The 72,089-nt window shown below is 36.3% G+C and overlaps 3 protein-coding genes across 3 annotated transcripts; 2 read left to right on the forward strand and 1 right to left on the reverse strand.

Moving 5' to 3' along the window:
• Nucleotides 1-29,756: 29,756 nt before the first annotated feature.
• On the forward strand, nt 29,757-33,903 carry LOC110878816 (ribosomal protein S7, mitochondrial). The gene is made up of 3 exons (XM_022127184.2): nt 29,757-29,936; nt 30,235-30,890; nt 33,652-33,903. The coding sequence occupies exon 2, from the start codon at nt 30,250-30,252 to the stop codon at nt 30,844-30,846; it is 597 nt and encodes a 198-aa protein (XP_021982876.1). The 5' UTR covers nt 29,757-29,936; nt 30,235-30,249; the 3' UTR covers nt 30,847-30,890; nt 33,652-33,903.
• Nucleotides 33,904-36,928: 3,025 nt separating this feature from the next.
• LOC110878815 (protein translocase subunit SECA2, chloroplastic) lies at nt 36,929-44,652 on the forward strand. Its single transcript, XM_022127183.2, has 31 exons — nt 36,929-37,213; nt 37,316-37,450; nt 37,532-37,601; nt 37,702-37,766; nt 37,902-38,022; nt 38,169-38,260; nt 38,358-38,423; nt 38,500-38,564; nt 38,639-38,726; nt 38,835-38,900; nt 38,997-39,112; nt 39,199-39,289; nt 39,383-39,466; nt 39,552-39,644; nt 39,731-39,826; nt 39,929-40,014; nt 40,530-40,608; nt 40,699-40,812; nt 40,889-41,045; nt 41,148-41,437; nt 41,528-41,583; nt 41,739-41,856; nt 42,044-42,124; nt 42,241-42,320; nt 42,475-42,529; nt 42,617-42,686; nt 42,792-42,981; nt 43,072-43,195; nt 43,277-43,351; nt 43,461-43,647; nt 44,471-44,652. The coding sequence occupies exons 1-30, from the start codon at nt 37,037-37,039 to the stop codon at nt 43,620-43,622; spliced, it is 3,162 nt and encodes a 1,053-aa protein (XP_021982875.1). The 5' UTR covers nt 36,929-37,036; the 3' UTR covers nt 43,623-43,647; nt 44,471-44,652.
• A 2,813-nt stretch (nt 44,653-47,465) lies between these two features.
• On the reverse strand, nt 47,466-52,013 carry LOC110878814 (neurogenic locus notch homolog protein 2). Its single transcript, XM_022127182.2, has 6 exons — nt 51,837-52,013; nt 51,579-51,737; nt 51,396-51,470; nt 51,172-51,288; nt 50,986-51,078; nt 47,466-47,761 (listed from the first exon to the last, which is right to left on the reverse strand). Exons 1-6 carry the CDS (start codon nt 51,943-51,945, stop codon nt 47,685-47,687), a joined length of 630 nt encoding a protein of 209 aa, XP_021982874.1. The 5' UTR covers nt 51,946-52,013; the 3' UTR covers nt 47,466-47,684.
• Nucleotides 52,014-72,089: the final 20,076 nt, after the last annotated feature.

A 72,089-nucleotide genomic window follows, 5' to 3' on the forward strand; every position in this document is an offset into this window, starting at 1 on the left:
TATATCTTGGTGGGCAAGTTCACGTGGGCCTACTTCACCCCAACATACCGGGGTTCGGCATTTCCTACCATAGAGCATTTCGTACGGTGCCATCCCAATACTAACATGGTAGTTGTTGTTATACGAAAACTCGACCAATGGTAGATAGATATCCAAACTGCCTCCAAAGTCGATTATACATGCCCGTAGCATGTCTTCCAACGTTTGTATTGTTCTTTCACTCTGTCCATCTGTCTGAGGATGGTATGCAGTGCTGATGAACAATTTGGTTCCCATTTGCTCTTGGAAATCTCACCAGAAATTTTAAGTGAACCGGGTATCCCTATCGGACACGATGGATACCGGTACTCCATGGCGTGCTATTATCTCATTAGTATAAAATTCTGACATCTTTTCTGACGTATAAGTCTCACGAATCGGAATGAAATGAGCACTTTTCGTCAGTCTATCCACCACTACCCATATAGCATCGAAACCGCGGTTCATTTTTGGTAGTTTGGTTAATAGGTCCATCGTAATATGTTCCCATTTCCAAACCGGGATTTCTAACAGTTGGAGTTTACCGTATGGTTTTTGGTGCTCCGCCTTGACTTGTAGACATGTCAAACACTTTTCCACGTATTTCACAACATCTCTTTTCATTCCGGGCCACCAATAGTTTTGTTTTAAGTCGTTATACATCTTGGTCGCTCCCGGATGAATGGAATAACGAGACTTGTGAGCTTCATCGAGTAGAAGCTTTTTAACTCCACATGTGTTAGGGACCCAAATTCTATTGAAACGTGTTTTCAAACCGTGGTTACCTTCTTCGAGATCCTTAACTTAGCCAACAATTCTTTCCTTTCTCCAATTTTCAGTCTTTACTGCTTCGTCTTGTGCTCCTCGGATTCGTTCAAGTAAACCCGAGGTCACAATAAGCTGCAATGATTGCACTCGTATTGGGGCGTAATCCGCCTTTCGGCTCAACGCATCAGCCACTACATTAGCTTTTCCGGGGTGGTAGTGTATCTCACAGTCGAAATCCTTGACCGTTTCCAACCACCGCCTTTGTCTCATGTTTAATTCCTTCTGATCGAAGAAATATTTCAAACTTTTATGGTCGGTAAAGATTGTACATTTTACCCCATATAAGTAATGCCTCCATATTTTTAAAGCAAACACCACTGCCGCCAGTTCCAAGTCATGAGTCGGGTATTTCTTTTCATGGATCTTCAATTGCCTTGAGGCGTAGGCGATGACCTTGCCTCGTTGCATTAAAACACATCCGAGCCCTGAATGCGACGCATCCGAGTAAACCACCATGTCGTCAACTCCTTCTGGTAATGTTAACACCGGAGCGTGAGTTAACTTTTCCTTGAGCATTTGGAAGGCTTCCTCCTGCTCGATGCCCCATACAAACTTTTCCTCCTTGCGAGTCAATTTGGTTAATGGTAAAGCAATTTTGGAGAAATCTTGTATGAATCTCCTATAATATCCCGCGCGCCCTAAAAAGCTTCAGATTTCCGAGGGATTCCTTGGAGTGTTCCATTTTGCCACAGCTTCTACTTTTGACGGATCCACTAGTACCCCATCGGCACTAATGATATGCCCAAGAAACTGCACCTCTCGTAGCCAGAATGTCACACCCCAACCGATGGCGGAATCATCGGGGCGCGGCACTAGGCGAATCAGATTGCTCAAGAGAATCCATAACAACTATGTTGCGATAATATTTATTACATTCGTTATCCCATACTAACAAATAATACAATCACATAAGTCATCACAGATTTCTTGTCCTCTCGAACAATTCAAATCCGACAACCTAGATTTTAGGTGAGTTTCTAGACTTCCTAGCTTGATTTGATGAAGACTTCAACTAAACCTGCAACATACGTTAAAATATTGTCAATACAAAAGTATTGGCGAGACTACAGGTTTGATATGTAATAGTATAATAGATTAAAAGTGCTGCGAATTTCCACATGCGTAGACGTAATACACGACATATATACTCACAAAACTGATACTACCAGCTAAGTCCTCGATGCTCGATTCTTCGATGGCATGACTAGACCCCGTCGGGCGCAATAGTACTATACTAGTCGTGGTGGGACGTCACGAGTATAAGTCCTAGCACATATGTAACTAGCATCACGTATATCTATGCAAACAGTTATTCGCAAATGATAAATTGATAAATTGACTGATTAAATGATTCGTTGATGAGTTCGATTTATAAGGAACGTATGTTACACCCAAAGTTTGATAAAAAAAAGGGGTCAAGTATACTCACAGTGCGTATTTGGTTGGATTGACGGGATAATGCCTGAGAATGCCCTGATTTCAGACTAATTATATGAGTATTGGATAGCGCGTTAAATGATATCGGAATACACGGAATTGAACGAAAATCAGATCAAAGGTTGGCTCGTTCGGATGGGCTGTCCGATCGAATAGGCTGTTCGATCGGATGGGCAGCCCGATCGGTTGGGCTGTCCGATCGGCCAGCCTGTCCGATCGGCTAGCCTGTCCGATCGGTTGGGTCGTCCGATCGGCCAGCCTGTCCGATCGGCTAGCCTGTCCGATCGGTTGGGCTGTTCGATCGGCTGGCCCGTTCAGCTGTTTTCGACATTTTTTGCATGTTTTCCGTGGTTTTGGTCGAGACGTTTGCTGTGACGTGTTAAACAACTGAAATTCCATCAAAACCGACTCGTTCTATCGGCCGGGAATCACCCCGTTCCATCAGAACTTGCCGTTCTTGGCGGTTTTCCCTTGTCCAACCCAAAATTGGTTGTTTCATCGTTAGGAATCAGATCTTTCACCAACACGACACTAAGAATGAGTAGAAGGTCAGTATAAGCTCTGATTCCACCGTTTTTTAATACTTTTAGAGTAAAAGGGTTGAAAGAAAGTTGGAAAACCATCCCTCAATCCTCTTATTCACGATGATGTGTAGATCTGATGTGAAAAGCTTGTTTATTTTTGTGGAAATCCCTTAGATCTTGAGTTGTTCTTGGTGGAATAAGGCCAACACTTGAAGTTCATAAGAACTTCATGATGACATCACTCTAGAACACCCCAAATCCGTTGATTTCACGGTTAGAAGTTGAAATTTGAAAGATAGAAAGGTGAAGGAATGCATATAGATCAAGGAAGTACAAGATTTGAGTTGAAAACTTACAAGGATCGCGAGAAATCGAGAGATAAAGGGGTTGGAACGTCTGGTCGAGCAGCAACAGTGACAACAAGTGTGTTGGAGGTGAATGAGGGGTATTTATTAGCAAGGAAGAAGGAAAAGGAGGGCAAGTTGGCCTGGATCGGACGGCCCGTTCGATCGGCTGGCCCAACCGTTCGGCTGGCCTGTCCGATCGGCTGTCCCAGCCGTTCGGCTGGCCCATCCATACGGAGGCCTTTCGATCCTCGTTTTTGGTGCGTTGTGATAGTTTGGGCCACATTTCCATATATTTATATTATTATTTATTCATTTATTTTAATTAATCACACGTATATACGTATCTATATATTCAATATTCGGTGCGATGATCGAGTTACGCGTGCCTTCGAGTGCGTTCTTCGATGTGATGAGCCACAATGATTATCGGGGTACTACTTGCTCGTATTGTCGTCATCGTCACGATGGCTGGAGACATGGTACTCACCCGGTAGTCTTTGTTAGCGTTGTTTGTTTATGTTTTGACACCTCACGGTTATCGAGGATGGTATATTAAGCCTTCACTCAACATCATCGTGAGTGTTATTATTTATGAAAATAGCTTTGTAATAGCGATGGAATATGCGTAATTATTCGATTATACTTCGATTTAGCGATGTATCTGATATAGTTTCATTATGATCCGAATCTCTGGTGCTAGGCGTAACGAGTATAATGAGTAGTAACAACGCACGAAAGTGCGGGGTGTTACAGTCTCCCCTGCTTTAGGAAATTTCATCCCGAAATTAATCCATTAGTAGGGTCGCGAGAGTTGATGCGATAGAGTATAGCGATTAAAACGTTTAGATTAGCGAGCGATCGATTAAGATTCAACGAGCGAGAGCGGTGAGAAGATATGATTCGAACAACCAAAAACGATAACACGTACAAAAGCGGTTCCATAGCGTTTTAAACTTACAGATGGTCGATTAATCTCCGAAGATACTTAAGAAAATCTCCTCATGGCGCGGCGTTAACTGCATTGATGTCCACACCAGCGCTATGGGAAGGGTTTCTGTTATTTTAATAAAAGGTTTTGAGTTATACACATTAAAAGAGTTTGGTGGTAAAAGTAGTCTTAAGAAAAACTCTCCTACAACGGGGGTTCGAGCTGAAACTCGATTGTCGAACCATCGTTTTCGGGAAGATTTCTTTTCGTCATTGCAAAAGTTTTAAGGAAAACTGGACTTATGGAACTTCCATTGGGCATGGAGCTAAATTGATTCGATGTTTTCTTCATGTCATAAGGAAATTTCACTTGTCCAACGGTTTTAATAAAATTTTATAAAAATTGGTTTTCTTTATTAGTACAGAAAAATAACTTACATCGAGCCCCACGTGGCACTTTCCCACGAAAGTTTGTTAATATGATTAAAACACTTATATATAGGAAGTACCAGCGGCGTATCCACCATGTTTTGCCCATATTACATTTGTTTCATGAGGCGGTGTCACGCGTGCCGATAAGACACAGATAGAATTTCGTTCCCTCGGTCCAGGCGATAGGATGCTAGACCGAGTCGTAAGTAGAAGCGAGTCGGATGCAAACAAAGCGTAGATAGCGAGTGCGAGTAGTTCGATGACACGAGACATTGATATGGCGCGTTGGAATAGATGACGATTGATAAGCGATGGCGAATGACGCGATTTCGATTGCGAATAATGCGATTTCGATTCATTCCCACATAAAAACCCACATGGCATGTTTCTACGAGTGTTGGCTAATATAGCAAACACCACGTTTCCCATATTAGTTTTGTCTGGTGAAGCGATGTCATGTATCTTAATATTACACCAACTGTGGCGATTTCCAAGCGATAATCGATGATCTGAATGGCGATAAGCAATAGACTCTAATAAATGATAAGCGACAACTGATGCGTTGCGAGCGATATGCGATAAGATTGGGCTGAATACACCACCACCATTAATTAATATTAGGCCGCATGGCCTTTTCCATGAAAGTCTGCTAATATGGTTAAAACATCACCATGTTTCAGCCCTATTAGTTTTGTCTCGTGAAGCGAGGTCGTGCGTGCTAACATAACACAGAAAACACGTACGTCGATAAATGATAGCGACATGCGATAAGAGTATCGAATTAATGAGGTAGGCACGTAATGCGTTAAAGCGAAAAGTGGCGAGTGATTTTCGATACTCGTCTAGCGATCCACGATATGCGATCCACACCAAGCGATAGAGGTTCACACGACGGTTGATAACCAGCGGTAGAGATTGCGAGACAACATAAATGCGTTTGCGATTTTGAGCCCCATAATGAGTGATTTAGATTGCGAGATAGATCTAGCAAAACTGCGTTTGAGTTACGATATCGACTTTACGACCAGTCTTGCGTTGCTCCAATTGCTCTCCGGGGTGAACTTTCCTAAGTTCATCGATGTGGCAATTGCGTTGCGTTTGCAAACTTACGAAAAGTCTCGCAACGATGCGATTTAGTTTGTTACGCCTTGTGATCGATTTGTAGTGTGTCAAAAATAACCATATTAATATAATAGGTCTATAACGTCCAACTCCACATGGCACTTTCTTCACGAAACTTCGGTAGTATGGTAAAGCACACCTTGCGTTACCCCTACTACTTATGTCCCGTGATTTGGTGTCACGCTTGGTTGACATGGTCAAGACGCTTATATATAGGAAGTACCAGCGGCGTATCCACCACGCTTGACCATGCTTTCAAACGTTATGGCACCATTAGAATTTCACTACGATCTCCGTGCACTGACCAAAGTAATCCCGTGTGCACCCGCGATTAGTTGTTCCTTACACGTCTATCGTACCTTGTTCTAAGAGTGTTTTAAGGGTAAAATACATTATATAGTACATAGTGCTAGCGTTTAAATGGTGCGCGAGTAATAGAATTCACATGCGATGATAGATGAAACAAGTTCCACACTTAAAAGAAATTGACGGCGATAAGTCGTATTATTACAACAACATTAGAAACAACCTAACGTTGCTAGGGAGTACTTCTGCGGAGACCGCGGTTGTTGCTGAAATTCCTCAAAGCTGCGGTCCTGCGCGACAGTGCTGGGTATGATGGCCATACCAGTTGCAATTTGTGCAATAGCGACAATTTGCTTCAGGCGGGTGATGATACGTGCATGTGAAACACAGGGGATGAGGCCCACGGTAAGCACGTTTCAGTTGAACCAGTTGTTGCAGAGTCTGGGCTCACGGTCTTTCGTTTGCGGTCGGGTTGATCTTCTCGGGATGATGCGGTGTTGTCGGTGGATTCGTCTGGGGATTCGCTGGGGACATCCTCGGAATAATCCTTAGAAGGACCTTCAGAGGAGTCGCTAGATGAACCATCAGCCGGTTCGCCAGAGGAATCGTCAGATGAGTTGATGATGATTGCTTGATGAGCTCGTTTGACAGGCTTCTTGGAGAAAGATCCGTCCAAGACTCGTTTGCTGTTGATCTCTGCGGCTAAACGGTAGGCTTCTTCGATGGTAGCAGGTCTTGTAGCTTCGACAAAATCACCCACGCACTCAGGTAAGCCGCGGATGTACTTTGGAATGGCTTTCTATGAAGTGTTAACTTGACTTGGGCAGATTGTACTAAGCTGCTTGAACCTTGCGGTATAGCCAGCATTGTCACCTTCGGTTTGCTTGATTTCCCAAAATTCGTTTTCTAGCTTCTGGACTTCGTGAGGGGGACAATATTCTTCCTTCATGAGTTCCTTTAGCTCGTCCCAAGAGAGGGTGTAAGTTGTGGAGATCCCACGTTTGTTACGTTCGGCAGTCCACCAGTCGAGTGCTCGTGATTGAAATACTCCCGTGGCGCAAGTAGTACGGAAACTATCGGGACACCCACTTTGACGAAGGGTAACTTCGATAGAATTGAACCACTGGAGTAGTTGGGGAACGCCTCCTTCACCCGTGAATTCCATTGGATCACAGTCTTTGAAGTGTTTGTAGAGAAAAGTAGATTGCGGCGCTTCCGTCTTAGAGTCCTTCGAGGCTCGAGAGTTGCCGAGAGTGCACTTGAGCGACAATTTGAGGAATGAGCTTGACCACTTCCTTGGTCACAAGCGAGGCAATCCTCTTATTGGTGCTTCGTTTGTCTCTTCTCCTAGTTGTTCGTCTCGAGATAGAGTTGTTGGAAGGCATCTAGACAGAGAGAGATTTTGGAATGAGATTCGATCATAATGATTTTGAGTTTACGATGCGATTGAGCGCGATCGAAACTTGTAACGTGCGATATAAATAGATTTCATATAGGAGCCACATAGGAGACACGAGACATCCTAGATTCTCACACAATGATTTGGTTGTACTTAGATATAAATAGTTATAGTTTACGCTTATACATACACACATATCGTTTGCAGAACACGCGAGGACGCGTTGAGAAAAGCGGGCCATTAGACATTAGTTTTGTTGCGAACATTCAGTCTTTGTTTTGGATTGTGATGGCTGTGCGAGTTGTGCGTTTTGTAAACAGGGAGCGAAAATTGATAAATCGGGAAATAAGCACATATAACGTAAAACCGGCGAGTCGTAGGTTTAGTAAAGTATTCGGAATGCCTCGGGTGTTTAGGCGTCGACTACCCAAGGTAACCCAACTACACCCAACATGCTTGTGCACGCGCGTTGACCTAGGAGACTTATGCTTCCACTGGGATGCAACTCATGGCATTCGTCCTCTTAATCCTCGCGTGGCTCGAGTCATTGTGGTGGTCGAGTCCTTGGTGAGAGCTTTTTTTTTCAAAACCATTTTAGAGAGTGGAACGGTTCATTAAGGTACGGGTTTCACCCCAGACTTAACAGTTTTGTTCCCAATTGTGGTGGTGCTCATCGAATGAATCCGAGAGCTCCACTAGAATGTCGAAATGGAGGCTTTCGTCGAGGTATGGATGTCACTCCTAACTCGACGAAAGATCCCCGTGCTGGAAAATGCACTGATTGGGCAATCCTATAGAGAGTTATTGGTTTTCACACCTGATCTCGACTGGATCACTCGGTTGTGAGATGCGAGTATTTTTGAAAACATGTGTATTGTGTCAGCCTTAGGAAAGGCTAAGTAGTATTTCAGCCTTAGGAAAGGCTTCTTCGTGTGAAGCTGTAGTGCGCGGGGTTCACACAAAGTTGTAGATTTAGCAATTTCGATCGAAAGTATCAAGTAGGCGCAATACAAACCCTACCGGGTTCGTACGAGTCAGCCTGTGGGTGCTTAGACTATAGACTAGGTCAATTTCTAAGACATCGACCCGGACTAGGTCGAGTCTTGCCTAATTCCCTATAGTTATGGCTCTGATACCAATCTGTCACACCCCAACCGATGGCGGAATCATCGGGGCACGGCACTAGGCGAATCAGATTGCTCAAGAGAATCCATAACAACTATGTTGCGATAATATTTATTACATTTGTTATCCCATACTAACAAATAATACAATCACATAAGTCATCACAGATTTCTTGTTCCCTCGAACAATTCAAATCCGACAACCTAGATTTTAGGTGAGTTTCTAGACTTCCTAGCTTGATTTGATGAAGACTTCAACTAAACCTACAACATACGTTAAAATATTGTCAATACAAAAATATTGGCGAGTATACAGGTTTGATATGTAGTAGTATAATAGATTAAAAGTGCTGCGAATTTCCACATGCATAGACGTAATACACGACATATATACTCACAAAACTGATACTACCAGCTAAGTCCTCGATGCTCGATTCTTCGATGGCATAACGAGACCCCGTCGGGCGCAATAGTACTATACTAGTCGTGGTGGGACGTCACGAGTATAAGTCCTAGCACATATGTAACTAGCATCACGTATATCTATGCAAACAGTTATTCGCAAATGATAAATTGACTGATTAAATGATTCGTTGATGAGTTCGATTTATAAGGAACGTATGTTACACCCAAGGTTCAATAAAAAAAGGGGTCAAGTATACTCACAGTGCGTATTTGGTTGGATTGACGGGATAATGCCTGAGAATGCCCTGATTTCAGACTGATTATATGAGTATTGGATAGCGCGTTAAATGATATCGGAATACACGGAATTGAACGAAAATCAGATCCAAGGTTGGCCCGTTCGGATGGGCTGTCCGATCGGCTAGCCTGTCCGATCGGTTGGGCCGTCCGATCGGCCAGCCTGTCCGATCGGCTAGCCTGTCCGATCGGTTGGGCTGTTCGATCGGCTGGCCCGTCCAGCTGTTTTCGAAAATTTTTGCATGTTTTCCGTGGTTTTGGTCGAGACGTTTGCTGTGACGTGTTAAACAACTGAAATTCCATCAAAACCGACTCGTTCTATCGGCCGGGAATCACCCTGTTCCATCAGAACTTGCCGTTCTTGGCGGTTTTCCCTTGTCCAACCCATAATTGGTTGTTTCATCGTTAGGAATCAGATCTTTGACCAACACGACACTAAGAATGAGAAGAAGGTCAGTATAAGCTCCGATTCCACCGTTTTTGAATACTTTGAGAGTAAAAGGGTTGAAAGAAAGTTGTAAAACCATCCCTCAATCCTCTTATTCACGATGATGTGTAGATCTGATGTGAAAACCTTGTTTATTTTTGTGGAAATCCCTTAGATCTTGAGTTGTTCTTGGTGGAATGAGGCCAACACTTGAAGTTCATAAGAACTTCATGATGACATCACTCTAGAACACCCCAAATTTGTTGATTTCACAGTTAAAAGTTGAAATTTGAAATATAGAAAGGTGAAGGAAAGCATATAGATCAAGGAAGTACAAGATTTGAGTTGAAAACTTACAAGAATCGCGAGAAATCGAGAGATAAAGGGGTTGGAACGTCTGGTCGAGCAGCAACAGTGACAACAAGTGTGTTGGAGGTGAATGAGGGGTATTTATAGGCAAGGAAGAAGGAAAAGGAGGGCAAGTTGGCCTGGATCGGACGGCCCGTTCGATCGGCCGACCCAGCCGTTCGGCTGGCCTGTCCGATCGGCTGGCCTGTCCGATCGGCTGGCCCGTCCGATCGGCTGGCCCAGCCGTTCGGCTGGCCCGTCCGATCGGCTGGCCCAGCCGTTCGGCTGGCCCGTCCGATCGGCTGGCCCAGCCGTTCAGCTGGCCTGTCCGTACAGAGGCCTTTCGATCCTCGTTTTTGGTGCGTTGCGATAGTTTGGGCCACATTTCCATATATTTATATTATTATTTATTCATTTATTTTAATTAATCACAAAAGGGCGTATATACGTATCTATATATTCAATATTCGGTGCGATGATCGAGTTACGCGTGCCTTCGAGTGCGTTCTTCGATGTGATGAGCCACAATGATTATCGGGGTACTACTTGCTCGTATTGCCGTCACCGTCACGATGGCTGGAGACATGGTACTCACCCGGTAGTCTTTGTTAGCGTTGTTTGTTTACGTTTTGACACCTCACGGTTATCGAGGAGGGTAGATTAAGCCTTCACTCAACATCATCGTGAGTGTTATTATTTATGAAAATAGCTTTGTAATAGCGATGGAATATGCGTAATTATTCGATTATACTTCGATTTAGCGATGTATCTGATATAGTTTCATTATGATCCGAATCTCTGGTGCTAGGCGTAACGAGTATAATGAGTAGTAACAACGCACGAAAGTGCGGGGTGTTACACAGAAGGCGCACTTTGAGAATTTTGCATACAGCCTTTCTCGTCTGAGTGTCTCTAATACTTCTTGCAAATGATGCGCATGCTCAGCTTCATTCTTCGAGTATACTAAAATGTCATCGATAAATACAATTACCGACTTATCCAGCATAGGTTTGCAAACCCGGTTCATGAGGTCCATGAAAGCCGCGGGTGCATTAGTCAACCCAAAGGGCATTACAAGGAACTCATAATGCCCGTACCGCGTATGGAAGGCCGTTTTCGGTACATCCTCCTCCTTGACTTTTAATTGGTGATAACCAGATCTGAGATCGATCCTTGAGAACCAACTTGCTCCTTGCAGCTGGTCAAACAAGTCATCAATTCTTGGAAGTGGGTATCGATTCTTCACCGTGAGTTTGTTTAGCTCTCGGTAATCGATACACATGCGCATACTACCGTCCTTCTTTTTCACGAATAGAACTGGTGCGCCCCACGGGGACACACTCGGTCGGATAAACCCTTTGTCGAGCAATTCTTGGATTTGAGACATCAATTCTTGTAGCTCCGACGGTGCGAGTCGATACGGCGCCTTGGCCACGGGTTTTGCGCCCGGAATCAATTCGATCCCGAACTCTACCTCCCGTTCTGGTGGTATTCCCGGTAGTTCTTCCGGGAACACATCTTCATAATCACGTACCACCGGCACGTCTCCAATTTTGAGGGACTCTTTCTCTGCCTCGCTTGCGTATACCATGAAGGTCGTGCATCTATGCTTCATAAGTTTGTGGGCTTCTAATATTGAGCACACCACCGGGTTACCCCCTTTTTTCACTGTATATCGTAACGTGCTTTCCGCTAGGAGACGTCAGTCTTATTTCCTTTCGGAAACAAACCAGCTTCGCATGGAATCGGGACAACCAATCCTTCCCTACAATCACTTGGAATTCTCCCATCGACATCGGGATCAAATCTATCATGTATTCTTCGTCATCTATGCTCAGTTTACAATTTTCACATATATCGCAAACAATAAAGCTCTTGTTATTACCTATCTCTACTTCTAAGGGCATAGGTAATTTCGTTAGAACAAATGAAGGATGTCGAATAAATCCATATGAAACAAAGGATTTATTCGCACTCGTATCAAATAACACACGTGCAGAAATCGAGTTTACAGCAAATATACCTGAGACCACTTCAGGTTCAACTTTCGCTTCTGCGGCGGTCAATTGGAAAGATCTTGCCTTTGCTTTTGGGGCTTCACCTTTCGGGTCTTGCCCATCTTTCTTTCCAACCAGCTCCGGGCATTCCGGTCTTTTGTGACCCGGTCGGTAACAATTGTAGCAAACCGTCACTTTCTCCGAGCATGATATAGCCATATGTCCCGTCTTTCGACATATGGGGCACGGCTTATCCTTGAAGCGGCATTCGCCCTTATGACCCTTTCCGCAGATTTTGCAACTTGGCGACCCGCCTTTTGCATCCGATTTCTTCACTGTTTTGCTTATTCGTGCTTTCTTGGTAGGGCTTGGATTAACATCATGTGCCCTCCGTTCACCCCGTTCAACTTGCTTTTTCAGTTCGATCTCCCGTTCCCGAGCAACATTTATGATCTCGGTAAGGGTCTCGTATTTTGAAGGAGTCATAAACTCCCTATACTCAGTGCTCAACATGTTATGGTAGTAGTATATCTTTTGTTCTTCATTCGTCACCAATTCATTGCAAAACTTCATGTCTATGGTCTCGCCCTTGTGCCTAAGTTGCATGAACTCTTCCTTGATTTTATTAACGACTGCCTTGGGGCTATGATGTTTAAGAAATGGCGTCTTAAACTCTTCCCATGTCATGACCTTAGTCGCTTCACTACCAATCTCTCTCCTTTTGTTATCCCACCAATCTTTCGCTTGACCCCTTAGTTGACCCGTACCATAGGCTACGTAGTCATCTTCGTCACAATGGGTCCTCTCAAATACCCCTTCGATATCACTTAGCCATCGTTGGCACACTATTGGGTCAACCTCCCCATTATATATTGGTGGTTTACATGCCATGAATTCCTTGTATGAACAAGGCTTTCGTCCTCTGGGCTTTTCCTTTGCTAAATTAGAATCATCTTCCAATTTCTTGATTCTCTCGTCTACTATTGATAGAACTGTGTTTTGAATTTTATCAATAAAGCCGGACAAACTGTTTTCGATCGCCTTTCCAACCTCTTCGGCAATCACTTCTCTCATTTGTTCGGTGACTCTTGGCACCGCATCATCATTACCTCCATCCGCCATCTTTATTACTGAAATGTTTACATAGATTGTTAAAAATTTCATTTATAACACATGATTTACTTGTTTTGTTTAAATCAAGTTCATAACTTGATTCAACCGTTCTTGTTTCATGCATTTCTTGTGTTTGAGTGAGCTTACACACTCTTTTCATGCATATTCGTTCATGATTTATTTCTATATTCTCTAAATCTACTTAGACGATTAACTCTTACCGGATGCTTGATCAAGCTTGAACCAAACACTTTATTGACAACCTTGAGCTCTGATTACCAACTTGTAAGACCCTTAATAAAAGGACGGGATTTAATAATAATTTACATGAATTTCATACTAAAATATGAGTTTACAAAATTTTCATGTTTAAAGACCATACACTTTGATAATAAGTACAAAACAAGTTTTTGTAATAACACCTACTAGTTAACTACTAACTAGTTTAAAACATTGATCACATGAATAGCAAACCATTTACATCAAAAACATTGTCTAAACAAGATCGAGTTAACGCGGAAGCATCCAAAAGTTTTGTGTTCGGTTCTTGAAACATGCTCGATCATCATCCGGAAGGACCCCTTTTATACCCAGAGTCAAAACCACTTAAAAAGTTAGTTAAGACATACATATAATGCATATAAACGAGTTCTAGGATTGAAAACATAAAAAAAAAAATCAACTTCACCCTGTCGCGTGTATCGAAGGGTTCTCGCGTGGCGCGGGAGGCCCCGCGTGTCGCGCCAAATCTGCTTACCCCCGTTGCGTGGCGTGGGGGAACACCTTTTCTAGCAGGTCCAGTTTCTGGACCTGCATTTTCTGCTAGCTCCGAATTTTCACTAAGTATAACTTCAAATGGTCATAACTTTTGATCCGTAAGCCCGTTTTAACCGATTCTTTTTCCTATGCGGTCGTAATTTAATTACGGACGCGCCTACTAACTCGTTTTTTTTATAGAAGCATTATTTCAAGAACAGTTTTTCTATGATTTATCTCTTATTTATTTGCCCCGTTTGTTCACAAGTGCATAACATGCATTATTTTCTCATAAACCCAAGGCCAATGCACCCATTTCCATGCTTACCAAGTATGAGTTATTGCTCCCCTCCCGAGGGTTGCTTGCGCCATAACCATCAGGCTTGTTTCAAGAACTTTTCCGTGCATTTTCGGAATCATTCGACGAGCGAATGTTCCGAACTATAATCCCTCTATGAGGGCTCATGTTTTACAACGGATTTGCGTGTCCTTTATGCGACATTCGCTTGATACATAACCAATCAAAAGTGATGGCTATTAATTTTCTAGGTTCGTTTCACAACATGTTTTGACCCGTTTGGATGCCGAATGAGTATCCCCATTACTAGACACAACCAAACTCTATCTCTAACTCATGCTTAGACTTGTTTTACTTGTTTAAGGCTCTTTGCCTCTTTCGTGACTTATTGGTTTATCTTGTTTACCAATTTCAATATAACAATGAAAGACTAACCATTAAACATAATGTAGCGAAAATGGTAAATTTCGTACCTTTAGAGCACACCTTTCCCACGCGTATTCCCTCCGGTTTGTCCGCTTGACGATTCGGACTCCTTGCCTAGAGAGTTCAATTTACGATTGATTTAGAACTCTTTTTATGATCATTAACGCATCATTATCAACAATAATCAAATCTGCGTTTTCATCAAATTTTTAACATTTTAATCTCTACTTAGGCATTTTATCAAACACCTAGCGGGTCAGATTTTTATATAAACCAAACCAAGTTCATGACTTGAAATTAGCATCTAATTTAACTTCAATTAGACAATTCTACACATGTCTTAACATCAATATTTCTGAAATTACTTCACAAATTCAGATTGCGCTAGAACAAGAGACATAATTCTAGTATTTATCAAGTTTCTTCAAGCTCAATGATCCCCTATCATGTAGATCACAAACCCTACAAATATGATGCAAGGTTTTCACAAGAAATCATCTAAGGTTTAACTCTAGACATCATATTACTTCAAGATTCATTAATGCATGACATATTTAGGCTCAATTTCAGTTTTTCACAATTAACCTAGAATTCATAATGAATCAAAACATCCCAATTTTACATACCTTATGATCCTTTCAACTAGGTGATCATGAATCTGTGCTCGAAAATTGATTTAGACTTGATTTAGGCTTCCAATTTTGAGCTTTTGTGAGGAATTGGGTTTAAAAAGAAAACCCTGGTCGCCCCCTCTTGTTCTGTTCGACCAGACACTCACGTATGTGGGTGTTTGGTATGTTAATTTCTTATTTTAACATTAACTTTCAATCTTTGCAAGTTTGGTCCCTAAGCTTTGTTTAATTTATAATCTAAGTGATTTAACCTTATTATATGCCACCTCAAGTCTTGTATTTAACTAGGTTATAAATTCCTTGTTAATTGATTATATAATTTATAATTCTAATACAAGGTTTTATATTTCCGAGTTGTTACAGTACGGTAAATGCAAAGAAACACAGCGATGCAACGAATGCAGAAAAGGGAAAATTAATGCAGTGAATGTAGGAAATAAGAAAAGAAATTGTTGCTGCAATGAATGCAAAATTGGAAACATTAAATGCAGAAAAAGTTGAAGTTATTGAAACAATGAATGCCATTGGTGAGACATCAAAAAAAACGTTTGTGTGATTCGGACCCGTGTGGAAGAGGGTAGTCAATTTGTGAGAAGTCGAAGAATCGAAGAACCGTGTGATGCAGAGACACCTTATGAAAGGTACAATAAAAAAATCCAGTGAGTGGATCAGGTAAAAGTGTAGAATCTGTAGGGAATCAATCTTTATGAAGAACCCATTGTGAGAGACAACCATGAAGAGGATGTTTAATTTGTGATAGATCAGGAAGAAGACACGAGTATCCAGTGACCGGGTCGGAAGAAAGAACTGTTGTGTGATACAACCGCAAGAGACATCTGAGTGCATAAGGTTGTCTAAAAAAATCTATGCGAGATGGATTTAATTCATGTGATATGATGGTGGGCAAGTTAATCAAGATCAGGTGTAGTTCGTGTTGAGACAACTACACAAGAAGAGGTTCGTGTGATACAAATCAAGTACGGTCAAGACTAGTGTGAAACAAAATGTTCGTGTGAGGCAAGGTTCGTGAGAAACATTATTAGTGAGGAACAAGGTTTTTGAGGAGCAAGGTTCACGAATAAGAAGATCCATGTGAAGTGTTGGATACTAAGGAGATTCGAGAAGATAAAGCTGCTTGGAGTTCAAGTCTACAACAACTCAAGGATGTTCGTGATTAGGGGGTGAATGAAGTTCTAATCCCTACACATCCTAAGTACAGGGTTTGTTTTGTTAATAATTATTAGTTGGTTTAAGTTATGAATTAGATTAGTTATACAAGTGCGAGGACTGAAAGCAATGAAGCCAAAGATTATAACCTACATCTAAAGGGAAGCGAGGTCTTCCTGGAGACACGTCGATTCAATATGGCGGCAATCATCGGACATCTCCAAAGGTCACGATGTTTCATCAGAAGACACAACCTTTCACTCGCACCTTTTTGTTTCTTATAAATAGGGTTGTTTATTCATTCATAATCGTCACATGTACAAAACATTTAGTTTATATTCAAGTTCAGTTCATGTTCTAGAGATCAAAGATCATTCTGGGCAACAACAAACACAAGTTGGAACACTTAATGATTAGTGACTAACTTTAATTATTCACCAAATAGTTACTGCTCATGTATGGGAAAGAATTTTAGAGATAAAATGAGAGATATGTGTATCATTAAAAGCATCATGAAACGCATGCTACTTTAAATGGTGGTGTGGCCAACCTGCACGAGATATGTCACTTGTCTTGCAATAATGATCGGTTGCAAGTCATGTGTTGCCACAGTTTTATATGTATACATACATGCATATATACTATTTGAAATAACTCACTTGTCTAACTTTACGCAATATATGCTTGTGTCACTTTTTATACACTTTGTTTCTTTTCCGTGGTTTGTGCTTATTTTATGAATATTTACATTTCAACCCCCTTTATAGTCCATCCCTAATTGTTTATTGTTTATATGTATTAGTTTGTAACATGGTAATGAATAGTATCATTTTTTTTTATTTTGTGGCCTTTTTTATTCTGTAACAAAATTTTCATTTTGTCACAAAAGTTAAACAAGTTTTCATTTTTATTACTTTTTATTTTATGTTTTATTCTGGATTTTGTCGTCGTTCGATTGCTGCTTAATACGGTGTTTAGTGGTCACACTTGATACCTCGGGTTTTTTTACCCCCTCAACTCTCTAAACGTGTCAGTATAAATTCAACTTCATCTACTTTTTACATAACTGAGTCACTTGGTGTTAAAAAATGTGGTTTTACATTACGTTTTTTCTCGGTTTTGGTTGTCGTTCGGTTGCTACTTGGCACGGTTTTTACGCCTCTAACCCCACAATGCTAATAGCAAGGTTTTACGTCTCCGCCCGCAACGCGGGGACTTAAGACTAGTTAGTACAAAAATATAGACATGTAGGAAGATTGATTTTGTTGCATTAACCTAACTAGTTTTTTACTATCGCCGCACGCGGCGAGCGTCTTTTGTTGTTTAATTTATGTTTACATGTGTTTTAAAATCACTACGAGCGTATTACGCACGGAACAGCTCACAAGAATGAAAAGAAAATATAGAAAAAACACTAAAAGATAACCAAAAGAAAATCAACCAAAAAAGTTGTATGGTAATGATGTTGTTTGTATGAAACCTGTGGTCAGAGATGAGCAAATGGTACTGCCTACCGGTACCGAATTTCCCGAACCGAAAGATCTTAAGTACCAATTCGGTACGACTTTTGGCGTTCCTGGTACCGGTTCGCTACCGGTTTTTACCTTCATATACTGGTACCGTAATTGGTATTTTCAGTACCAGTACTGATTCGGTATTGGTTGCCACCGAGCTCATCCCTACCCTTGAAACTAAAAAAAGAAATCATTAAAAATTGAAGAAAATCAACAAAAAAATTTGCATGATACTGTTGTTGTACGTACGGTAAGGTACCCATGATCAGGGATGAGCAAATGGTACCGAGTAGTAGTACCGAATTTTTTCGAACTAAAAGATTTTCAAAATCAATTTGATACCGACTTTTGGCGTTTTCTGTACCAGGTTGGTGCCGGTTTTTACCTTCATGTATCGATAACCATACCGGTATTTTCGATACATGTATCGATTGACACAAGCTTATCTAACTTAAAAAGTAAAGAAAATAATAAAAGTATTAAAATATATATATATTATTATAATATTTAAAACACTATTAATTGGCTTCTATTTTTAATATATATATATATATATACACATGTACTAAATAGCATCAATGTCAAACCACCGCGATCGACCACCAACACTGAATTTGCGGCGTGTTAATGCTAAGAAATTAGATCGTAACGTAAAACACAGAAGATAATAACTAAGTCGATCTAGGACCTGCATATTTTGACGAACCCGTCAAACGGAAAAAATAGACAACGTAAAAACCCTGAACAACACACGCACGTTGCATCGTGTTAACTCACAAAACTTAGAACGAAACGTAAAATAAAACGTAAAAACGTTACACACACACGCACGTTGTGCCGTGCTAACTCGCAAAATTTAGAACGAAGAGTAAAGCGAAAATATTAGCGAAAGATGAAATGTATATGGGACCAAGTTGAAAGTAAAAAAATTGTGAGGTTAAATTTGAAAAGATAAAAAGTTTTGGCTTAAAAGTAGAAATTAAAATAGTTTTGGGTATAAGTAATTTTTCAAATACTTTTGGACTAAAACTAAAAAACCTATTTTTTTAAAGACTCCCCAAGCATTAGTTACAGCACCTAAATGCATATATGAGTTGCTAATTTATGGTATTCAAATTTAAATGGCACAATTAGCTTTCGAATAAAATTTCAATATTATCAAATGCACAAATTAGCTACCCAATAAACATGTCAATATTATCAATATTTGTTTACCTTTAAAAGTAATAACTATATTAGTATCCTGTGTATTATACGAGTTGAATAAATGTAATTTTATATATTAAATAATAAAAATTATATGTTATGAACCCCGTATATTGTACGGGTTAAATAAATGTACCAAATAATAAAAAAAAAAATATATCCTTAAAAAACTTTGTGTATTGCACGTGTTGAATAAATCTAATTTTACATAGCAAATGAGAAAAAAAGTGATATCTTTAAAAACTTCGTGTATTACACGGGTTATATAAATGTAACTTTGTATAGTAAATAATAAAAAAAATTATATTTTAAAAACCCCGCGTTTTACACGAGTTGAATAAATATAATTTTGTATATCAAATATTAAAAAAGAAGTAATATTTTTAACAAATTAGGATAACATTTAAAATTAATTTATTATGACAAGAGTTAATATTAATTTATTCTTTTTATTATAGTAGATAGATTATTTATTAAGTTAATATAAGATAAGTATAGATTTGAGGATACCTTTAATGAATGACACGACGTCGTATCTTTAAAAAACCCGTGTATATTCGGGTTGAAAAATCTACCAAATAATAAAAAAAAAATTATATCCTTAAAAAACCCCGTGTATTACACGTGTTGAATAAATCTAATTTTGTATACCAGATAATAAAAAAGAAGTTATATTTTTACAAATTAGGATACCATTTAATATTAATTTATTATGATAAGATTTAAAATTAACTTATTATTTATTAAGTTAATATAAGATAGGTATAGATTTGAGTATACCTTCAGTATGAATGACACGACGTCGTATCTTTAAGAAACTCGTGTATAGTCGAGTTGAAAAATCTACCAAATAATAAAAAAAATATCCTTAAAAAACCCCGTGTATTACACTTGTTGAATAAATCTAATTTTACATAGCAAATGATAAAAAAAATTATATCTTTAAAAACTTCGTGTATTACACGGGTTATGTAAATGTAACTTTGTATAGTAAATAATAAAAAAAATTATATTTTAAAAACCTCGCATTTTACACGAGTTGAATAAATATAATTTTGTATACCAAATAATAAAAAAGAAGTTATATTTTTAATAAATTAGGAAAACAATTAATACTAATTTATTATAATAAGATTTAATATTAATTTATTATTTATTAATTAAGTTAATATAAGATAAGTATAGATTTGAGAATAATTGAATGACATGAGTTTAAAAGTTAGTTTCTTTTATTATAGTAGATAGATATAATATAATTCTTAGTGATTAAGTTTAATTTTCTTATCCTTAGACCATACGGTGTGGTTTGGGTAGTCCCTTTGGAGACTATCCGCCACGTAGGCGCCATGTCACATTGCTGGAGGATCATTCTTTTGGGGACTACCCAAGGGTGTGGAAGACTACCCAATTTAATTAAAAAAACCAATATATAATAAAGGAGAGAGGGGGGCCCACTAAATTACGAATCAGCCAACCAACATGCTCGTCGCTTCCGTCTTCCAGATGCCGCCTGCGACGCGACGACCCGGAAGGGGCGATGTGTGACGAGTGAGATGACCCGGCGACGGTGGGGGACGATCCCCACACCGTTCGGTCTTACGGTCCTATGCATTAGTGTCATTAAGTTGAGATTTTTGTAATTAATGATGAATTTCTTGGACATGAAGTTGGGTCTAGAGAAGAGAAAAAAAATGCCAATTTGATGCTAATCTCAAAAGCCAAATTTAGAATATTAATAAAAGAAAGCATTTGTGTTTGCTTTATTGAATAAAAGCTTTATAGTAACTGAAATTGTTCAAGTGAATTTGTTATTCACTATAAAAGTTTCTACGTACTTATGCATAATGAATTTTAGGTGTGAAAAGAGTAATTATTTACTATACAAAATTACATTTATTCAACCCGTGTAATAATACATGAGGTTTTTTAAGATAGAACTTTTTATTATTTGATATATAAAATTAGATTTATTTAATTCGTACAATACACGAGGTTTTTTAAAGATATATATTTTTTGTTATTTAGTATAGAAAACTACATATATTCAACCCGTGTAATTAATGGGTTTTTTTTAAAGATGTATTATTTTATTATTTGATAAACAATATTACATTTATTCAACCAGTTTAATACACGTGATTTTAAAGATATAACTTTTTTATTTGGTATATAAAATTATATTTATTTAACACGTACAATGTACAATATGGTTCTTATAGTTATAACTTTTTATTATTTAATTTTTAAAGATGTAACTTTTTATTATTTGGTATATAAAATTACATATATTCAACCCATGTAATAAATGAGGTTTTTTAAAGATGTATTATTTTATTATTTGGTAAACAATATTACATTTATTCAACCCGTGTAATACACGTGATTTTAAAGATATAACTTTTTTATTTGGTATATAAAATTATATTTATTCAACCTGTACAATATGGTTTTTATAGATATAACTTTTATTATTTAATATATAAAATTATATTTATTCAACCCGTTCTATAAAGGAGGTTTTTAAAGATATATTGTTTTATTATTTAGTATATAAAATTCATTTATTCGATCCGTGTAATACACGGGGTTATAACCTAGTTTAGAATATTAATAAAAGAAAGTATTTGTGTTTGCTTTATTGAATAAAAGCTTTATAGTAACTGAAATTGTTCAAGTGAATTTGTTATTCACTATAAAAGTTTCTACGTACTTATGCATAATGAATTTTAGGTGTGAAAAGAGTAATATGTTATGACTATTTCTTTTCAGATGATGTTTGTGAAAAACTAGAAAAAAAAAATAATAGTTAACTTTACTATAATTTCTTCTTTTAATCCTAAGGCATAATGGGTGTGAAACTCTTTAGAGCTGGGTGTGACAAAGGTAATGATTAGGGATCGAGTCTATTCAGCGTCAGGCTTAAACATATAGGTTTGTGGTCACTCCTCTCGAGTTTTTTTCTTTGGTGTGGGGGTATGGTTATTCACATGGTTTTTAGGTGATTTTTGAAACCCATTTGAGTGATCCGCTATATGAGAAAGCAGAGGTAGTGATGATTGGATAGGTGATAGTTAGGTGGTTGTGATGATTCACTATCTAAGATAGCAGATGTGGTGTGGAATCAAAATATGTGTGCTAGAAGCGTACCAAAGAGCTTGTAGCCTAGTTATTACGAAGGTATAATGAAAAATGTGCTTTCATGTGAGGTTAAGGATTCAAGTCCCACTATGAATAAAAGATGCAAATCAATGAGGACTAGTGGCTGTGTGAAGTAACCATTCTAAAAAAGAATTTGTTTTCACTTCTTAGCACCATGTTGTATGTTCTTCAACTATATATCTGATTCTGTCTACTTTCATATTTTTATTATTTATGTCATATAATGAGTCATTAAAAAACTTTTATCTCATGAACTTTTTCATCCTTTATTTGGTAATTCACAATTACCCGTCTCGTCTATCCAAATGAAGCATAAATTCACATTACATTACTATTTACATTACATTACTGTTTGAAGGTTTTCTGATGTGATGTTATGGTTGTAAAATGACAGGGAGTTTTTATTTCTAACTACACGTCAAAAAAAATCCTACACGCCATAAATGACAACGGTGTGTGAGAGATGCATTGGAAAAGAGGATAAAAGGACAAAAAAACCCCCTCCGCCTTGATTATATCGTGCGCCACGTGTTTGGCCAAGATCCGTTCTCACCGTTTTCACACTTCTAGCCGTTTTCACACTTCCAACCGTTTTCTCCTAATTCCGTTTCTATACGTATATATATATATATATATATGAAAAATATTAATAGTAATTAGGATTGATAATGTTTATGTATTCATATATTTATACATACCAGTGATGATCCACCAGCCTGAGCCTCTAGCCGCCCACCAGTGTCCGTTCAGAGCGTGCAACGTCCAACGATTTAGGAATTTGGATTTAAGTTTTGGCCTCAGTACCGTACTTACACAATAGATTTAGGATTGGACTAGGTCTGATTTGTGTTTGGGTCTTTGCTTTTGGGTTATTGCAAACAAAAAAATGATTTATGTGGGTTTTACCCAACTTTTGGCCTCAAATTAAAAATAAAACCTAGAAAAGCCGTGCTACGACCGCTATAAGGGGTTCAAAATAGCGGTCGAATCGCGACATTTAGCACCACTAATAGGAGAACCGTTATAAGTTACCGCTATTTGGACCCCTATGTGATCGGATATCCGCTAACTGCTATAGCGATGTTGTAGCTCCGATGTAGCACGCTATTGATTGCATAAGTTATACAGATCATAGATCATATGACTTTGCTAACGGCTATATCAACTATTTACTTGTCAATCAAACACGTTATATAACCCATAAACCCATATAATTTGGCGTACACCAAATTATTGGCCCTCACTCAACCCATACAACCATTTTCATGTGTAATACGACATCATACGATCATATTGGTGTGTTAAACATTTTCTTTAGCCATATTTGTTGTTAAACATTTTCTTTAGCCAAAACCGAAATGAAAAATATGAATAGAAAATTAGAGCATTCATATTAGAACTTTTATCTTCATCTATAAAATGTGATCTAAAAACATATTTTTCTATAAATTTTGTATACTTTTCAAAGACATATCACATCCAATTTTTTTATCTCTATCTTTATCTCACTCACAAACACTTATTTTATTATTATTTTCTTTTTCCTACAAACTCACAAAAAAATATGACGAGTTGGATGTAAGCCTCTAAGACCATGTGTAGTGGTAGAGAAAAATAATGCCCCCACCATGGGGCATTATTCGACACGTGTCATCCTAGTCAGCATGGGGCGTTATTGCGAAAGTGGTGTAGTGGGAATAATACCTAATAATGCCCCTTCCAATCATTTAAGAAAAAAAAAAACAAAGACATGTTGATTGGTGGGTCAAAGCAAAAAGTGGAATGCATTGGTTAAAGAAATTCCGCCACAGTGTTATGATTAAAACGCCGGGGAACATTTTTTCAGTTTTTTTTTTTAAATAACGCCCCCTGTAATGGGGGGATGGGCGTTTTAAGACGTTATTTTTCAATTTTTTAAAAAAAAAACGCCCCACTACGGGTGGTCTAAGACCATGTGTAGTGGTAAAGGAAGACCATTGGGCATTATCCGCAATGTGGCGGTCCAGTCAGCAATGAGGCATTATGGGACGTTTTTAAAATGGGTGTAGTAGGGATGTGGGTATTATGGGACATTATGTTAAAAGAGGTGTAAATAATTAAATAAATCAAAAAAATCAAAAAAAGGGATTGGCCAAAGAGAAAGAATGTTACCTGGGATTGGCCAACAATATCTTCATCAGGCGTTTAATTTTGCATACCCCAACCAATTTTTTGAAGAAAAACACCCCCGGGGTGGTGTGTGGGCGTTTTGGGGCGTTTTTGAGGCAATTCATGCCCAAATACTGCCCCACTACGGGTGGTCTAAATATAAAGGTGTACTTTACTGTTCTATACAATAGAGAATCCAATGTAGTGTTGTTTTAGTTGTTTTCTTTATATTTTTCTCTATATTATATAAAAAGTATATATTACATAACCCTACAAAAAATAACTTAGGGTACCTTAGGCTAACTTAATAGTTGTGTCTTTTCACATCACACCCTTAAATAATACCTTTGCATTAATAAACACATACCATATATAAAACACATGATGTGTCTCTTCACATCAAAAGTAACTTAAGACACCATAGTTTGGATCACACTCTTTCAAAGAGTCATAACCCTTCAAACTACTTTTAAATATATCATATCCTTACAAAAAAAAAAAAAAAAAAAAGTCACAACTTTTAAATATATCACACCTTTAAAAAAATCACAACCACTCAAACTACTTTTAGAGTTTTAGATACATCACACCCCTTATAAAAAAAAGTCACAACTTTCAAATACATCACACCCCTTTATAAAGTTACAACTCTTCACACTACTTTTAAATATATCACACATTCACACCCTTACAAAAGTCACAACCCGTCATATATAAACATTCGAATACGTTGAACCGTTTAAAAGAAATCTTTAAACTAAGTAACTACAACTTTTTATAGGAAATCTTTATACTAACTAATTTTAACAACTTTTTATAACACGGAATTTTATAAATAATCGCGTTCATGACGCTATAACGGTGGAATTCTAATACGCATCACATGAAATAACATGAATTAAATTGGATATCTAACTTATAATAAAAGACTTCAAATAATGTCACATGTCATTCTCTCCTATCCTTATAAATTTAACTTATATTTGTTTAATTAATTTCTTTTAATACTAATATTAATTAATAACCAATATATAAATATCACTTATTTTTATCTTATCTTTATCTAAAATTAATAAATAACTTTAATTTTGTAATTTAGACCCTTTGTTTTTTTTTTTTTTTACTTTTAACCCAAAGTTTTAAATCTTTTCCAATTTAATCCCAACTCTTTTTTATTTTCAATTTTGGTCAACCATACTTTTCATCTTTCTCAAATTTTTCGTTTCGTTCTAAATTTTGTGAGTTAATGTACCGCAATGTGCGTGTGGGGTTCAATATTTTTTCGTATATTTTTTTCCCGTCTGACTGGCCTGTCGCGTCACATCTATTTTTCTGCGTTTGACAAGTTCGTCCAACACGCGGGTGTCCTGGATGGACTTCGTTAGTTTTTTTCTATGTATTACGTTTTGGTTTAATTTCTTAGCAACGAGCGTCCGTGATTCAAAGATTTTACGTCTGCTTTTCGCTCGGCGTTATTTTTTCCCGTTTTTATTTATTTTGTTTTTACAAATTTTTCCGGTGTTGGTGGTCGTTGACAATGGTATAGTATTGCTACTACTTAACACAATAACACAGTTTTATGGAACCACTGCAACGCAGGGGCTTAATACTAGTACTATAATATAAAAACACACAATTTTTAGATAGTGAATTTGTACTATACATTCATTATTATTTAGATAGTGAATTTCTAATATACATTGTACATATGATTTCTAAGGGGCCATGAACAGTAATTGAAAATTTTTAGAATTTGTTTTTTAGTAGTTTTATATTTATTAGTTAATTTATTAGTATTTGTTTTATAAAATACTAATTTGTTTTTTAGTTAATTTATTAGTATTTGTACCAAAAATTATAAACAAACATTGTACCGGCACCAATGTTGTTTGAACGATGGTTCAGACTGTTACGCTAATAGTACCGATATTCATTTATCGTCACAGATATAGTTGTATAAATGAAAGTTTTTGAAACCTAAAACCATAAAAATGAATCTAGGTACCGGTACCGATGTTCCGTGCGGTAGCGATACAACGTCAGCTTATCGAAAGAGAAAACAATAAAATAAATATCGGTACCAAAACCATTGTTGTACATCCGGTTCAGTGCGATAGCGGTACGGTATCCGTTATCAAACATGACACCATAACAATGAATACATACCAGTATTGATGTTGTTCAGTTCAGTTTCGTACGGTATGGCAGTGATACGGTGTCAGGTTCTCCAAAGCAAAAACAAAAAATAAATACATGTATCGATGTAAATGTTGTTCAATCGGTTTGGTATTATAGCAGCATTGTGTTCGTTTTCAATAAGAATCTATATTGCATTGTTGAAAAAAAATAAGCAAGAGCGCAAACGAATCAAACCAATATAACATGAACAACATCAATATTGGTATCGATATTTGTTTTTATTGTTTTCGATCGATTAAAGATTTTCTCTTTGGATTACAATAACAAGTGTCGATACTATAACGAACCAGACTAATACCAACTGATTTCCGCCGCGAAGCGCGGGAGAATATAACTAGTTCATTATTATATCATAAACATTTGTCTCAAACTTAGATAGCAGAAGGAAGACAGTGGGATTATTTGGTGTTCACATGAATCGATGTGACAACCCAATTTTTTTTTAACGGCTAACAAACTCAATCCCGAATACTCTCGGGGCACCCACTGGACAAACGGAGTACTCCGAGAGTAACCCGAGTCCACCACCAATTCCGGGGAAAACCCGGTAACCCACCCGCCCGTAGGCACGACGGTGAAATTACCGGTAAAACCCGTTTGGCTCAAGGATCCAACCCAGGTTTCCCTGGGTCTCCTATCATTGCCCACCAATGCCTCACTCTGCACCAAGTGGGAGTCGAACCTGCATCTCTCAAGAGAAATGCAAGCTCTCCACCACTTGATCTAGAGATCATTGGCTAACAAGCCCTCCACCACTTGATGTGACAACGCAATTAATTTTTCTTTTTGAATCGTCGTGGCTTTTCGAACGCAACTTTCTTTTTTCTTTTTGAACCCGCCTAATTTATTTTGCTTTTTGAATCCTCGCCACTTTTCGAAGAGGGAGGGATCTTCGAAACGAATGAAAAACCTATAAAAGTATTAACACTTACCACTGCCATTAATTCCAAACACATCTGATTGACCAGAAAATCATCAATCTCGGCTGTCTGAAATGAAAGGATATTACACCGTGTTGAGTTAATCAAATTAAGATACAATCGACAAACCAATGGGGTAGTGATCCATTGGTAAAGACAAAGTCTTTAAAAACACCTTGGTTGGGAAGGGGAAAGTCTTGGGTTCTACTCTCACAGACGACAGGGGATTAAAAAAATTAGCCGTTCAAAAAAAGGTACCATCGACAATTTTTCTATTGATTAAGAATCAAAAGTAATTAAAGGATGCAATGCAGAAGGGGGTTCGACTCCCGCTTGTGGCGAAAGGGGGTACGACACCTGTGCGCAATGATGGTGAAAAACCTACCGATGAGGGTTTGATCCTGAGCGTCACTTCGGTTTTCATCCGGCTGTTACTCTAGCGAGGCAACTCGTGTATAGGCAGTACGGTTTCCGGAGGAAACCCTTCGACCCAAGACTGGTTAACCCAGCGCTGGCCTTGCTATCTGGGCCCACATTCTTGGCGAGGGTCCACGATTTGCGGATGTGACAATGGTCACCATTAAGAAGTTCACCTTTCCTGTTAAAAAAAAAAAGTTCACCTTTCGAAAAAAAAAAGATAGAAAGGCTATAGAAATGGAAAGAATCTTTCTCCGATCCATTTTAATGTTGGGCTTTTGTTAGTCTTTGATCCATTTTAATTGTTGGGTTGCATGATTGGTGAGTTTCGAATAGTCTGAGAAAGACGGGAAATAGAAATTGGTTTTCTTCAATCTCATTTCAACTTTTCATATAGCTCCCTTATACTATTACCAAACTAACGACTGGATTTGAATTCTAATGGCACTAAATTCAAATTTATTATTTTGCTACTATATTATATTAAGGATATAAAATTATAACTTATTTAATTTTATATTGTCTTCCTAAATTTATATAAGTGAATTTTTCTTTTTTTACTATAGATGACGCAAGAGTTAGTCATGCGTAAAAACCGATTCTTTTAGGAACAAACCAACTTTACATAGAAACTGTCTTCTACTTTTATTTATCGTCATGGCAAAACATAGGGCGAGAGGAAACAATCTTCTTTTCAATTTAAGCGTAATGCTTCTGTTTGGCAGTATTAAACAAAATCTAGGGATAAACATTCGAGTGCCAGTATTACTTCCGGATAATATGAGTGTCTCAATAACCTGATCACCCAGTGATAGAACCTGTAGTAGAGTTCCATTATATAAACTATTCTTTCTATCAATATAACTCCATTTAAGACATCCGGTGAGTATAGACTTGTATCAAAATTATTATGAAGATATTATATCCTTAAACTCGTGTGTTACACGAGGGTCTAATAACATTAAAAGTGTTTTTAAAACATGGATGTAAACCGGTTTTCAAGTATCAGATTAACCTATTCTTTACCATTTTTATTATTATAATATAAAATAATAATTTATTTAATAGATGTTTTAAACATATAGTAGAAAAACCCTTTTAAAGAATAAGAAGATGTTGTCACATTAACATTATTTGAAATTGTTTATTATAAGTAAAATTGTTACTAATAACTAATTATATATTTTAGATAATTTAAAAGTAAATGATCAATATCTAAGTAGACAATAAAACATTTATTAGTATTAAGCTGTTAAGAAATTTTTCATTCTTTTGTATTAATTAATTAATAATAATAATATTAGTGAATTGAGGGAGAAAATAATGACACGTGACATTATGTAGACTATTTTATTAGTATGAGAATGCCATGTGACATTAAGTAGATCTTTTTATTAGTATTAGATATTAGTTTAATTTTTATATTGCGAATTTTTAATTTCCGTTTTTATGAATTTATAAAATAAATGTTTTAGTATGATGCTGTAACCAGGATAAAGTAAAATGAAAAAATTGTTTCGAATAAATATATTAATACTAAAGACATTTATAATCAAAATTTCGCCGCAACACGCGGGTTTGCGTAAACTCGTTATATAGGAAGTATGTATATGGAGGTTCCAATGTGAATGCTCTTAGGCTGGAGGGTGTGGTATAAAGCCCCTATAGGCTTTATCACGCCACATAAGCGTCAACTCAACGCCACGTCACATAGAGGGCTTTAAAGCCCCTTCCTTTAACTTGCATGCAATAGTTTAAAGTCGCTCATTGCCATAGCGCCCCCTTATCTTGACCAAATGCCTCGATCAAGCCAAAAAACGCCCGTTAGCATGTTGGCGGAGAGCCTTTAGCGCCCCTCTTAGTGGCGGAGTTAAGCCACACTGTGGCCTTAGAATACAATAGAAGGGCATACTTGTATTTTCCTTTGTCTAAACCCTTTCCCACCTCGCCGATTTGCGGTCACTCCTTCTAGGGTTACTATTGCCCCCAATTTCTGAATCAAAATCTTTGAATTCTACCGATCTCCATTCGAGCACCTAGCAGGTACGTGATTTCATCGATTTTAACTTTCACACGTAGGAAAATGAGCCCGTATTTCTACTTAATCAAAATTTGTGCGAATCTGCGTACGTATATTCGTTCATTAACTACAAAACAATGTTAAAGTTTGTTCATCATATATGCCCTATGTTTGATTTACACATCAATGTTTCAAGTATGATGCTAGTTAGGTACTAATTTCGGCGTTTATTACATTTTCAATATCAATCAAGTTTATTTCGAGTTATTTATATGATTATAGGTTTTCAAATCTTGTAATTAACTATAATAAATCACTCAGATTAGGTTAAGAAAGATGATTAGAGCTGTTGCTGGTAAGGGATGGAATGGTGCTGTAAGAGAGCTTCAAGGTTCATGTGCACCTATCACACCACTTCTGTTGCAACATTATTCAACCGCTTCGAAAACCGTATACACTGGCTCAGAAATTCTCAACTATATGGGAGGGTTAGATGGTGAGAAAAAGCAATTGATCCACAAGCTGGTCAATTTTCGCATGAAACAGGGTAAAAAGACGAGAGTTCGCGCGATATTTCATGAGACGCTTCATCGCTTGGCGCGCACTGATCGCGATGGAATCGAACTTATATCTGATGCTTTGGAGAATGTGAAACCGGTATGTGAAGTAGCGAAAGTGAGAATTGCGGGTAATATTTATGATGTTCCTGGGGTTGTGGATAGGGATCGGCAACAAACCCTAGCTGTTCGTTGGATTCTTGATGAAGCTATTAAGTCCAAAAAGAAATCTAAAAACAGCTCGAGATTGGAGGAATGTTTGTTTGCTCAGATTATGGATGCTTACAGGAAACGGGGAGATGTGCGTAAGAAAAGGGAGGACCTTCATAGACTTGCTTCCACCAACAGGAGTTATGCTCATTTCAGATGGTGGTAAAATCAGCCACAAAAGAGCTACTTTCCATTCAATCTAATTATCCAGTAAGTTGCTGCTCTTTTAACTTTTTGCTGCGAGCTCCATAAGGATTTTATGTTTTCGTAATGTTTTGTTAGACTGGAATATTTCATAAGACTCACACCCACTCATTACGACCAGAAGCCCTTGTATGACCTGAGTTTTAATTCTGGATATTAATATTGTTATCCATTCAAGTCACTATCTAATCATTGGTTTTTTGTTATAGTAGTGTTACACAGTATGTTACTATGTTATGATCTTCATCTAGCATTTCTAAATTATCGAGGAAAGAAATATCAAAGTTTCTCAAGTGCTCATTAGTCTTCATGTCATATAACATGGAAACAGCAAACTAGTTATAACCCTTTCTTTTGAATACTTATGATTAGAATGGAATATTAGTCGAAGTGTCAAACAAGCTAAATGTCACTCGCCTTGTTCATCGCTAATGTGTGACAATTGCTAGGAGATTTGTTCTCAAATCAATGAAAACTTGGTCTTTAGGCTGGTATTTATACGTGTAATCATTCATATGATTTTCTTACACTTTTCCTTCTTTTCTTTTCCATCGCTGGGTCCACAGGCTAAAAAATGCGTTATTTTAATAGCATGCAGAATCATGGTTCTTTGTTTCACTTCAAAATATGTTGTCAAAGGCACAAGTCATATTGTTTGAGCACCAATCGTGTGCACATTAACTCGTTCATAAAACCACCAATTTGATTTAGGGAAGATTGGAAGAAAGCAATTAGACCTGTACTTTTGGCATGTGACACACATTAATCTGCAATTTGTTGATTGTTAGAATACCATCACATGCATAATGCATTAGTTGTATATGATAGTTCAATTTGTAACTCAAAGTACTGTCCTTTTCTATGTTTCCTAGTGTCTAGAGGAGTTTAATTTCCAATCAAAATGAGGGCTTGTACCTCATGCTTGTTTTGTTGTAAAATTGGCAGGGTCAAACTTTTTTGGTGTTGAAAAAATCACCAGTATTGACTGTTTAAAGTCTTCACCAGTTTTATCACTTAAGCCTGCTTATTTGCCCATCATGAGTTAAGCATGTCTGTCACTTTTTGTTTCACTAATCGTGAAGTGTTCCAACTTGTGTTGTTTTGGACTTCAAATACAAACTTATGGGCTATTTTGGGTCAGCTATAATTCTCAAGGGGGTTATGATGGGCTGATTCAAAAAAAAAAAAAAAAAAAAAAAAGAGCAAACGGGTTAGGATGGGTAGGAAAGAAAAGTCTAACGGGTTAGGATGGGTCACTGAGAAAAAGAACGGTTCTTTTACGTTCGTAACAAATGCGTCTCTCATGCGAGTTAGAAACCAATTACTCTGATCAGCTGAGCGTATCAAATACGAATATTTCTTGTACACAAATTTTTGTTCATCCTTTTAGTTTCTCTTCTCTGTTTTTGGAGGCAAAATTTTGAAGGTTTTTGATTGAATAGTTCCAGCTCGATTGTACAAATTTTGAATTTATCGCATCTTTTTCTGTTCTTTTGGTTCAATTTTGTCACACAGTTACTGTGTGAAGTGTTTATTGAGCTGCGATTCTGATTGAATTTGAATTAGGAATGGTGGTTTTGGAACGTGAACAGGTTAAATTAGTTGTTTTTATGTGTTGCTGAAGCTGAATATTGTTTGTGTTGGGAAGTAGGGTTTTGAAATGGAGATTTTGTTGTTCGTTGTGAAATTAGGGCTGGTTTTGGTGATTGGATTGTTTGTGGGGTTGAAATGTTGAAGATTTGGGCTTTAGTGCTTTAGTATTCACCTAGGTTTATGTTGTAGAAGATATTTTATAGTGTAGAGTGATTTTTCAGTTATAGGGTTTTTTATATGTTTTGTTATTGATGTATGATGAATTGAATTTATATGTTTTCTTTTCATGCTTCTTTGTGACATATGACCTTCATTAAGTTTCGCTTTATCCATGATATTTCTAGCGGTTCAGAACGACTTGCAAGGTGTATCAGTTACTTGTAATCTAGAATGTTTTATATTACATAATTTACAGAAGGTAATTGCAATAACCCCTTGTTATCACAATGTTAACTTTAGTTGTTTAAATGATTTAAAGTTGTTTTCACTATTACTTACTGCTGCTGTAGGAGCGGTTGAATTTTACTATGAAGGTTGTTTGAAAATTATTCAGGATGAAGATAAAAAATGCAATGTGCACAAGTTGTTCCGGTTTTCGATTTCCAAATATATGTTAAAAAACGGCGGAGTCTTCAACATTAGGTCATTGTCATGTATAGGAATGCCTGATTACCAAAACCAAAGGAGGTATAGGTCCAAAAATATGTGACGAAAATACCTTTTGATAAACAAAAAAAGTAGACACTCTTGTACGTTATAAGTTCTTTTGTGGGTAATTAACTGTATGTGTTTTATTGATTCGTGTTGGGTTATGATAAAAGGACATAACACAATTTTAGAAGCTCCGTGTGTTGTGTCTACCTGTTGTTCGCCTTACATGGTTTTGACAACTGTGCGTTTATTTTAGCCAAACGTTGTTGTTCAGCCCACGAACCTTTAGTATTTTTCTTTCTTTTTTTCCTTTAAATCATGTACCATCCAGGAAAGAAGCTAGAAACCTGTAAAACAAGTCGGTCATACTTTCTGGTAAGTGGTAATATAAGTATATGACCCATCGGTTCCTCAACAGCACAAAGTTGCAAGTTGGATGCTTAAATAGAACTAGAAGAACGATTATGTCGACTTCTTGTGTAACACAATCTTTCTTTTTGATTTTTTTTTTTTAATTTGACAGGTTCTACTACATTAGGATTGGTGAAGAAGATTGACGATGCTGGAAAATCCATAGGCGAAAATAAGTGAAGCATTCACCACATCTGGTTACTATTTCTTTAGTCTCGAATGTGGACTTGAATGAAGCATTTGACTCCTTTTACATGTTTCATGCATACTTGAACTTCATCCTGCTATGGTGTATTGTTCTGTTTTTGTCTGCAACTTTAATATCTATTTCAACGACACATTTTAATCATGACTTTTTTTTATATAGCTCACTAGTGATCCTAGAATCTGACCACTTCACATTGTTATAAATATAATAGGTTGATAATGTCCCAATACTCAAAAAGCTTAATCAATTTATTTGTTTCAACCGTTTTAAGTATTATATTTACATAAGACTGTTGGTTAACTTGATATCCGACTTCCTTCTTTACCTCCCTGCAACAACAGTTAACGCCATCGCCACCCGCTTACTGTCTATGCTATACGTTGCTTCGCCTCTCCTTTCCCCTTTCCTCTATCTTGGCTTAGTTTCTAAATATCGAGATACTTATGCTATCATTTTCACATTTCTTGTACTCCCACCATTATTCCATATATAAGTTTGCAAGTTTTTTATGCATAGCAACTTGTACATTGTGTTTTATGAGTTTTTCATAGAAAAAAGTTGAATTTTCACTTTTAGCCAAAAGGTTTTTACCCTTTTCAATTTTAACCCTACATAATTTGTTTTTTAACTTTAACCCAAAACTTTTCATTATTTGCAATTTAACTTCGCAACTTTTGTCACTTATACTTTCCATCTTTCGCAAATTTTTGTTTTACGTATAGTTCTAAATTTTTTGAGTTAATATGACGTAACGTGCATGTATGGTTCAACGTTTTTACCTCTATTTTTCCCTGTTTGACAAGTTCGTCGCAACACGCATATCTTAGGTCGAGTCAGTGTTGGTGGTCGATGACGGTTGTGCGACATTATACTATTTGACACACCGTTTTACTCCCCGCCGCAACGCGGAGTGTGCTTTGGGGGTTTTCAAAGAAAGAATGGTTATGCACATGGTTGTCGTAACGTTGGCTTTAGGGGTTTTCCAATAAAAATGATTTTTTTTTTACTTTTCACCCAAAAGTGTTTCATAAATTACTTTTAACCCAAAACTATTTGTTTTTTTTACTTTTAACCCAAAACTTTTTATCTATTGTAATTTATTCTCATAACTTTTTTTTTTTACTTTTAACTTTGATCCTTTATAGTTTTCATTTTTCGCAAATTTTTCGCTTTATGCTCGGTTCTAAATTTTGTGACTTAACACATCGCAACGTGCGTCTTTGGTTTAACGTTTTTACGTTTCGTTTTAAATTTTGCGAGTTAACACAACGCGACGTGCGTGTGTGGGTGAACGTTTTTACATCGTCTATTTTTTCCCCGTTTGACAGGTTTAACATAACGTACGAGTCCTAGATTAACTTAGTTATAACTAAAGAATCCCCGCCGCATTGCGGCGGGTCGAAATCCTAGTTATATATTATATTATATATTATATATTATATATATATATTGTTGATAAAGCTCGATGAATAGTAACTTTATTTTTATAATAATATATAGCTTTTTATTATTATTTTTATTTAGTATATTATAATAGTTTATTATTATATTTGCTTTTAATAACATATTCTTTTATTTTTTTCTCTTTCTAAATACATACATATCATTTTCCATTTTTTAAATAATTTATGTATCTAAAAACTTAAGTACGTAGTTGTGCTTGATTTTTCCCCTGACATTCCGTTAGAAGTTTTGTTAAAAACGAAGTTGTACTCAAATTAAAGTATTTATTTGGTATCACAAAACAGTACGATGATAAACTAAATTGTTCTAATGGTTTAACTTTCTAGACAACATGCTTTATTTTCGAATCACGTTTGTTTTACATTATCATTTGCTCGGTTTCGTCGCAACGCGCAACATAAAAAAAACTAGTTACAATTATTTGTAAGGCTAACTTCAATATATTCCGTTTTGCTTCATAAGCTATGGTGCAATTCTTGTAAGCAATTGTAATTACATTCCTCCGCCTATGGTACCTCACGTGTGTGTATATGTGAGTTCAAACACTATATTAAGTGTTATGGGTATTCATTAAAACACACAAAAAAAAATAATAATAATATCGAAAAATTTAAAAAGTTGAAATAAAAGTGATTAATTTTTTTTAATGCTAAATTGCTAAAACATAATTAGCATCTTAATACAGGATGGTGTAAAATGCTAAAACATAATTAGTATCTTAATATAGGATGGTGCAAAAGAAAACTCTTCCTCCATTAGTGTACACCAGCCTATCTGTCATATCATACAAATCATATGAGTCACACAAGTCTTTAACAAGGATTAAAAAGGGCTACATCTATTTCCCTGTCAAAATATCATACGGTCCCTATCTATTTGTGTATATAATCTTGTAAGAGCTACAAATTACTATATACCTTAATTGTAATTTTATACCTAACCTAAAGAGCTACAAATTACTATATAAGAATGGTCGGTGGCATGACAAAAAGACAAAATTGTCCATAAAGTTTAGATATTGACACAAACAGGCCTAAACTTTCAAAATTGATATTTACACCTCCTACACTTTCTAAAAACTTTATAAAATGTCCTTTTCACTCCTTTGGTTCTAACTTTTCAAATCCCCCCCACCCCCTCGGTATTTTCATACTTTAGCTTCAAAGGAAAAAAAAAACAATTTTCTTACGTTATTAGTTTTATGTATCTATCGGTATAAATTTACCTTTCAACGTCAAATTTTTCGGGAACGAGCCTGGTCAAATATAATGCGTTTTCATGCTTATTTTTATGTACGTTTTCAGTTGACCTACGTTTTAATATTTTCGTGTACGTGTAGGTATAAATTCATATTTCAACGTAAATGATATAAATTCACGTTTGGACAAGTCTGATCAAATATAATACGTTTTTATACCTATTTTTGTGTACGTTTTTTGTTGGTCTATATTTTGACGTAAAGTGTGTTCGGAAACGAGTCAGTTCAAATTCAAGTTATTTTATGTTTTAACGCCGCCAGGTAAATTCAAGTGAGGTGAAACCCTCACTAAACGAACCAACGCGGGTTCGATTCCGTTTCTTTTGTCGGATACGTCGAAACACGCGTTTGCATATGGTTAACGCATCACAAAACGTATCACCAACTATAAATAACTAAGACGTTGTCACCGCGCGACCTATGTCAACAATCTAGTGTTCAAGAGAAAATATATGTTGCAACTTTTCAAACATATTCACCGACCGTCACCCTCATTAGTGTTGCCGATACAGAATGAGGTTATTATAGTTTCTCCTGAACCAAACTCCATCAACGACTGCAAGCAAGATGGCGGCTTTCTCCTCTGCATTCTCGAACCCATTATTCTTCACCCCACACACAAACTCTCAACGCTCCAATTCGCCCGTTATCTTCTTCAATACCCCACCCACCCCTTCTTTCCCCCTTCTTTCCTTCAATACACGACGCCATCGCTTCAATTCTACAATCACAGCATCTCTTAAAGTACAGTCCCCTTTTTTCCCTCTCTTTTTTGCATTAGAATTAGTTAAATACCCATATGCCCACCAACTGTTTGTTGAAATGTCTCAACTGTTTAATTTTCAGGAAAATATTGGACGCGTTACCAAAACATGGGGGGATTTTACTAGCTTGAATTACTGGGTTGTTCGGGATTATTATCGGCTTGTGGGGTTTGTTAATTCCTTTGAGCCTCATATTCAGAAGCTCTCTGATGAGCAGGTTTAAGTGTTTTTATTGTTTTTCATTGCATGATGTTTTTTAATGTATTAAGTGTCTTAATGTTTTTTGATGGTGAATTAGCTGACTGCGAAAACTGCTGAGTTCCGTCGTCGATTGGGGAAAGGAGAGACACTTGCGGATATTCAAGCTGGTTGTTAAATAGCTCCTCTCATGTTTATTGCTTTAAAGTTTGTTTCTTTTTGTATGTAATGATTGAATATAAGTATTTACGTTACATAGTTATATTACAGAGGCGTTTGCTGTTGTTCGCGAAGCTGCCAAGAGGAAGCTTGGCATGCGTCATTTTGATGTGCAGGTCTCTCACTTACTCTCTGCATATGCTTGTTAAAATTGGAGTTTGTTAACTTAATTATAATTAGATAAAGTTCAATGAGTATATATATTCGATGAAACGCTTAACTTGATTAGAGCTTGGTCTTGCAATTGCTAGATTATTGGTGGTGCAGTGCTTAACGACGGGTCTATTGCTGAGATGAAAACCGGAGAGGGAAAAACTCTGGTCTCAACATTGGCTGCGTATCTTAACGCCTTGACTGGCGAGGGAGTTCATGGTACGTGTACACTCTTTCGTTGTTCTTCTTCTACTTTGAAAATACTGTATTGTTTATCTGGAAGCTAGAAGCAAAATTACAGTGCAAGCAAGTTGAATATACCAATATATTATATAATATGATCAACATAATGTATTGATTTACAGTGGTTACCGTTAATGATTATCTTGCTCAACGTGATGCCGAGTGGATGGGTCGTGTTCATCGCTTTTTAGGTCTTTCTGTTGGTCTTATTCAAGTAAGTTATTAAACTATGTGCCCATACTTAATAACATCCATAAACTACTCCTTAAAACTTCCTCTTCACTTCATTGCTTATGTATTGCGACATATAGAGAGGGATGAAATCTGAGGAAAGGAGGTTGAACTATAGATGCGATATTACATACACCAACAATTCAGTAAGTCCCTCTATGCTGTTTTTACTGCAACGTGCGTCACATGTATTTTCTCATAGATGTAATTCAATTATTATAGGAACTTGGTTTTGACTATCTGAGAGACAATCTTGCTGGAAGCAGTGGTCAACTGGTTATGAGATGGTATTACCATGTTTCTTTTAACAGTGCATATTTGGTTCAGATTTCTCTGGGACTAATAGCACGTTGTCTATCAGGCCAAAACCGTTTCATTTTGCAATAGTTGATGAAGTTGATTCTGTGCTAATTGATGAAGGGAGAAACCCGTTGCTGATAAGTGGCGAGGTATATTTTCCCATTTTAAGCGGTGCCCCTAATGTGTCTTTCGGTTCCAGTTTTGAGTTTTGAAGTAGTAACTTAATTTTTTCTTTAAAACTTTGATCCGCATCTCAGGCTAGCAAGGATGCCGCACGCTATCCGGTTGCTGCCAAAGTAGCTGAGCTTCTCATACGTGGCCTTGTAATCTAACTTCTTGTTTCTATTTCTTTTTTGTTATATATTTCTATTTTTGGCTATTGATATCCATCGGGCCGGATTGTTTATTCCACTGCACAGCATTACAATATAGAGCTTAAAGATAATTCTGTGGAGTTGACCGAAGAAGGAATTAACCTAGCGGAGATGGCTCTCGAAACAAATGATCTATGGGATGAGAATGATCCTTGGGCTAGGTAATATGCATTTTATAATTTTCTTATTTTCATAGAGTAACCGTTAAGTTTGTCACTCGATTATATCCTCTCATTAAATATTGTAGATTTGTCATGAATGCGTTGAAAGCCAAGGAGTTTTACCGCCAAGATGTCCAATACATTGTTAAAAACGAGAAGGCTCTTATAATAAATGAGGTAAAAAAACACATTTATATGTGATTACTCTTTTTATTGGTTTTCTTTGGTTCCCACAATGAAACAATGATATGCTCGTTTAATTATCTGAAGTTGACGGGGAGAGTGGAAGAAAAACGACGATGGTCAGAAGGGATTCATCAGGCTGTGGAGGCCAAAGAAGGTTTACCGATTCAGGTATGTAGTGATGTTTATCAGTCGTCACACGTGTCTTGCCACCTTATAATTCGTCTTGGTAGCTTTATTCTCTTGTACTTTTTAGGCGGATTCGGTTGTAGTCGCGCAAATCACATACCAATCGCTGTTTAAGCTGTATCCAAAGCTCTCCGGGATGACCGGGACTGCAAAAACTGAAGTATCGACATTTTATGAATTTACATACGATCATCAATATCCATATTAATCTACTGCTAGATGCCTTATTTATTTACGCTGTTACAGGAAAAGGAGTTCTTGAAAATGTTCCAGACGCCTGTTATTGAAGTGCCCACAAACATGCCAAATATTCGTAATGATTTACCTATTCAAGCTTTTGCAGTAAGACATTAAACTTTCATGACCATTCAACCATTCTTTATCTTGTGAAAAATACTTTAATTAAAAATCGTAACCATGCTTTTAATTGTTATGAATACATAGACAGCTCGTGGTAAATGGGAATATGTCCGCGCAGAAATTATAAATATGTTCAGAGTCGGTCGCCCTGTTTTGGTCGGAACAACTAGGTACAACAATGATTTTTTCTCATAATTTCATAATTCATTCTTCATTTCTGTATTATCTTGGTTTATTTATTCTAAAGAGTAAAATGCCATTTTCGTCCTTGAGGTTTGGCCAGTTTTGCGATTTTCGTCCAAAGGTTTGTTTTTCGACATCTGGATCCAAAAACTTTGAAATCATGTCATTTTCATCCGGCTCGTTAACTACATCCATTTTTCTCTGTTAAGTCAGGGGTATTTCTGTCTTTTTTGTTAACTTAAAGGGCAATTCGGTCTTTTTACATAAAGTGAAAAAGACCAAACTGCCCTTTAGGTTAGCCAAAAAGGCAGAAATACCCCTGACTTAACGGAGAAAAACGGATGGAGTTAACGAGCCAGATGAAAATGGCAAGATTTTAAACCTTTTGGATCCAAATGCGGAGAAACAAACCTTTGGACGAAAGTCGCAAAAATGACCAAACCTCAGGGACGAAAATGGCATTTTACTCTATTCTAAAAGACGCTTCTTTTTGTGGGTGTAGTGTTGAGAATTCAGAATATTTGTCTTCTCTGCTAAGGGATAGCATGATCCCTCACAACGTTCTTAATGCACGACCAAAGGTTTATTCTTTTAGAAAGCAATGCAGTAATTTTTTTTACTTTTTACGGAACTGATTTGCGTACTTAGGATTTGTTTTTTTTTTCTTTCAGTATGCTGCCAGAGAGGCTCAAACTGTGGCCCAAGCCGGACGAAAGTACGCCATCACCATATCTACAAATATGGCTGGTAGGGGTACCGACATTATATTGGGAGGCAATCCAAAGGTGTGTTGTTCTTTCCGGTTTCACATGCATGGCAATTGCTCTAAAAGACAAAGAACGTGATTTATGTTAATTTCAGATGCTTGCAAAAGAAGTTATAGAGGACAGCATACTTTCACATATGAGTCACGATATTCCAGATATCGACTTTGAAGAGCCAATGTCGCAAAAGGTATTATCAAAAATGAAAATCGGGCCATCATCATTAGCTTTGCTGGCTAAGACTGCTCTAATGGGTTAGTGGTCTTGACCTTTGACTTCATTTTGTCAATCGAGAACCCCTTGTAAATGCACATATTAATGTTCTTGACTTCTTGGTACTATTTTTATTATTGCAGCTAAATATGTGGCCAAAAGTGAGAACAAGAATTGGACATATGAGAAGGCAAAATTGGTAATTTCGGAGTCAATTGAGATGAGCCAATCAGTCGGTTTAGATGAGCTGCAAAGACTTGTAGAAGAACAGTCAGAGATGTACCCACTTGGTCCTTGCATTGCACTTGCTTATTTGTCGGTTCTAAAAGACTGTGAAGCTCACTGTTTCAATGAAGGATTGGAAGTCAAAAGACTTGGTGGGCTCCACGTGATTGGCACATCGTTGCACGAGTCTCGGAGAATTGATAATCAAGTAAGTCAACCTGGCTATGACTTTTTATTCTTAGATATATAATTACAAACTCATTAACCAGTTTATACGTATTTTTTGTGCTTTACGAAGCTTCGTGGCAGAGCAGGAAGGCAAGGAGATCCTGGATCAACACGTTTCATGGTTAGGTAAACTCTACTAGATGATGCATAAAGCTTCAAGTCAAATAATTTACTTGATTCTTCGTGGTTAATTTCTATACAGTGTGCTTTTCATCGTTTTATTTGCTTCTTGATTTCCATTAAAGGCGACGTAGGTGATTTTCGACCTATCAATGTTACAGTTTGCAGGATGAAATGTTCCAAAAGTTCAACTTTGACACTGAGTGGGCGGTGAATCTGATATCGAGGATCACAAACGATGAGGACGTGCCAATTGAAGGTGATGCAATTGTTCGACAGGTGTGATTTAACTCATCATATGATAACGTCATTATGTATATCTTTTCATTTGTACATGCAGATTGACGTTATGTGCGTATGTATGTATGTATGTATGTATGTATGTATGTATGTATGTATGTATGTATGTATATATGTGTGTGTGTGTTATATTCTAACTGTTAATTCTTGTTATTATAAATTTTAGCTTCTGTCTCTCCAAGTTTCGGCAGAAAAGTATTTCTTCAACATAAGAAAGAGCCTTGTAGAATTTGATGAAGTATTAGAGGTACATATTCTATAGTTTATTGTTCTTTTATGTTAATGAAGGGTAATTAATGGCATTCTTAATCTCATACCTTTTTCTTCAGTTCCATTAATGAATACATAATTTTCTGGTTCTAGGTGCAAAGGAAACACGTTTATGATCTTCGTCAGTTAATTATAGGTGGTGATTCCGAGAGTTGTTCACATCACATATTCCAGTGAGTGTCTTCTTTACTAAGATATACCATTCTGGAAATTATTTATAATCCAAAAAAGTATACCTTAAAACATCGAGTAAATACATTTTTCATAAAAGCTTGTATTTTGGTTATGTTACTTTTATAATCTGAATATTTTATGCACGGATATTAGGTACATGCAAGCAGTCGTAGATGAAATTGTTTTGGCAAATGTTAATCCATTAAAGGTATTAAATATTTTTATGCTATAATATATATATTCAAGTTATAACTTATAACCAACTTCTGATCTGCATAATCCATATATACAATAGCATCCAAACAGCTGGAACTTAAACAAACTCTTAAAGGACTTCTTTGCAATTTCTTGGAAGATTTTAGACGGTGAGTTTTATTTTCGGTCCCGTCTTAACCTGGTGATCTTAATTAGGATTTATTATTTTCTATTTGTTAAAATTTTGGATTAAATCATACCTGCGGTTTCTCCAGAGTCGTGTACAGGAATTACAGTGGAATCTTTATTGCATTCACTTGTTACTGTTCGTGAAGCGAGTGATGTAGATATTAACGACTTCCGGTTTTCAAATTTACCTCAACCTCCAAACGCATTTAGAGGCATCCGCAAGAAGGCTTCTTCACTGAAACGCTGGCTAGCCATATGCTCTGACGATTCACTCAAGTGCGCACATTAATTAAGTTATTTTATGAATTTGGTTTCCTTTTTTTTTCTTATTCGAGTGCAACGTTCTTACTTGGATATTAACTGTAGAGATGGAAGATATCGAATTACTGTTAATCTTCTGCGCAAGTACCTTGGTGATTTGTTAATTACTTCATACATGAACACTGTTCAAGAGTCCGGTTATACTGAAGAATACGTGAAAGAAATCGAGGTAATTATAATCAAATGCTAATACGATGATATTCTCGTTTATTCTCTTTATAATGTATTAAATTATTAATCCTGAATACAGAGAACGGTTCTTGTGAAATCTCTAGATAGTTTCTGGAGGGATCATCTTGTCAACATGAACAGACTGAACTCAGCGGTATAATAACTTATGAACATGCGCGTTAAAATAGAGTTTCAACATTTATTCCAGTTTTGCCACTGAATGAATGTTTTTTTTAACAAATAAATGGTTTATGTTGATGCAGGTGAATGTGAGGAGTTTTGGGCATAGGGATCCATTGGAGGAATACAAAATCGATGGTTGTCGATTTTTCATCTCGATGCTTAGTGCAACACGAAGGTTAACCGTGGAAGCACTTTTGAGCCACTGGTCAGCTCCCATGGAGTCCCAAGAAGTATATGCATGATGATCAAAGAATTAGGAAAGATTATATATATAGGGTAAAGTTCTTGTACAAATAATCTTAACATACTAAACATACAAATTGAAGGAAAACTCAAAAAGACAAGGTGGCATTTTTGTAATTATCAATAACTATCAAAGTTACTCTACAAATACCTCTAAAAAAACCTAACCACTCCCCTCACCCCAAAAAAAAACCTAAACCCCCCACCCCCCAAAAACCTAAAAAAAACCTACCCCCCCCCACCCCCCAAAAACCTAAAAAAAAACCTAACCCCCCCCCCACCCCCCAAAAACCTAAAAAAAAAAACCTAACCCCCCCCCCCCCCCTCCACCCCCAAAAACCTAAAAAAAACCTAACCCCCCCCCCTCCCCCCCCCTCCCCTCACCCAAGCTAAAATGCTAAAAACTAAACCCCCAAAAAACCTAAAAAAAAAACCTAACCCCCCCCCCCCCCACCCCCCCACCCCCAAAAACCTAAAAAAACCTAACCCCCCCCCCCCCCCACCCAAGCTAAAATGCTAAAAACTAAACCCCCAAAAAACCTAAAAAATCTAAAAAAATAAAAAAGAACACACAAATTATTTTATTTTTTTAACATTTTTTATTAAAAAATCGCTACTTTTAGTAGCAGCAAAAAAAAAAAAAAAAATTTTTTTTTTTTTTTGCTAACGAAATGTAGCGATTTTTTAATAAAAAATGTTTAAAAAAAATTGTGTTTTTTTTAGGTATTTTTGGTTGTAACTTTGATAGTTGGTGGTAATTACAAAAATGCCACCTTGTCTTTTTGGGTTTTCCTTCAATTTGTATGTTTAGTATGTTAAGATTATTTGTATTTGATCTTTTGCCTATATATATGTGCATATATATAAACTACACATGCATGCATGATGTATCATTGTACAGGTGATGTGTGACATTCTTTGGAGTTAGGTTTGATCTTTAGTTGATTCTTCGTGATATAGAATCTTTTAAAACTAATTTGTTTTGTGAATAAGTAATTTATTGAGGATTTATATAGGGAATATTTCTTAGCATCATGTGTTTTCTGTACATGGCTAGTAGTAGCATCATGTGCTTTTTACCTTTCAAGCATCATGCTCTTTTCTTTAACAAGTGTTTCTGTTTTTTTCTAATTTTTATTTGTATATATATAATTCTTTTCAAAATCAATATATAATTTGGAATATTGGATTTTAATAATCCCAACTATTCGTCTTTGGCCGCCAATAGCCCCAACTTCAAAAATAAGCACTGGCAGTCTCAACTATTGACATATTGGCCACCAATGGACTCTAACTAACAGAACCCTAACGCTGTTAGTCTACGATCGCCGGAAAAACGTTTTTGGCCTAAAAAAGGTTTGTAAAGGTCCGATCTAAGGTTACAAAGATGTTTGGGACGAGAATGTTAAGTTTTCCGGCCAAAAAGTTGAGTTTTCTGGCCATAAAGAAGTTTTCCAGCGAAGAAAGGAGTTTTCCGACGACTTCAATAATTGTGACTTTTACTATAATAAAATTCCTAAAGCTCCGTAATAAGGTTACAAAGAGGTTTGGGACGAAAATGTTGAGTTTTCCGGCCAAAAACATTTTTCCGGCGACCTAACGACGTTAGGGTTCTGTTAGTCAGGGTCCATTGGAGGCCAATATATTAATAGTTGGGACTGCCAATGGTTATTTTTGAAGTTGGGACTGTTGGCGGCCAAGGACGAATAGTTTGGATTATTAAAATCCAATATTCCATATAATTTTATTAATTAAATTGATCACCTTGTTTTTAAGGGTTGTTGGATTTTATCTCCACTAATTATTGGCTATTGGCCATTGTCACCCCCAACTATCACTTTGACGCCTGCCACCCCAACTTAACACTTAGTGGGTTCTGTCACCACGTCGTTAACTGATCACTAACTTTTGATCATGTTACTATACATTTGGGGTGTCCTAAGATCCCTATGACACCCACAAAAGTTTAGTAATGGGATCTAAAGTTAGTGATCAGTTAACGATGTGGTGACAGAACATACTAAGTGTTAAGTTGAGGGTGACGGACGTCAAAGTGATAGTTGGGGGTGGCATCGGCCAATAGCCAATAGTTTGGGGTGATAAAATCCAATAACCCTGTTTTTAACATATTACATATATAATACATTTAAATAATTGACTGAAATAAATGAATTATAAAATATAAATAAGCAACATGTATATGCATTTGGAAGTTGTACCATTGGTTTTGGGAGTTTTTCAAAAAAAAGTTGAATTTTTCCTTTCTAACCCTAAAGTTTAAATCTTTGGCAATTTAAGTTTAAAGTTTCATTCTTTGGTAATTTAAACCCTTTGATTAGTTTGATTTTTCACTTATAATTCAAAAGTTTCTATCTTTTGTAGTTTAACCACTTTGATTTTTTTTTCCTTTTACTTTTAATTCAAAGTTTTTCATCATTTGCAATTTAACCCCAACATTTTTTACTTTCAACTTTGGTCTCTTATACTTTTCATCTTTCGCAAGTTTTCCGTTTAACGTTTCGTTCTAAATTTTCTGAGTTAACACGCCGCAACGTGCGTGTGCGGTTTCAACGTTTCTTCATCTATTTTTTCCCGTTTGACAGGCCTTTCGCAGCGCATCTATTTTCCCCCGTTTGATAAGTCTGTCGCAACGCGCGGGTCAGAGATCAACTTATTTATTCTTTTCTATGTTTTAGACACAGATTCGCGGTCATGTAAGAAATATTTGACTTTTATCTAATTTGATATATAACTAACGAATTCCCGCCGCATTGCGGCGGGTGGTAATTCTAGTTAGTTACTATTTTGTAATGAATAAAAATGTGACCAGTTACATTTTTTTATGAAGTTTATATTAATAAGGGGAAGGTTATTGTACAAGAGTCTCTTAACGTGCGAATGTACGAAGTGTACATTCGAATCACACATGTGCAGTTTTAAAATACGCATATTACAAAAATCAAATCTCGCATGCCATCAAATATGAAAATTACGCATGGGTTAAACTGAATTTACGCATGGGTTAAGGCCATGGGGTATGGGGCGGGAGTTTGGGCGTGGATTGGGGGAAAATGCCCAAGGCACCACCCCGGGTGGGCTTGGGTTGGGGCGTGGCCCCTTGGGGCTTGGCTTTCAAGCCGGGCGTGGGACGGGGGAGCAACTGACATGGCAGGCTGTGAATGGTTATAAATATATATATATATATATATATATATATATATATATATATATATATATATATATATATATATATATATATATATATATATATATATATTAAAAAAAAAGAAGCTGAACCCAAGCCCCACCATACCCCCTTCAAAGTGGGTTGAAGACTTGAGTTTTGAATTTCCACGTGTCAACCAATGCCCCAACCCAAGCCCCACCATACCCCATAGTCTAAACTCAAATTACGCATGTTATTTGCTCACTTCGTACCTTCGCATGTTAAAACCCATTTGTATTTAAAACTTTCACATAATAACAAAAAGCTATAAATACAAGTTATAAACAATAGTGATAATAAAAAGCTATAAATACAAGTTTATAAACAATAGTGATTTATAAATAGTTGTGGTATATTGTATTTACTAATTATAACACATTAGTTTTTAAATAATCAATTATAACATCACGTTCTTTATATAGTATGTATTTCCATTATACTTTATGAAAAGTAGTTATTTTTTATAATATGTTAACTAATTTTATTTCTTGATATTGTGTTTCATGTGGTCCTTATTATATTGCAATCAATATTAAAGAAAAAGGATGAAGGCTAAGTAGGTGTTTGTTTGGACTCTTGAAATAAACCTGCTACACTTATCTAAAGTCATCACATATTGAACAAAAATATATCTTAATTCCAATTATTCATCCCATCAGTTTTTACATAGGTCATGTGGCCCCTAACATAGGGAAAAACACATGTATACACAAAGGCTACAATGATCTTTTACTTGTACAGGCAAAAGATCTTATTTTTACACAAACAATCTTCTGTACATACATGGTGTGTACATATATATATCAACCATAACATAACAACCCAACCATGTTTCCTATTTCCATAGAACCAAGGCTACACACATCATTATGACTCCAATACAATGGAAGCCTCCAGAAAGAAACCTGATACCTACAAAATTAAGATCAAAAGTCAACATGACTTTTTAATAGAGTGTGCCTATTGGCACACTAAAGTGCCTATTGGCACACCAAACCCTAGCAAAAGTTAGGGTTTATCTACGCTGCGTATTGGTCAATACGCAGCCTATAAGGTAAACCCTAGACGCTGCGTATTGACCAATACGCAGCGTAGATAAACCATAGATCTCAGTGCCTGATTACCAATCATTGCACAGAAAACAAGGTCCATATACGCTGCGTATTGACCAATACGCAGCGTATACAAAACTGATGCTCATTTGGGGTCATTTTGGTAGGTTTGAAGTGTCAAATTTTTGCCAGGTTTCTATACGCTGCGTATTGACCAATACGCAGCGTATATAAACTTGGTAAAATTTGACACTTCATACCTGGAAACATTTTGTGTCAATTTCAGAAACATAAGGGACCATTATTGCAAATCCAGGAAACATCAGGGACCATTTATCTAAATTATCAAACATCAGGGACCATTTTTGTAATTTTATGAAACTTCAGGGACCATTTTTGTAATTTTATGAAACTTCAGGGACCATTTTTATAAAAAATGAAACACCAGGGACCAAAGTGTAAATATATATAAAATCAGAATAAAAGGGGGTCTTCTTTAAAGAACCGGCCCTTAGCATGAATCGAACTCGTGACCTTTCATTTAGAACCGTAACGCCTTAACCAGTTTATCCTCCGTTCCGGAGCTGTTAGAACATGGAACTTAATTCTTATATGCAGTGACTACTAATACGCTGCGTATTGACCTATACGCAGCGTATACTGACAGTTAGTATACGCTGCGTATTGGTCAATACGCAGCGTATAAAGCCTTCTGAACTTTAAATTCACACAGAACCTGGAACTTAATTCTTATATTTTTTTTATTATTTAGTCGACGTCGTCCGTAAGGCGCGTACGGGCCTAACGAGCGTCGAAACTAAGCCCGTCGTTAAACGGACTTAGTTTCGACGCTCGTTAGGCCCGTACGCGCCTTACGGACGACGTCGACTAAATAATATTTTTTTTATTATTTAGTCGACGTCGTCCGTAAGGCGCGTACGGGCTTAACGAGCGTCGAAACTAAGCCCGTCGTTGCCCGTTAGGCCCGTACGCGCCTTACGGATGATAAATTTACAAAAATGGTCCCTGAGGTTTGATGTGTTTACAAAATTGGTCCCTGAGGTTTGATGAATTTACAAAAATGGTCCCTGGTGTTTCCAGGATTTACACAAATGGTCCCTGGGACCATTTTTGTCAATTTTCGAAAGTTCAGGGACCATTTTTGCAATTTTCGAAAGTTCAGGGACCATTTTTGTCCATTTTCGAAAGTTCAGGGACCATTTTTGTCCATTTTCGAAAGTTCAGGGACCATTTTTGTCCATTTTCGAAAGTTCAGGGACCATTTTTGTCCATTTTTCAAAACTTCAGGGACTGTTTTGTCAATTTTTGGAAACTTCAGGGACTATTTTCGTAAAATTTGAAACTTCAGGGACTTTTTTTTGTTTTTGGCACTTAACTGGACTAACTGAGTTCTCTAACTCAGTTAGTGGTCCCTTGTATTAAATGCTAACCTAGTTAGGATATAACTATGATTTAACTAACTAAGTTAGGTTTAAACTAACCATTTTAACTATGATTTAACTAACTAAGTTAGGTTTAAACTAACCATTTTAACTAAAAATCAATTTCATGATTCTTTTATTTATTTACAATACTAATTTATTTAAAATATTTTTTATTAATTTATTTATTTAGAAAAGAAAAATAAATTGTTTATTAACTTAACTTTCTTAACTTGTTTATTTACTAAATCTTATAATTATTTTGTTAATTAATTATAATATTTTTAACAACAACAACAATAATAATAATAATAATAATAATAATAATAATAATAATAATATTTATAATTATATTTATAATTAAAGTATTTTAACAATAATAATAATTATTATAATTATATTATTTTTAACTATAATAATAATAATAATAACAATTATAATTATAATAATAATAACAATAATTATTTTAATGTGATACCTCATTTACTTGAAATGGATTGCTCGGGGTAGATGGTTCATAAAGTGATGTGTTACGGGACTCATAACCATATCCAACTTCATCCCTAGATCTGTCGTATACACTGTAACCACCGTCACCCCCATATCTATCGTATCCACCGTAGCCCCCATATCCACTGTAACCACCTTCACCCCCGTATCCACCATCACCACCGTATCCACTGTAACTTCCGTATCCACCTTCGTCCCCGTATACCCCATAACCCGGATACGATGGCTGCGACGGGTAATATGGTTCATCAACAGGTGCATTCTCAGCACCGTATCCACTTTGTTGCACGTACAGAGATTCATACCCGTATCCGTAATCTTGACACACTTGATGCACCGGATAATTTGGTTCATCAACAGGTGCATTCTCAGCACCGTATCCACTTTGTTGCACGTACGGAGATTCATACCCGTATCCGTAATCTGGACACACTTGATGCACCGGGTAATTTGGTTCATCAACAGGTGGAGTGGGAGTCTTGTTCAAGTCTGGCAACTGTGTTTCTTGATCAACAGGGACTCCAGACACAACCTCCTCCTCCTCATTGGCAGCATTTGATCCCCATGTGTCGTTAGAATAGCGATTACCGAAATAATTATCCTTCCAAAATGATGACATTTTAACAAGGTTGAACCCAAAACAAACAATTTACTTAAGAAGAAGATGAAAAGGAAAGCAAAGTATATGAAAAGGAAAGCAAAGTATATGTCGGATGATGGGTAACAGACATGAATGGAGGGATAAATAGACTTTCATCTGGCATGTCAATACGCAGCGTATTGATCCCTACTCACCGTATTACTTCATTCACGTGCCCTGGACAACATCGTATCAGGTCAAATCAGTCTGCCAATACGCAGCGTATTGATCAATACGCACCCTATGTAAGACTGATTTGACATGGTACTAGGTTTGACTGTCTGGTCGTCCACCTACCACTTATATACGCTGCGTATTGACCAATACGCAGCGTATTTAGGTAACCCTATACGCTGCGTATTGACCAATACGCAGCGTATGCAAACCCTAATTGTGCAGATAGCCTGACATGGTGTGTAGATAGTGAGAGCCTTTTAATATTTAGTTTAATGTACACATGAAATCTTGTTCTGGTTGAAGAATCAGCCAAACCTTGACTGCTATCTCCTTGGCTGCTATCACCGGGAGGGGACGTTGTGGCTGATGACCGAACTCCAAGTCTACTGCAATCGGCTCCAATAGCACCTGTGTCAAAAAATCAAACTTTATTATGCAAAGATTTGATTCGGGTTTATATATTCTAGTCAAAGAATTGATGATCAATTAATCTGATCGTACAGTCGCTGAAGCATGGAAAATAGGAGATGTTCAAGAGATTGGTGTATCCAGGATTGCAGTGGCATGTATAATTATTATTGCTGCATGTACCTTCTCCACAGTATGTCCAGTAACAAGCTGAATATATAATTAAGCCATAACAAGTACTTATGTTAATTAAAATTACCGTAAAACGTTACATATAGTGCTAAAACTCAAGAAACTAAAAGAAGTAAATGAATTACGATCGAAGATAGAAATATTATTAGGGATGGGAGGAGTCGGAGGAGGAGCTGGTATGCATGAGTAGTCCATAGAACCTAAACAAAACATATTAATATTCAAGGTCAGTTCTCAACTTCTCATGTCAAAAATGTCTAGTTTCTAGTTTCTACACAAGGTTGAATAATTGTAAATTGCGATGTTACAGTTGGGAATGACGCAAGGAAGGAACTGAAGATCATCTTCGTTGCCAGAACCTAAAGTTCTTCGCCATCCAGGATCGCACTTGCAAACGAAGCTAAATGGTCTAGCAACATCAACTGAGCAGTTTCCTCTTCCACAGCTGATTCCATTACAAAGGTTATCTGTTCATGAATACACATAAGATAATATCAGTTTCATCACTTTTTTACGTATTCCTTTTTGACTCTACTGCTAGTTAGATCAAGCTAGAGGGGATTTACCGATGTATGGAGATGATATATTGAAGTTTGATTTAGCCGTTGAGGACAGGAACACGAGAACAAGTAGCATAGAAGAAGTGGAAGCAAGTGAAAATATGGATGAGGCCATTGCATATATTTTCTTGATCTTGTGTTGATCTTCTGTTATATATGTTTTTAGATGGCAACTAAAAGTGTTGTATTATTCTAGAAGAAAGAGAGACAACAAACCAGTTGTGTTTTAAGTAGTATTGGTCCATTGTTTGGGTCTTATCCCTATCTAATCTTAAACATTTTTTAACGGCATCTAATCTTAAACTTCTAGTAGGATCTCATCATGCTTCCATGGTACATGACTATAGGTAATAATCTAGAATGTGTAAATGCTTAGAAATTGTGTAAATGTTAAAAAGAAGAAAGTTGAGGGATCTTACGGTATTTTAACCATGCTTAATTTGTACACTAATTGAGCGGGTTTGTGAGAACCTGGCCACACCAAAGCATTTCGTGACCATATGTTGGTGTGGCGTTCGTGGTGAAGATCGCACGGAAAGAGTAGGTGAGTCACTTCAGTTTGGTATTCTTTCTTCTTTTTTAAATTATCAAGTTTGTCTAAAAATGGTTTTAAAAAGATTCAAGTGTTTTGAAAACAAAAATATAGTGTGCAAGGCTGTAAAACTCACCTTGATGAAGTTCAGGTTAGTAACTAAAGCGCCAATTTGGGTTGAAAACTTGTATAGTGAAATTGAGTTTACAAACCTACTAAAAGGTAGTTGCAACTATTGAGTATGTTAATGGGATAAGGGTTGTAAATCATACTCACGGTGAAATGTATATTGTTAAAGTAGGGTAGGGATAGTGTACGTTAATTCAGAAGTGTATTATAACACTATATATAACACTATATATAACACTATATAACACCATACAAATACCGTATAACACTATGTAACACTATATTACACTATATAACAACATATAACACTATACATCTATCATAGACATGCTATCAGACAAACTATAGTGTTATATTTGTTATATAGTGTTATATAGTATTACATGGTGTTATACGGTGTTACATATTTTTATACGGTGTTTATATGGTGTTATATAGTGTTATAATGCACTTCTCACACCAGGGCCGTCTCCGAAAATGCTAAAAAGATTTTGGGCCCTGAGCGAGATTAAAAAAAACGGGCCTGACCTAACCTTTTGCAATAAATAAGGAAATAGCGAGAAACAAAGTAAGCCCACTGAACAGAAAAACGCCTAGCACGTACACTCGAACCCAACACCTGAACTTTAGAAGGGGAGTCGGCAACCGTTCAACTATGGTTGGTGCCGACATAGCCTTTAATTCACACTTATCTGCTTTACAAATACGATCTTGCTTGAACTTGTACAATTCTTTATTTGATCTAAAATATAATTATTAATTAAAAGCAATGATAAACAAAAACATTGATACATGAGTTGTTATAGTTAATTCCTAATAAGAAAGGCATAAGTGTAGTATAATCTGTTACAATTAATTCCTAATACACCAAGTTCATTAAATACACCAAGTTCATTGGAACTTCCATGAACAAACTAGACATTAATCTTAAAAAAAAATTATACAAAAGGGACTCGAACCGGCCACCATCTGGTTGGAAACAAGGGACCTTTCCACTAGGCTGTAATTATTTTTTGAAAGTAGCTTCATCTCTAATTATATTTATGGGTTCCCTCCAGATCTTTTATATGCTTCTAAAAAACGTACGGGCCCTTCTACGTTTTTGGCCCTGAGCCGTCGCCCACCCCGCACATGCTTATTGCCGGCCCTGTCTCACACTTCTGGATTAATGTACAGGATCCTCTACCTGTTGAAGTATATATTATATTATATATCTATTTAAACATCAGTTATATTATATATCTATTTAAAGATTAATTAGAGGAATAGTGTGACAACCCACAACTTCAGGTTACTACTTTAACTTAACCACGGTTAATTTAATCATATATTCATAGTACTGCATTTAACTAGGGTTAGTTAAATGAGTCTACGTTGGTAATTCGGGGAATTACCGGAACACGCACATGACAACTCTTGAACATTGGCGACTAACGCGAATAATAATTATAAACGAGTGGTTTATAAGAAACTTATGTGTTACATGACAAATACATGAATTATGTGCTTTACTGTAAATTGTATGTTAGTATGTGCTTCTTGTATGAAACGTGCATAGTTAGGGGGTGTTTAGGGAAATTATGAAACCTTAATAAACTACTCCTAACCCTAAACTCCCCATAATCTCAATCTCATGGGAGTAGAAACCTCAAATCATTTTGGGCTTTGCAATACAACCCCCAATCATCAATCTTGATCTCTCCAATTCTTCTAGAACAATCTCCATATCAATCTAAGGTAAGTGTTCATGCTTTATGTTGTTAACTTGTTCTCTTGATTTCTATGCAAAACCCTAGACACTCAAACAATCTGTGTTTTTGTTTCACGATTGATGAATGTGTGATATTCGTTGTAGACTGAATGAATGTGTAATGATTGTTCGATGTTAGTGTTATTAGGGGCATGATAGAACTGTTAGATTCGTTGAATTGATTCCTGAGTCCTGACATTGTTGATTTCTGTGCGTCTGGGGGTTTCTGTTCGTGGAAATCTTGAAGAATGGAATTCCTGAATTGTCAGACTTTGTGAAGTCACAAAGTTGTCCGCATTTGTGAATTAACTATACTATCCGCATTTGTAAATGGTATCATGTCCGCACTTGTAAAATAATCAATGCCCGCACTTGTAATCCATATTAACTGTCCGCACTTACTAGTTCTTATATAGATCCACACTTAAATAAATTTCCGTGGTCCGCACTTAAAAAGACTTCAATGCTCCGCACTTATGACCATTTACATGTCCGAATTTATTAAAGAGACTCAAGGTCCGAACTTGTTAGATTCATGAAGGTCCGTACTTAAGGATTTACAGGGGTCCCCACTTGTAACCCTTCAACATGTCCGCAAATATGAACTTCATATTGATCCGCATTTAAGAAGGTTAAAGAGTCCGCACATAATCTGAACCGTCCGCACATAAATTGAAGTCCGCACTTATAAGTTTAATGAAGATGTCCGCATTTATTTTGATTTAAAACATGTATCCGCACATGATCACAACTGTCCGCATATATGCATGTAAGTACATCCGCACTTATGTGTTTGAAGAGGATCCGCACTCAATGATCCATATGAGTCCGCACTTAGGAAAGTTATTGGGTCCGCATATATGAAGTGTTTTAAGGTGTGCGAACTTAAATGATTGCTAGATGTCCGAACTTGTTGGAAATTTAATGATCAGAACTTGTTAAGATAATGGGTAATGGTTCGGCCTTACTTGAATGTGCATGTATGTTCTGAAATGTAAAGGAGGTCCGTATTTATATGTATACATTAACATGTTTACATATGTTAGTGTATTGTCTGATCTTGTTTGTAGATAGAAGGTCTGAGTTTCTTTGTAATGATGCGCCGGGCTTATTAATGGTTACTTGTTGAATAAATGGAGAAAATCTAATGTTGTTAAAAAGTGTATGTTATCTTCTTTCACATTGGCTAGTATGACACTTGTAGTGCAAGACTTATCATTAAAGATTGTAATATATTTTTGGTCATCTTTCATGTAAGAGAAATAATTCAATCAACAAAAGTAATGATTATTGTGTATTTATTTAAAAATAATACATTTTAATTATTCTTCCAAGTTTGGTGAGTAAACGGATGACAATTACTAATGTCCGTACTTCACATGTAACCAACTAAGAGAAACCCACTGTGTATGCTGTGTGTTACTATATGTTAACTTGTTAACTTGATCACGCGAATCACAAGGTTGTTTGGACATTTAGGGTATTGCAAAACCATACCTGAATACATACTTACATCTATTGTATATTAGGTCGCGTGTAACGGACCTCACACTTACTTAGACGCGTAGAAGTACGTAACATATACCGAGCAAACTGTCACGACCCCCGACCCACCCTGGACGGAATCGGGTGCCGTGAGCAGTCCCGTGGTACCGGTGATTATTTTTGTTTTGAAAAACATTGCAGCGGAATTTTCATCAGGACCGTGAGTTAGGAATAATATCAGAGTTTAGAAAACACCGGATTTGATTTAAATAGATGGGATAACTCCCTATTTTAAAATGGTAGCTTTAATAAAGATAAATTTTATTTTATAAAACAATATTTCTTTAATAAGCCATTTCTTGATGCCTTTCAGTGCCGTATCCAGCCTTATGATAATTACCTGAAACATGTTTGAAAAAGGTTTTGTCAGCGGGAATGCTGAGTGAATTCATTCCATTTTTATACAAATATATTGTTATACCTTACAGTATTAAGGTTTTATATTTATTTGCATTTACCTTACTCAATCAGTATTTTGTCACATAATAGCAATTCCAATATAACAGCAATAATATCACTCATTGGTTTACTTTCATCCAATAGTGAATTAATCAAATAACTATACTTTACTGTTATTCAATTTATCTATCATTAGGCAATTCCTATGACTGGGTCATATCACTGTTGATCATTCTTTCAACTAAGGTCTTTGGTCATATCGCTGTTGATCATTCTTTCAACTAGCGATTCTATTCATGGCACTGTTGATCATTCTTTCAACTAGTGCTTCTGGTCATTATCACTGTTGATCATTCTTTCAACTAGTGATTCTAATTATAACACTGTTGATCATTCTTTCAACTAGTGTTCCTGGACATTATCACTGTTGATCATTCTTTCAACTAGTGATTCTAATTATAACACTGTTGATCATTCTTTCAACTAGTGTTCCTGGACATTATCACTGTTGATCATTCTTTCAACTAGTGATTCTAATTATAACACTGTTGATCATTCTTTCAACTAGTGTTCCTGGACATTATCACTGTTGATCATTCTTTCAACTAGTGATTCTAATTATAACACTGTTGATCATTCTTTCAACTAGTGTTCCTGGACATGATGATGTCTTATTACTTGGTCAAATATATTATTTCTAGCACCAAATCATGCAATTCAGAATAATGACATTTTATGTCAATTATTATAACTTATCAAAACATGTTAATTCACTAATTGTAATAATATGATATAATAACTTGACTACAAATAGAATACAATATACTTGACTTTGTTATGGTATCTGCCATTTAGATTTATATATAATAATTATGGTTATGCTAACTTTCTGGGTAATAGCAATGAGAATCAAATAATGTATAATACCTCCCATACCAGTAGTTATTTATAAAATATAATAACTTAATCACTGTAAGTATAACTGGTAACCATTTAGGATTTTAGAAAGCATTTTGTAATATAATTGTTTCACAAAAAGTGATAAAACTGTGATAAAAGAGTATGGACTCACAAACGGTGAGAAAAGAGAAATGAACTCACATTGCAGATTTCTACGGGCAAAGTTTAGTCTACAGATATCCTTGATATACTGCTGATTCAATTTGGGCAGAGTCTAGTCTACTGATTAGCCCAATTCACACAAACGGGGTTGTAACTAATACAGCAATTATGACAATTCACGAGATTAAACCTTCACAACAATTAATCAGCGCAATACTCGATAATTCAATCGGATTCACAACGAATAACAGAGCATAGTCCGAATTCGAACAGCACTCTAATATTCAAGTCGAAATCACGACGAATAATCAAAGTATAAGCTCAATTGAGCAGCACCTGGACTATCGTTGGATAGTTATAATCGATCGGACGTTGAATCGTAATAGCGATCGAGTTATTACCCTGATTGCGGCAGCGATTCGTGAATTGTGTGTGTTGTGAACGATTTCTGCTATAACTCAGCGTATACAGTGAGTTTTTTCGTCGTTCAAGTGCCAAATTTCAAGTCCCAGACTCCTCTATTTATACCCGAATTTTGACACCGTCGCGTAGCGCGAGGGGTACCCCCATGGGCGTCGCGCTACGCGAGGGGTCACCCTACTTCATAGGGTAGCCCTTCGTGCATGTAGGCTGGATGAGTCGACCGTTTCCTAAAATTCAATTTTGACAGATAGTTATGAGGATAATCGTAACTAGGGTTTTGCCCCCCCTGAGTTTTAGGGGCCCTGATCCTGATTCTGATTGTTCTGGAAATTTTAGGGTTCGTGCAGAATTACTTGGGTTTCTCAATTAGGGTTTTCTTAATAGCTAATTACCATCCTAATTATGGATTTTAGTGACAGTTGTTACATCCTCCCCACCTTAATAAAAATCTCGTCCTCGAGATTTTGGGTTATGATATTTCTGTTAGATTTATGTCATAATTTAGTCAATGGAACTGGATTCTTTTAAGGTAAATGACACAGAGTCAAATTTTGTGAATACTAGTTGTATCAGTAGGGTTTAAAAAAAGTTCAACTGAAATAGTTCAAGAAATCGATGACAACTGAATGAGATGAAATGATATAGTTTCGAATGGGACTAGGTTCAAGCCAACAGATAAATGATCAAATAGATATCTGTTTACAGTTAGTGAATGACTTTTTAGAATAAAATTCATGGTCAAAAGAAAACTTACTTTGATTGTCAACTGGGGAAGACTCAGAATCAATAAGGCCAGAATGAAATAATAACACGAAGATCATTGTTAATTATCGAATCATATCAGGAGAAAAATCAGTGTGTTGACATTGCAAGGATACACTGGAATGCAATAAAGTTTTAGTGTATCATTGTCTTAATACACAATTGTATCAAGATTATTTTCAAATGATGAGTCAAACGGAAGATAAACGTGGATTTTGAATGGTTCGTATGATTAGGATTAGTCCAAGCTACAAGTTTGTAACGACTCCGCAAGGTGTCGTAATGATTGGAATAATTTCAATAATTACGGTGCTCGAACAATTCCACCGTATAATCAACTGAAAGTTTAAATGAAGAAAACTTGGATATTCATTTCAAATAGGAGTTTCAATTGATGATGAAAAGACAAAATGAAATATTATAAAATTTTCGATGATAGAAGAAACGTTTAAGAAGTACACCGGAATATGATACGAATTTGTGTACTTTTATCTTAACACATAGTTGTATTAAGATTGGTTAAGAATATGAACCAAAAATTAAAATTCGTATATTAGGAGTGAAAATAGCTCAAGCTACAAATTTATTATGACGCCACAAGGTGTCATAGTGATTGAAATAGTAGCGGTGAATGAAACGAGTTTCACCATGATGTAAATCAAATGAAGTAAATCCGAATGTTTCAAATAAATACATTAGGATTTTGGATTGAAATTGAAATGATCAAAGATGATAAAGTAATAAAGATTGCGAAGCGCTTGATAGATACACGGAAATATGAAATGAATTTGTGTATCATTATCTTAGCACACGATCGTGTTAAGATTGTTTTGATAGGATAAATCAAAGCGGATTCAACATGAATGAATAATTAAACCCGTATGTAAGAGGTGCAACGAGATTAGCACAAGCTTCAAATTTGTGAAAACGTCACCACAAGGTGATCGTGACCAAATAAATGATTCAACGAAAGTGAAAACCAAACAAGTTTGGTATGGATCTGAAATAGAGGAAATATTTGACGAAATGTATTTATTTGTGAACTTTTATTTGTACTAGGGTCAAATAATAACTTAACTTAGATATATATCAGTGACTACGTCTGGAATCATCTCTACTTCTTGTGTAGTAAGTGCGTATGCTAGCGCGTTCTTCTTAGCTCTGTTTGTTGTTCTAGCCTTGTTGTCAGACGCTTTGGTTAGTTTTGGGCAATACGGTTTGATGTGTCCGGTTTCCCCGCAATTGTAACAGATGTTAGTTTTCCTTCTGCACTCTTCCTCTGTGTGCCCGGTCATCTTGCAGAAGTCACAGTAGGGTGTGTTCCTAAAACGACATCGTCCTGAATGCGTTTTGTTACTGTTTCTGTAGATAGGTTGCTCCAATGACGGTTCAGTTTCTTTCTTCTTGAGTTCTTGGGAAATTTTCTGGGCTAATTCTTTCTTCTTGTTTTCTTCTCTTGTGCGGATTAGTCCATCTGTCAGCATGTTAGCTAGTTCAACTGCTTCCTCAATAGTCTGTGGTCTAACGGCCTTGACTATGTCTCGGATTTCGCTAACTAATCCCCAAATATAACGAGAAATTAGTACGGGTTCTGGCGAAGCCAGAGTTGGTACCATTCTTGCATATTCGAAGAATGTTGTCGTATATTCACGACAATTCACATCTATCATTTTATGATTTAGGAACTTGTTAGTTATTCGTTCCTTTTCATAAGGAGGACAAAATTTTCTTTCTACTATTTCCTTGAATTCTTCCCAGTTTATGGCATAAGCCATGGTCCTTCCTTTTGCCTGAAGAATAGTATTCCACCATTCTAAGGCATCTTCCTTAAAGAGATTAGATGCATACATCACCTTATCTTCTTCAGCACATTTGCTGATCGTAAGAACAGCCTCTGTCTTTTCCAACCATCGCAGAGCAGCCGTGGCACCTTCACTGCCCGCGAACTCGGTTGGTTTACAGGCTAGAAATTCTTTGTAGGTACACCCGAGAGTCATTGCCTTCTTTTTCTTAGGAAACAGGGTTTTGATAGTATCATTATTATCACTATTGACACTATGGTTAAAACTATCGTCACGGGTATGCTTACTGCTCATAGCTTTGGTGGGTTCTATGGGATTTTTAACAGCTTTAATTATTAAAGGTAAAGCATTAGCTATTCCTTGAGCTATTAGATTTTCTATAGCATTTTTATCCAAAGGATTTTCATTATTAGCATGAGCTTCTGGATTATGTGATACTTCATTCGACATCTGAATTGCAAATATTTTCATTTATTAATATCACATAATAATTAAAAATAATATCTCCAGGATATTATATGTGCATATTGACATATACATATTCATGTACAACACATAAGTTATTTTGTATTAGTTTCTTAACTTTAGGTATTAAAGAACACCTAATTAGCTTAAACAAGTGGTTTAACTTATACGAAGGCATCTTTTCTTATTCAACTTTTGAATGTTATCAGATGTGCTACCAGTTAATAGCAATCTCCTAACTCTTTTATTTAAGTTTAAATATTATTATCACAACACTTATAGGCTCAAAGTAGTGGCTTAGCTCTGATACCACCTTCTGTCACGACCCCCGACCCACCCTGGACAGAATCGGGTGCCGTGAGCAGTCCCGTGGTACCGGTGATTATTTTTGTTTTGAAAAACATTGCAGCGGAATTTTCATCAGGACCGTGAGTTAGGAATAATATCAGAGTTTAGAAAACACCGGATTTGATTTAAATAGATGGGATAACTCCCTATTTTAAAATGGTAGCTTTAATAAAGATAAATTTTATTTTATAAAACAATATTTCTTTAATAAGCCATTTCTTGATGCCTTTCAATGCCGTATCCAGCCTTATGATAATTACCTGAAACATGTTTGAAAAAGGTTTTGTCAGCGGGAATGCTGAGTGAATTCATTCCATTTTTATACAAATATATTGTTATACCTTACAGTATTAAGGTTTTATATTTATTTGCATTTACCTTACTCAATCAGTATTTTGTCACATAATAGCAATTCCAATATAACAGCAATAATATCACTCATTGGTTTACTTTCATCCAATAGTGAATTAATCAAATAACTATACTTTACTGTTATTCAATTTATCTATCATTAGGCAATTCCTATGACTGGGTCATATCACTGTTGATCATTCTTTCAACTAGTGACTCTGACCATATTACTTGTTCATAACACTGTTGATCATTCTTTCAACTAAGGTCTTTGGTCATATCGCTGTTGATCATTCTTTCAACTAGCGATTCTATTCATGGCACTGTTGATCATTCTTTCAACTAGTGCTTCTGGTCATTATCACTGTTGATCATTCTTTCAACTAGTGATTCTAATTATAACACTGTTGATCATTCTTTCAACTAGTGTTCCTGGACATTATCACTGTTGATCATTCTTTCAACTAGTGATTCTAATTATAACACTGTTGATCATTCTTTCAACTACTGTTCCTGGACATTATCACTGTTGATCATTCTTTCAACTAGTGATTCTAATTATAACACTGTTGATCATTCTTTCAACTAGTGTTCCTGGACATTATCACTGTTGATCATTCTTTCAACTAGTGATTCTAATTATAACACTGTTGATCATTCTTTCAACTAGTGTTCCTGGACATAATGATGTCTTATTACTTGGTCAAATATATTATTTCTAGCACCAAATCATGCAATTCAGAATAATGACATTTTATGTCAATTATTATAACTTATCAAAACATGTTAATTCACTAATTGTAATAATATGATATAATAACTTGACTACAAATAGAATACAATATACTTGACTTTGTTATGGTATCTGCCATTTAGATTTATATATAATAATTATGGTTATGCTAACTTTCTGGGTAATAGCAATGAGAATCAAATAATGTATAATACCTCCCATACCAGTAGTTATTTATAAAATATAATAACTTAATCACTGTAAGTATAACTGGTAACCATTTAGGATTTTAGAAAGCATTTTGTAATATAATTGTTTCACAAAAAGTGATAAAACTGTGATAAAAGAGTATGGACTCACAAACGGTGAGAAAAGAGAAATGAACTCACATTGCAGATTTCTACGGGCAAAGTTTAGTCTACAGATATCCTTGATATACTGCTGATTCAATTTGGGCAGAGTCTAGTCTACTGATTAGCCCAATTCACACAAACGGGGTTGTAACTAATACAGCAATTACGACAATTCACGAGATTAAACCTTCACAACAATTAATCAGCGCAATACTCGATAATTCAATCGGATTCACAACGAATAACAGAGCATAGTCCGAATTCGAACAGCACTCTAATATTCAAGTCGAAATCACGACGAATAATCAAAGTATAAGCTCAATTGAGCAGCACCTGGACTATCGTTGGATAGTTATAATCGATCGGACGTTGAATCGTAATAGCGATCGAGTTATTACCCTGATTGCGGCAGCGATTCGTGAATTGTGTGTGTTGTGAACGATTTCTGCTATAACTCAGCGTATACAGTGAGTTTTTTCGTCGTTCAAGTGCCAAATTTCAAGTCCCAGACTCCTCTATTTATACCCGAATTTTGACACCGTCGCGTAGCGCGAGGGGTACCCCCATGGGCGTCGCGCTACGCGAGGGGTCACCCTACTTCATAGGGTAGCCCTTCGTGCATGTAGGCTGGATGAGTCGACCGTTTCCTAAAATTCAATTTTGACAGATAGTTATGAGGATAATCGTAACTAGGGTTTTGCCCCCCCTGAGTTTTAGGGGCCCTGATCCTGATTCTGATTGTTCTGGAAATTTTAGGGTTCGTGCAGAATTACTTGGGTTTCTCAATTAGGGTTTTCTTAATAGCTAATTACCATCCTAATTATGGATTTTAGTGACAGTTGTTACATCCTCCCCACCTTAATAAAAATCTCGTCCTCGAGATTTTGGGTTATGATATTTCTGTTAGATTTATGTCATAATTTAGTCAATGGAACTGGATTCTTTTAAGGTAAATGACACAGAGTCAAATTTTGTGAATACTAGTTGTATCAGTAGGGTTTAAAAAAAGTTCAACTGAAATAGTTCAAGAAATCAATGACAACTGAATGAGATGAAATGATATAGTTTCGAATGGGACTAGGTTCAAGCCAACAGATAAATGATCAAATAGATATCTGTTTACAGTTAGTGAATGACTTTTTAGAATAAAATTCATGGTCAAAAGAAAACTTACTTTGATTGTCAACTGGGGAAGACTCAGAATCAATAAGGCCAGAATGAAATAATAACACGAAGATCATTGTTAATTATCGAATCATATCAGGAGAAAAATCAGTGTGTTGACATTGCAAGGATACACTGGAATGCAATAAAGTTTTAGTGTATCATTGTCTTAATACACAATTGTATCAAGATTATTTTCAAATGATGAGTCAAACGGAAGATAAACGTGGATTTTGAATGGTTCGTATGATTAGGATTAGTCCAAGCTACAAGTTTGTAACGACTCCGCAAGGTGTCGTAATGATTGGAATAATTTCAATAATTACGGTGCTCGAACAATTCCACCGTATAATCAACTGAAAGTTTAAATGAAGAAAACTTGGATATTCATTTCAAATAGGAGTTTCAATTGATGATGAAAAGACAAAATGAAATATTATAAAATTTTCGATGATAGAAGAAACGTTTAAGAAGTACACCGGAATATGATACGAATTTGTGTACTTTTATCTTAACACATAGTTGTATTAAGATTGGTTAAGAATATGAACCAAAAATTAAAATTCGTATATTAGGAGTGAAAATAGCTCAAGCTACAAATTTATTATGACGCCACAAGGTGTCATAGTGATTGAAATAGTAGCGGTGAATGAAACGAGTTTCACCATGATGTAAATCAAATGAAGTAAATCCGAATGTTTCAAATAAATACATTAGGATTTTGGATTGAAATTGAAATGATCAAAGATGATAAAGTAATAAAGATTGCGAAGCGCTTGATAGATACACGGAAATATGAAATGAATTTGTGTATCATTATCTTAGCACACGATTGTGTTAAGATTGTTTTGATAGGATAAATCAAAGCGGATTCAACATGAATGAATAATTAAACCCGTATGTAAGAGGTGCAACGAGATTAGCACAAGCTTCAAATTTGTGAAAACGTCACCACAAGGTGATCGTGACCAAATAAATGATTCAACGAAAGTGAAAACCAAACAAGTTTGGTATGGATCTGAAATAGAGGAAATATTTGACGGAATGTATTTATTTGTGAACTTTTATTTGTACTAGGGTCAAATAATAACTTAACTTAGATATATATCAGTGACTACGTCTGGAATCATCTCTACTTCTTGTGTAGTAAGTGCGTATGCTAGCGCGTTCTTCTTAGCTCTGTTTGTTGTTCTAGCCTTGTTGTCAGACGCTTTGGTTAGTTTTGGGCAATACGGTTTGATGTGTCCGGTTTCCCCGCAATTGTAACAGATGTTAGTTTTCCTTCTGCACTCTTCCTCTGTGTGCCCGGTCATCTTGCAGAAGTCACAGTAGGGTGTGTTCCTAAAACGACATCGTCCTGAATGCGTTTTGTTACTGTTTCTGTAGATAGGTTGCTCCAATGACGGTTCAGTTTCTTTCTTCTTGAGTTCTTGGGAAATTTTCTGGGCTAATTCTTTCTTCTTGTTTTCTTCTCTTGTGCGGATTAGTCCATCTGTCAGCATGTTAGCTAGTTCAACTGCTTCCTCAATAGTCTGTGGTCTAACGGCCTTGACTACGTCTCGGATTTCGCTAACTAATCCCCAAATATAACGAGAAATTAGTACGGGTTCTGGCGAAGCCAGAGTTGGTACCATTCTTGCATATTCGAAGAATGTTGTCGTATATTCACGACAATTCACATCTATCATTTTATGATTTAGGAACTTGTTAGTTATTCGTTCCTTTTCATAAGGAGGACAAAATTTTCTTTCTACTATTTCCTTGAATTCTTCCCAGTTTATGGCATAAGCCATGGTCCTTCCTTTTGCCTGAAGAATAGTATTCCACCATTCTAAGGCATCTTCCTTAAAGAGATTAGATGCATACATCACCTTATCTTCTTCAGCACATTTGCTGATCGTAAGAACAGCCTCTGTCTTTTCCAACCATCGCAGAGCAGCCGTGGCACCTTCACTGCCCGCGAACTCGGTTGGTTTACAGGCTAGAAATTCTTTGTAGGTACACCCGAGAGTCATTGCCTTCTTTTTCTTAGGAAATGGGGTTTTGATAGTATCATTATTATCACTATTGACACTATGGTTAAAACTATCGTCACGGGTATGCTTACTGCTCATAGCTTTGGTGGGTTCTATGGGATTTTTAACAGCTTTAATTATTAAAGGTAAAGCATTAGCTATTCCTTGAGCTATTAGATTTTCTATAGCATTTTTATCCAAAGGATTTTCATTATTAGCATGAGCTTCTGGATTATGTGATACTTCATTCGACATCTGAATTGCAAATATTTTCATTTATTAATATCACATAATAATTAAAAATAATATCTCCAGGATATTATATGTGCATATTGACATATACATATTCATGTACAACACATAAGTTATTTTGTATTAGTTTCTTAACTTTAGGTATTAAAGAACACCTAATTAGCTTAAACAAGTGGTTTAACTTATACGAAGGCATCTTTTCTTATTCAACTTTTGAATGTTATCAGATGTGCTACCAGTTAATAGCAATCTCCTAACTCTTTTATTTAAGTTTAAATATTATTATCACAACACTTATAGGCTCAAAGTAGTGGCTTAGCTCTGATACCACCTTCTGTCACGACCCCCGACCCACCCTGGACAGAATCGGGTGCCGTGAGCAGTCCCGTGGTACCGGTGATTATTTTTGTTTTGAAAAACATTGCAGCGGAATTTTCATCAGGACCGTGAGTTAGGAATAATATCAGAGTTTAGAAAACACCGAATTTGATTTAAATAGATGGGATAACTCCCTATTTTAAAATGGTAGCTTTAAAAAAGATAAATTTTATTTTATAAAACAATATTTCTTTAATAAGCCATTTCTTGATGCCTTTCAATGCCGTATCCAGCCTTATGATAATTACCTGAAACATGTTTGAAAAAGGTTTTGTCAGCGGGAATGCTGAGTGAATTCATTCCATTTTTATACAAATATATTGTTATACCTTACAGTATTAAGGTTTTATATTTATTTGCATTTACCTTACTCAATCAGTATTTTGTCACATAATAGCAATTCCAATATAACAGCAATAATATCACTCATTGGTTTACTTTCATCCAATAGTGAATTAATCAAATAACTATACTTTACTGTTATTCAATTTATCTATCATTAGGCAATTCCTATGACTGGGTCATATCACTGTTGATCATTCTTTCAACTAGTGACTCTGACCATATTACTTGTTCATAACACTGTTGATCATTCTTTCAACTAAGGTCTTTGGTCATATCGCTGTTGATCATTCTTTCAACTAGCGATTCTATTCATGGCACTGTTGATCATTCTTTCAACTAGTGCTTCTGGTCATTATCACTGTTGATCATTCTTTCAACTAGTGATTCTAATTATAACACTGTTGATCATTCTTTCAACTAGTGTTCCTGGACATTATCACTGTTGATCATTCTTTCAACTAGTGATTCTAATTATAACACTGTTGATCATTCTTTCAACTACTGTTCCTGGACATTATCACTGTTGATCATTCTTTCAACTAGTGATTCTAATTATAACACTGTTGATCATTCTTTCAACTAGTGTTCCTGGACATTATCACTGTTGATCATTCTTTCAACTAGTGATTCTAATTATAACACTGTTGATCATTCTTTCAACTAGTGTTCCTGGACATAATGATGTCTTATTACTTGGTCAAATATATTATTTCTAGCACCAAATCATGCAATTCAGAATAATGACATTTTATGTCAATTATTATAACTTATCAAAACATGTTAATTCACTAATTGTAATAATATGATATAATAACTTGACTACAAATAGAATACAATATACTTGACTTTGTTATGGTATCTGCCATTTAGATTTATATATAATAATTATGGTTATGCTAACTTTCTGGGTAATAGCAATGAGAATCAAATAATGTATAATACCTCCCATACCAGTAGTTATTTATAAAATATAATAACTTAATCACTGTAAGTATAACTGGTAACCATTTAGGATTTTAGAAAGCATTTTGTAATATAATTGTTTCACAAAAAGTGATAAAACTGTGATAAAAGAGTATGGACTCACAAACGGTGAGAAAAGAGAAATGAACTCACATTGCAGATTTCTACGGGCAAAGTTTAGTCTACAGATATCCTTGATATACTGCTGATTCAATTTGGGCAGAGTCTAGTCTACTGATTAGCCCAATTCACACAAACGGGGTTGTAACTAATACAGCAATTACGACAATTCACGAGATTAAACCTTCACAACAATTAATCAGCGCAATACTCGATAATTCAATCGGATTCACAACGAATAACAGAGCATAGTCTGAATTCGAACAGCACTCTAATATTCAAGTCGAAATCACGACGAATAATCAAAGTATAAGCTCAATTGAGCAGCACCTGGACTATCGTTGGATAGTTATAATCGATCGGACGTTGAATCGTAATAGCGATCGAGTTATTACCCTGATTGCGGCAGCGATTCGTGAATTGTGTGTGTTGTGAACGATTTCTGCTATAACTCAGCGTATACAGTGAGTTTTTTCGTCGTTCAAGTGCCAAATTTCAAGTCCCAGACTCCTCTATTTATACCCGAATTTTGACACCGTCGCGTAGCGCGAGGGGTACCCCCATGGGCGTCGCGCTACGCGAGGGGTCACCCTACTTCATAGGGTAGCCCTTCGTGCATGTAGGCTGGATGAGTCGACCGTTTCCTAAAATTCAATTTTGACAGATAGTTATGAGGATAATCGTAACTAGGGTTTTGCCCCCCCTGAGTTTTAGGGGCCCTGATCCTGATTCTGATTGTTCTGGAAATTTTAGGGTTCGTGCAGAATTACTTGGGTTTCTCAATTAGGGTTTTCTTAATAGCTAATTACCATCCTAATTATGGATTTTAGTTACAGTTGTTACACAAACTAAGGTGAGTTCACTACTCTTTCACAAGCATGCATCCCCGGGGGACAAACAAACTAATATTCCTGGGAGGAATACTTTTAAATGCTTTGGTTTAATTTTGATGTTGGTTAATAAACTCGGTCTCTATCACGAAAGTCCCTACTTACATCCCGAGCTAGTTGTCTTGGAGGCAACGGGGTATTAGTTGATAACGCTATTAGGCTTAACAAACCTCACACCGTACCTGGGAGGAGGGTCGTGAACTAATGACGTTAAACATTTGATTAATGATGATAGACATTGATGAGGGCACCAAAAACGAACAGTCAATTGGTATAGAGTTTATTATTCGTAACATGTTGTTAAACTAAACACTTACATGATTTATGTTAAACAAAACTGTGAACTCGCTAGCTTTATGCTGATATATTTTTTTCTGCACGCTTGTAGGTTGTTAGGTGACTTCATGGAATGGAGCTTGCAATCAGAGGAGCTGAGGATGTCATGGGTCATGCCGTTGAATAACACGTCTAATGTTATGCTATGTTTTATGAACAGTTTGATTTCAAATTCTTAGAACAATTTCAAATGCTTCCACTGAATGTATACTGGTTTAAATCAGATGTTTTGAAATGCCTTTTCATGTTGAATGAGATTTCGAGTTTATCATGTTACTGTTAGTTCAATGTGATTAGTGGCTAGATTCCGGTACGTCACACGCCTCGCAGTGAAATCCGTGTGTGGTATTTTTCGGGGTGTGACAAATAGTGTTAGGTAGCTAGCTGGCATGTGATCATTGGGCCACATTTCTAGATTCTTGTACTTCTCACGCGTGTAAAGGAGGCTACTCGCTTCTTTTCCTTCTAGTGTAGGGAGATATCTATACTTGGAAAGAGAGAAAGGGAAGACATCAACACCCACATCCCTCAACCTTCTGCAAAAGGTGGCTTTTAATTGTTTTACTTATCATTGGGCCATGTTTCTAGATTCTTGGACTTCTCACGCGTATAAAGGAGGCAACATGCTTCTTTTCCTTCAATTGTATGGAGAGATCTGCATTTGGAAAGAGAGAAAGGGAATACAACACCCACGTCCTTCTACCTTCTGCAAAACGTGGCTTTCAATTCTTTTACTTATCTTCACCTCTTTGTTTTTTTTAAATATTATATGTAAATAGTAATACAAGTCAAAGTCGATTATGGAAAGAATAATAAAACAAATGTTTTACCCTTCAGTAGTAAACTGTCACACCCTGTGTAACGCCCTGCTTATTTGTACTTTCCATTTATAGCAAGTCTTGTTCGCATTTCTATTTTTGGAAGTCTTGTGTTCTTGTAATCGTTCTTTCTTTGTAACCGTTGTAAAATCCGAGACTTAGATCATAAATAAAACTCGTATTTTGTTAAATTCATGTTGTACATACTTTATACATGCTCATACATTCGATTTCGTGAAACAATTCATGCTTATTCGTAATTCTTGGAAACTATGTGCTAAACTTGCAAATATGTGAAACTTATGCATAAAACGTGTTTCGATCGTAAACGATACATAAATACGACATTCATACGCTTAATTATACTTTGTTTATGTTCCTCATACTTAAATTTATCTTATACTATGCTTTTATGGCGAAAATAGTCCCTAAAACACCTAAAAAGCCCTAAATTGCAAAGTTGAGGGGCCAAAGTGTAATAAAATGAAACTTCAGCTCCACCCTTGTTTCCAGCCGCGTAGACTTACCCCTGGGTCTACGCTGGCCGCGAGCCAGGTCCCAGATCAGACCCTTCACTTCCATTCGCGATTTTGAGCGGGATTTGAGTTGTTTTGAGTTTAAATCGGGTTTTGGGCATTAAATACACAACTAACCCAACCCTAATTCATTCCCTATATAAACCCAAGCTTCTCCAAGCCATTTTCACTTTACAAACACTCTCACAACTCTCTCAGTCGCTCAAAATCGTAGCTGCAAGTTCAAGTTCGGACAGAAGCATCCTTCTTCACTAAAGTGAGCATAACTCACTCATTTCTTATCCTTTTTAGCTCATTCTTTTTCCAGAACATTTGGATCGACCTTAGCTTCGATTCCATGGGTATTTCACAGTGAATAAGTCCCTGGAACTCCGGAAAATAGGCTCCGAAGTTCACTGTTTGTTTTGTTTTGAATCAAACTTTGTTTATACTTGTTTAAACTTGAGTCTAACTCACTCAAACCCACGTCCTTATGCTTATAACCACTTCTATGGTTAGTTAAACTTAAAAACGGGGCTGAGACATACGAAATCAGAGGTTAAACCTCACATATATTCTGTTTTGTTTAGGGTTTTTAACCCACAAGTGATGTTCAAGCTTCAAGCTTGATGAAAGTGCGATTATGGACTAACTTGGGTTGTCCAACATAAAATCCCCACATTACTTGATAGTGTAGTTGTTTGTATTCTTGTATTATTCATAGTTCATGACCCTCCTTGTATGTTTTTACATCAAGTGTAGTGGTGAACCATAAGAGGTACCTAAATGGAAGCTTGTTCTTCCTACCTCCTACATGATTTCCATGATACTTAGAGGTACCTAAATGAAGATTTAATCTTCTACCTCATGCTTGACTATTGGACATAATAATACATATAATACCTATATTTATATACTATTTAACATTCGAACCCTTGATGGTGAACTTGTGTTCATTCGTCATAGTGTTAGAATAACATCACCTAAGACATAAGACTTGTTACGATTCTAATGAGTATACTACTCATGAAAACATTAACCCTTGAGGTTTCATAGTGTCAAAAACAAGTACTTGTGTTAAAGGATGATTACTTTCGTATACATATGTTCTTGTGTTTTAATTTCCTAAATCCTTAATCTACCGTTAATCTCCGTTACTCATACACTTTGTTTCTTCACGTAGAAGGACTTGGTGTTCCAACCTCCTAATCAACAACAATTCACTCGCGGATTCAAATAGAAGACTTGCAAAACCGTGAGTATACTTGCAACCCCCTTTTTATGTTTACCACTTTTGGGGTGTAACATGTTAATTTATAAAACCACACTTAACTTATTCTTTATGCAATGCACGAAAACAATCCTTATACATGAATACTATGTTGTTATACTTGATGCTTATACGTGGACCATACTTATGTGATATACTATAGGCATTAGCTTTATACGAGCCTCCATTTGACATGTATAGCGCTATAGGAGTAACGCACCGCCCGTAGACTAGTGGTCATGTTGAATTATATCATTTTGTGTAAACAGGGGGTTGACTAGAAATATTGCATGTCATGTTATGTTGATCTTGTATAAACTAAGTTACCACGTGGATTCGTTTTTAAACTTTTAAACTTATGCTTATACTTATTTTTAAACTTGTATACTCGCCTTTGCTTTTGCATTGAATTGTATTTTAAACATGTTACAGATTGAGGATTGATGATGCTATGAAATGAATTAGAAATGATGCCTAAATACTCACTTAGACGTTTAGGTTTAAAGTGTTGTATCAATTTTGTTATGTTTATGTTATGA

The sequence above is a fragment of the Helianthus annuus genome, chromosome 9 (genome assembly GCF_002127325.2).
Source record: "Helianthus annuus cultivar XRQ/B chromosome 9, HanXRQr2.0-SUNRISE, whole genome shotgun sequence".
NCBI classification, from domain to species: Eukaryota; Viridiplantae; Streptophyta; class Magnoliopsida; order Asterales; family Asteraceae; genus Helianthus; species Helianthus annuus.

What these genes read in the sequence shown, in the direction of transcription:
- LOC110878816 (XM_022127184.2), top strand. Translation starts at nt 30,250, where the DNA reads ATGATTAGAGCTGTTGCTGGTAAGGGATGGAATGGTGCTGTAAGAGAG.
- LOC110878815 (XM_022127183.2), top strand. Translation starts at nt 37,037, where the DNA reads ATGGCGGCTTTCTCCTCTGCATTCTCGAACCCATTATTCTTCACCCCA. An exon ending in GTTTTGGTCGGAACAACTAG is followed by an intron (nt 40,015 to 40,529) that starts GTACAACAATGA and finishes TTGTGGGTGTAG; the next exon opens with TGTTGAGAATTCAGAATATT. An exon ending in CTCGGAGAATTGATAATCAA is followed by an intron (nt 41,438 to 41,527) that starts GTAAGTCAACCT and finishes TGCTTTACGAAG; the next exon opens with CTTCGTGGCAGAGCAGGAAG.
- LOC110878814 (XM_022127182.2), bottom strand. Translation starts at nt 51,945, where the DNA reads ATGGCCTCATCCATATTTTCACTTGCTTCCACTTCTTCTATGCTACTT. An exon ending in TATATCATCTCCATACATCG is followed by an intron (nt 51,738 to 51,836) that starts GTAAATCCCCTC and finishes ATTCATGAACAG; the next exon opens with ATAACCTTTGTAATGGAATC. An exon ending in TCCTTGCGTCATTCCCAACT is followed by an intron (nt 51,471 to 51,578) that starts GTAACATCGCAA and finishes TGTTTTGTTTAG; the next exon opens with GTTCTATGGACTACTCATGC.